The sequence below is a fragment of the Clupea harengus genome, chromosome 25 (assembly GCF_900700415.2).
Source record: "Clupea harengus chromosome 25, Ch_v2.0.2, whole genome shotgun sequence".
In the NCBI taxonomy this organism is placed as follows: domain Eukaryota; kingdom Metazoa; phylum Chordata; class Actinopteri; order Clupeiformes; family Clupeidae; genus Clupea; species Clupea harengus.
Genome location: NC_045176.1, coordinates 4,836,819 through 4,908,552, shown reverse-complemented (window position 1 = coordinate 4,908,552; position 71,734 = coordinate 4,836,819). Strand labels below are relative to the sequence as shown.

The following is a 71,734-nucleotide window of genomic DNA, read 5'->3' as shown; positions in this document are numbered from 1 at the left end:
ATAAAAGCAATATAGTACTCGTGCGAGTGGGGTAGGTAAGGGATATTCCCACGGGTGTTGTTGCCTGCGCCACTCGGCCTCCGGCCTCGTGGCTACGGCCGAACACCACCCGTGGGAATATCCCTTACCTACCCCACTCGCACTCGTACTATATTGCTTAAGTAGCCCATAACGGACCAACCAGAACATTGGCTTGAGATAGGGCTTTTTGCATTGTTATGGCATTTGACGGCCACCGCAGGTAGTCAGCGGTATTCAGCCACCTAACCACTAGATGCCACTAAAAACTACACACTGTACCTTTACTGCAATTTTCTATAATTTTTATTTTTTTACATCTAGTGTGTCTAAAAACACTTGTGCATATAACCCTGGTTGAACTTCTAAATGGGACAAAGTGTTCAAGAAAATGCTTAACTTCACATTTTTGTAGTTAATACAGCTTCCAGTTAATACAGCTTCCGCGTTTTACCGAGATCACTGGTCACGCAGATTACACTTCATAACCTGCTATAGCGCGAACAGCACTCTACTGCTGCTCTACGAGTCACTCAGAACTCGATTTAGAACAAACAGGCCTCCATTTGGAAACCTCTGCCTGTGCCTCATGTTTTGGAAGAGGAGGAGAGGAGGAAGAGGAGAGGAGGAAGAGGAGGAGTGCCGTTACCGAGGATGAGGCCCACCATGGTGCTCAGGTAGCCCGTGCCACTGCCCAGGTTGAGGAAGGACAGTCCCTGCCGGAGCTTCAGCGCCTCCATCACCTCCGAGTAGATGCACGGCGCCGACAGGTGGAGGTTGCCATTTTTCCACGCTAGGTCCTTGTAGGCGTTCTCCCGGTAACTGTCCAGGTAGTAGTCGCCGCGGTCGATGGCCCGGAAGGCCTGCTCCACCCGTTCGGTGCGGATGTACTGGGCCTCCTTCAGGTTGTCAATCAGGTCATCGTTGTCCTCCCCGGCACTCACGGCTCCGCCCATGATGCCAAAAATGCCAAAACAAAATGGACGCAACAGCAGCCTCCTCGCCCAAAAAAAAATCAAACAAACAAAAAGAAATAGACTTTCAGCGGAGGGCCAGGCCTTACATGGAGACACAGGCTGATGAGTCGGGTAGGATCAGCTCCTGCAGGTCGCGTCAGATTGGCATCTCAAACAGGTGGTCCAAGAACAACTAAAATATGACAAAGAGAAAATTTAAGAATTTTAATAATAGTAATTTATTATGATATAATATTTTACACGTTTATATAATATTGCTTGTTTTATCCTGGCCAGTGAAACATTTCTTCTTCAACTGACTTACTGACATAAAATGTTAAATTCTTTGAAATACTGCACATTTCAAGCTAAAAGCATAGACATAAAAACACCTTGCCGGTGGTTAAATGGAGGAATTCTGCCGGTGTGCCAAAATTGTTTGCACAAAAGCCCATACAGAAGTGAAGCCTACAAAGAGGCTTACACTGAAGGAGTGGAGGAAGCAGAGCAGAGAAGGGGGAAGCATTCAGAATTACACTTTGGTCATTTCTCATCACATCTGTGTCCTTTCTTCAAAACAGATGCAGTCTGACCGCAACTGCCACCTGCAATCCAAAGTCTATTATTTGCCTGTCAATACTGTAAAGGAAATAAAGTGTGCTTACTGAAAGATCCTTATTGTCGTTAAGATCGTCTACCTACCCTTAACCATTAAATGTGTCGTGTATCAAATGAACAGTGCGCCGTATATGTGCTGTACCTTATTCTCTGTTGGATTACCCGGGCTCATAACCTCTACCTCGTTAATACCACTGCCAGGGCACTCTTTGTCCTACATTTTTTCTACACCTCTCTAAAATGCTGTCCTTTGAGTTTTCTGCAGTAAAAATAATGCAGGGAAAATTGGGTCAGATCATTTTTCTCCCTTAAGCCAGACAAGCTGACAGTGAATACATACCGCCATCGGCATTAGATAGCTTACCCCACAATGCATGAGAGAGAATATATTGGATCTTACATACAGTACATGTACAAAAAACATAATATTAAAACCTGGGGACGTTAAAATATGCTTGTTTCAAAGACAACTACATATATATTTTTACAGGGGATTATTGTATTGTTTCTGCAGAAAGTAGCGCCATTAGAAGAGCTGTCATTTTTTCTCATTTAAAGTGGAACACAAATTAAAGGAGGGTGAAAGAAGTACATTCATTCAAATGCATGTACACAAACACATTCACATGCATGCACACAAACACAAACACACATTCACATGCATGCACACAAACACACATTCACCTGCACACAAACACACATTCACATGCACACAAACACAAAACACACATTCAAATGCATGCACACAAACACACATTCACCTGCACACAAACACACATTCACATGCATGCACACAAACACACATTCAAATGCACACAAACACACATTCACATGCATGCACACAAACACACATTCACATGCACACAAACACACATTCACATGCACACAAACACAAAACACACATTCAAATGCATGCACACAAACACACATTCACCTGCACACAAACACACATTCACATGCATGCACACAAACACACATTCACATGCATGCACACAAACACACATTCACATGCATGCACACAAACACACATTCACATGCATGCACACAAACACACATTCACATGCATGCACACAAACACACATTCACATGCACACACACAAACACACATTCACATGAACACAAACACACATTCACATTTATGCACACAAACACACATTCACATGCACACAAACACACATTCACATGAACACAAACACACATTCACATGCACACAAACACAAAACACACATTCATATGCATGCACACAAACACACATTCACATGCATGCACACAAACACACATTCACATGAACACAAACACAAAACACACATTCAAATGCATGCACACAAACACACATTCGCATGCATGCACACAAACACACATTCACATGCATGCACACAAACACACATTCACATGCATGCACACAAACACACATTCACATGAACACAAACACACATTCGCATGCACACAAACACACATTCACATGCATGCACACAAATTCACATTTATGCACACAAACACACATTCACATGCACACAAACACACATTCACATGAACACAAACACACATTCACATGCATGCACACAAACACACATTCAAATGCATGCACACAAACACACATTCACCTGCACACAAACACACATTCACATGCACACAAACACACATTCACATGCACATGAACACAAACACACATGCACATGCACACAAACACACATTCGCATGCATGCACACAAACACACATTCACATGCACACAAACACAAAAACACACATTCACATGCATGCACACAAACACACAAGAATGGAAAGCAGAAGCAGGAGATACAGGCTAATAGATGACATGTAATGCCCAGTCAATAATCTGAGCTCCAAGACTAACTGCAATACAATACAATACTAATAGACTAATTACATTTGTTCAAGAAGACAATATTGTGCATACTGTAAGACATATGGAATAGTGTCTCACAAAGGCAATGGTTTAGGAAGTCGTCATGTAAATATGTAGTATTACTTAGAGCCTTCCACAGCCAAGTGGTGACACTGCCTTACCCAGAATGTCTTGAACAACCACTAAAATGTTCACAAGATCAAATGTTATTAATCAATAACACTTTCTGCCTCTATCTACATATAAACAGAAGGCCCTATATACAGTGGCTTGGAAAAGGATTCAAGTCATCACCATTTGCTGGTTTACAAAAGATACTAACACATATTTTCCCAATCAGTATTTTTATTATGAACACATCTGCTGAAGTATATTTCTAATGGCTCAATAAGTTATTTGTCGACTACAATTAAAAATAAATAAATAAAAACTAAAATATTCTGCTTGCATAAGAATTGAAGTCTTTTCAAGTGAGACAGTTCCAGCTTTGCACATTGTTCTGCGCTGACATTTCCCAAATTCGTCTTCGTCTAGAATTTACATAGATAATCTAGGTTGATTGGATGGTGGTCCTGGACTGTAGAGCCACAGATTCCCAGTAGGATTTTGATCAGGGCTTTGACTGAGCCATGCCAGCCATTCTGATATTAATTGTACTGTCTTTGAGACACTACAGTGTTGCTTTAGCCTTGTGCCTTGGGTTACTGTCCTACTGGTAGGTAAACCCTCTCCCAAGACACAGTAGACTGCAACAGGCTTCCTTGTCATATTGTGTAGAATTTATTTCCATTCACTCTCCCTTCAATTCTGAAAAGGTTTCCCAGTTCCTGCAGACATGAAGTATCCTGACAGTATGATGTCACCACTGCCATATTTCACAGCTGGGGTGGTATTTCTTGTAGCATTAGCCGTGTTAGATTTACGCCCCGTGTAGCGCTTTGAGGATGGGCCAAAAGCTCTTTTCTGTTCTCTTAAGAACATTAAAAAACCTTTCCCCATAGCTTAAGCAACCCCCATACTGTATACGCTTTAATGTGGATCTCCTAACACAATTGGTTCTTTCTGCCACCCTCCAACAGAGTCCAGTTTCATGGATAGCTACTAGGTTTGGGGGCTCCTACACCTGCTGCCTAATTACAGCCACTGGACACTGAGCTTTTCTACAAAGCATCTGGGGGGGGGGGGGGGGGGGGGGGTGATGCAACTTCGACTTTCTTCTCACGGATTCAATGGTGCTCAACTGGACATCAAAACACTTATTTAGATATTTTCCTGAGTGGAGTCTATTCCACACTTAAGCACTAGAATCACCTTGTCTCTTTAGTCATCGTTTCTGCTGTTATTTTATAACCTGTCTGATGACCCTTCGACAGATACATTTTCATATTCAGAAGGAGATCTCTACTTTAACCACTCATGCGTAGTACCTAATTAAGATCAGTTATCAGTTAAAAGAAGGAGATCTCTACTTTAACCACTCATGCGTAGTACCTATTAAGATCAGTTATCAGTAACAGAAGAAGATCTTTACGTTAAACCACTCATGGCGTAGTACCAGTAATTAGATCAGTTAATCAGTTAACAGAAGGAGACCTTTACGTTAAACCACTCATGCGTAGTACCTAATTAAGATCAGTTATCAATTAAAAGAAGGAGATCTCTACTTTAACCACTCATGCGTAGTACTTAATTAAGATCTGTTATCAGTTAACAGAAGGAGACCTTTACGTTAACCACTCATGCGTAGTACCTAATTAAGATCAGTTATCAGTTAACAGAAGGAGATCTCTACTTTAACCACTCATGCGTAGTACCTAATTAAGATCAGTTATCAGTTAACAGAAGGAGACCTTTACGTTAACCACTCATGCGTAGTACCTAATTAAGATCAGTTATCAATTAAAAGAAGGAGATCTCTACTTTAACCACTCATGCGTAGTACCTAATTAAGATCAGTTATCAATTAAAAGAAGGAGATCTCTACTTTAACCACTCATGCGTAGTACTTAATTAAGATGAGTTATTTTCAAATGAATGGCACCTCTATATTAATTGTGAATAATTTGTCATCGGTCTTATTCTGGAGCTCAAATACACAGGAGATTGAATACTCATGCAAGTAGTATATTTCAGTTTTAAATGTATTTCATTTTTTATGTTGGCAGAATATTGACTAATGTTGCCTTGGGAAATGTACTACAGCATAAATATTCACAAAAGAAATATTGGGTGAGAAGATATCTTTTAATATCTTTTGTAACAGTTAAAATGGTGATATCTTTCAGGGAGGCTGAATCCTTTTGCAAGCCACTGTACATGGCAATGAGTTGTGCCAGGCTGGAGATAATGTTGAGCATAGGGTCTAATGTTTGCCAGTGTGTCCTTAGATGAACGACCTAGACTAGAGTGTTGCAGGGTTGCACAGGGTTGACGAGGGGACATACCCTGAACAGCAGCCAGAACAGTATCCTGTTCTGTGGATGAGGAAACCCAATGATCTGGCTGGTGGATGATGCAGGTCACAGATTCCAGACTTGCAACACCCCACTGGAATCACACGCACAGTGAAATTAGATACATAAACACATGGGCAGAGGGAGCCAATGCTGTATGGGTTTCTTTGAAGGGAACTGTGTGTGAGTGGAAGACCATGTGTTTGCACAATGCATCAGGATGAATTACACAGTGGCAGGTCAACTATAATAACAATGGTGAACATGTCTTATTTTCAGAATAGGATTGAGTTGAGGACCGACTGCAAATGCACATTGTGGCAAATAGCTACCTTTGCAAAACTCCTAATCCTTTATATGATTTACTGCCAAATACTAAAACACTTCGGATTTCATCTGTATTGAATGAGAAATGTAGCTACACTGTTTGAACAGAGGTGTTCTCTCAAGAAGTATGTATTAAGGTCAGGGATAAAAGAGGGCAAAAGGGTACAGCCTGCCGTGACAAACTCGCAAGGTGTGCTGTATGGCTTCTAGAAAAGTTGATTGAGTTTCTGGAAAATCAATGCGGACTATAATTAATGCCATCCTATTTCCGGTATCAAAATGCAGTTGATTCTCAGCGGAGCAAATGTGCAGCAAACCAGAGTGGCGCGGCGGATGGTGGAATCTATGCTCAAGAGAATGGCATATGCACTGTACTCAACATAACACATTGGGAGACCTCAAGCAAGTCGTGCAATGCCTGCCACATCCGCACTGCGTGTGAGCTCTGCAGAAACAAAGCGGTGTGGCACTCAAAACGGTCTGGTAGCTGAATTTATATGGGCGATGTGATGACACTGTAAAGCCCGTCGTGTCTGGTCCCTCATAAACAAAGACGAGTAGCCTACCTGTGTCAACGAAAAAGAATAATGAATAGCTGTTTTACAGCGCTTAAGCTAACCCTGCTAAGTCCTATTAGCAAGCTAATGCCATGTAGCGTACGCAGAAAGAACTAGCAGGTACTTCGATAAGAACAGCGTACTTAGGGAAGATGACGGTTTTATAACAACGAGTAGGCTAACAGGAGATGCGTAGCCTAGCTTGCAACTTGAGCAGTCGAGATGTTGTTTACTTTAGTATGACTTCGAAAACACATATAGAGGACAGTCCTGCACATTGCGACACCACTTTAATCTGCAGAGATGAGCCTGCTTATTGATTGTTACAAACTCCAAATAATAACGATTATGCGATTACATTCAATTTAACAAGGTGAAATGGAGTCACCAAAAACAGATGTAACTTAAAGGCTTTAACGTTATTTGCGCTAAAAACAGACGTTTAACGACTGATTATTGTCACGATTCGGCTGCTTGGCTAACAACTACAATAAGGTTAGCGAGGCTACTTTATCAGGCGCTCATCTCGCGTCGCTGGTCGAATCCCGTGAAATTTTGTTATTAAGAGGACTTTGTTTGATCTACTGTCGATAAATGTGCAACAGGAGTTAAACCTAAGCCAGTACGCAACACAATGGTAATGTTAGTTCACTTCAGGCCACAACAAAAAGTAGATCTAGCAAGGGTCTTGTCTGCTGTAACAAACAAAATGTCGACATCATAACAATTCAGAAAAAAAAATCCACTAACCTGATTTGCTTGTATCAGCCTCAGTCAGTGGAGTAAATTAAGTGATATGTGTATTTCTAACACGATCTAGGGAGACACTACCGTATGGTGCCACAGCTCACATAAATATAGTTTTTTCGAAGAGGGCCGATTGCCGCTGTCTTTTCTCCAGCTGAGAGGATGTAAACATATGTCACGTGTTTGACCCAGTCCAGACAGACGTGTTTTCGCGGGATGACAAGAATAGAATTCTGCGTGAACCACATACGCACCAACACGACCTGGCCACCAACCCGAGATGCAAGCTATGAAAGCAAGAGTCAGCGATACTGGAGAACATACATACATATGTGAACTCAACATCCAAACAAGTACACCCTTCAAATACACCCCTCAAGTGTTCCTTCAGAACCCCCCAATAGAGTATGCAAGTCGACCGGAAGTTTGTAGTTTTTTAGTTTTAGTGCATTTTAACACTTCCTGGTTCCAAAGAAAAACATCCCAATTGAAAAATGAAAGGGTTTTCGCACATAAAGATGTTGCTACCAATATTTTACAGCAGAAAAGGACGGACTAGTGTGAGACAGAGTGATATCCATGGTTACAGACAACTCTTTACCAAAGTCCTTGCAGCGCCTGTCTTTACTCACACCCAGCGGTTTCTTATGAAACGTACAGGTCCAGTGCCTGTGATTTATTCTATGCAACTGATTGTGGCTATCAAATCATTAGGTAATCAATGTATTTACTTAATGGTACAATGTGAAGGATTTAGGGGATGTATTTAGCAGAAATGGAATATTGTGTTCATAATTATGTTTTTATTAGTGTACAATGGTGTGTAACAATTGCCGTATTCAACTCGTCGCTTTTGTGCTACACGATTTTTATTCAAATGGGGCTACACCGCTTTCAGTACAATACCCAGTGTAGCACTTTCCGCAGGGATACAAACTAGTGTTCAGAGCCCCCCACCAGAAATCCTCTGGTTCAGCAAAGTGCACCACGGTCACGTGATCAATTAAAATGGCCAGCCCAAACAAATATGTCCTAATGTATGTAATGCCCTCTCTCCCTCCTATCCGCTTACACTCTGTAGTCAGTCCATTCTGAATGCTAAGTTTGAGGAGATTTATTTGATTTATTAGCGCGTGGTCACGCTGTTGTGCACCACCAAGGCCTTTCTTAAACTGTGACTATTAGACTGCTTAGGTTGAGTGGAGGATTTATGGTTCACTGCTCAGGTCGGTGTGGCCTAAAGGTGAAGCACTATGTAGGTCCAGTTGAATTGGCCTTATGAATCATTGTGTTTCCGTGAGCTTAGAGTGAGCCCTTCGTATCTACATAGGGAGAAGGTCCTCTTCCACAGAGTCTGCCGTGTTGCGCCAGCGCCACCATGTTTCTTCAGTAGCCCAGAATGGACAAACCAAAACAATGACTCTAGTGAGCGTCTTTTGCATTTTTATGGCATTTGACAGCCACGGTAGGTTCTCGTACATGCTTGGAAAGAGAGTATTCAGATGGTTGCAATTCAGCAACCTCACTACTAGATGCCACTAAATCCTTACAAGTTTACTTGTAACACTTATAATCTCTGATAGGAAAAGATAAATGATTAGCTTCTGCTCAACTTGTGAAATTGGTGATACATTAGCTAAGTGACTTGCTTTATAGTCTGTTATTTGTTGCTGTTAGCAGAGGGATAGCAACAGACATACACTATATGGACAAAATGATATTAATTATTTAATTAGTTAATTATTGAATGTGCAATTATGTGTATCTGTTGCACTCCTACCTCTCACCAACAAGTCAAAGCCAGTCTGAGATTTACTCGTCTGGTCTCTTGCTCAGTCACTCTTTTTCTCTTCCTCACTTCTTCCAACAACGTCTTCTTCGGTCTCTTCACTGCCTCTACAATTATGTCCATACAGAGAATACCGAGCTAGCTGTTTTTGATGGCTAGCTGAAGGGTCTGACCCACAGATGCTGGTGTGTGACATGGTGCCGTAAAGCATTACACAGTTCTCGCAAAAGGTCTCGTGCTCGGTCAACTAAAGTTACATAATGCATTACCAGGTATTATGGGCGCACAGTGGCAATGACACAAACACCATTCACACACACACACACACACACACACACGACACAAACACCATTCTCCCTATTACAAGTCATTGTGCCATCAAAATGAGGAGGTATATCACTTACTCTGAGTTGACTTAAACCATGAACTTGGAATACCCCCAGTGACGTACTCCAAAAAGTGTGCCAACACTCAGCCCCAAGCCAAACGACTGTCTTCAAGTTCAGCTGTTGGTGTTCAGTTTATTATGGGTCAGCGGTGAAGGAAGATCTTACAGCTTGCTTATTCTATCTTGTAAGTTAGAAACATGGGCCTTTGTAGATGTACAATGTTGTTGTTGTTATTATTATTATTATTATTATTATTATTATCATTAGTAGTGGTAGTAGGTAGTAGTATTCCAGATTATTTGGAGGACTGCTTGCAGTGTAGTTTACCCTTACCCTGCACTTTTCAGTACCACTATATTTTGGGGATTTTTTACGGTATTGGAGTTTAATGGCATCCCTCTCATAAGAACCTTAATATTGAATTGTATGTTTCACGTTCATCTTTACTAAGGCCATAGCACTGAGGATTTCTCCACAGGCCTACTTCAGGTTGACCTCAAGGGGCCTGTGCTATTCCTCTCTGTTGAGTGAGGTGAACCAGGAGCTGAGCGTGGTGAGAGCACTCAGCCGTGATGATGTAGCGTAGACAGCAGCTCGTCAGGGGCACAAGGTGTGCACTCATGGTGTCGCGTGTCGTTTATGTCAGGTGTGAGCTTGGCAGTTTTAATGTAGCATGACACATTGGTCATTTGAAGATACTGTAGTATGGTGCTCAGGTAAAGAAGTGGTTTAAAAATAATAAATTCAGCAATTGCACAACAAAACATTTTTCAACTAAAATCGTGTGCAGTTTTTACATCAGAGATACGATACATGATTTGTTTTATGTAAAACAGCATTGCCTATCCATTCACTTGAGGGCTTTGTTACATATATAGTAATGTGGCAAAAAAAACACTCACTAGGAATTACTGATTGACAAAGATAACAAAAGTACATTTATACCAAGCAAACCACAAGCTTAAGATATTCATTTAAATCACTGAATTGAGAGACCAAGTGAGTTGGAAGGTAGCAAGTCTCTTGATGGTAATCAACTAAAACCAAAGAAAACTATTAAGTAAAAAAGACATAGCAGCTCATTGTAATTAGAGTTTTTGATGATATATTGAATAGAAAACTCAATTTCAAAAGTAATTTTCAGTCTGCACAATTATTTCAACAGTCTAAACTAAGGCTTTTCTATGTCAAACAACCCCATCTAGTGGACATTCTCATTATGGCAGGTATGATATTAGTGCATGGGAAAATATACTAAACTGCGGCTGTGGCTCCCTGCTATAGAGCTGACATTACAGTATACATTACATATGCCCTCAGGGCAACTTCACGGTTGCCACAGACTGGTGAATCACTTTCAGTCCAGGAATGTCTCCATGCACTGAGTTACCCCCTACAGGAGGCCTGTATGTTGTGAGTTTGAGTGATATAAGAGGGGAGGGGGGGGGCAAAGACTGCTCAAATTGCAGTCAGGTGAAGGAGGACAGGAGGTTCAATGAGTGCATAGGCCTCAGAATAGGCAAAGGCTCTACTTTGGGCTAGGAAAGAAATTAAATTCCCTTTGAGATGACATACTTTACTGACATGAATGGGATTGTCATAGGTAAAGTCACACGTGTGATCTTGGTGACTGAGTATTTATTTGTTTTTGTGCCAGGAGGCGTCTTAGTGGTAAGTGGTAGGCACTAGGCAAGACAGAGAGCTCAGCTCTAATCTCAAAACATATTCTGTAAATTGAATGGTAATAGGCTGAGGTGATGTCGTAAACAAAGTTAATTTGCGGTATGAAGCTCAAGGTCAGTTTCATGAAAACTCCCCACAGAAAACCAGTTAGGCAATACTGCCAGGCAACAAAATTCACATCCAGAAGACATCCTAAAATAAAGGAATACAAGAAAACGAAAAGAAATGAGCAAGTCTAACTGAACTGAAGAAGGGGTTTGAAGAGTAAGACAGAACATAAAAGGCTTTGTCATCTCAGAGGCCATATCTTTTTAGCCTAAAGCTATCGTAAATTAGGCACCCACTTCAGTCATTCAAGGTGGCTGTGCTGCTACCATGGTGATATTTTTTCCAGCCCCTGTCTCCCATGGCTTCCAGCTCACATAGCTAACCTGGACCAGGTAGCACATGGCCTTCGAGATCACTATGCATCATGAATGATAGATGCAGACCTTAGCCTGACACCAGCTCAACCTGCTCAGGCCCTGGACACCTCAAAAAAGCTCTCAGAAATCTATACAGCCTACCCACTGGAATGCAGTGCCCATTGCTTTATCACAGAGCATGTCTGACTGTACTCCAAACAGATAGGAATGCATTGCCCTGCACCAACACACAGGATGCTAACGCCTACAGACAAGCGGCAGCTGTCGCTGTTTCTTCCAATCTGAAACACAACATTCACTGTTCTGAAAGTTCAAGAATGCACAGGCACAGGCAAAGTCCTAAACTGTTAGGCACACATTTAGATGGTTACGGTGATTAATCTGCCTGTTTGATAGTGATACCGTGCCTGTCATGAATGGTTAGCGTTAGCCATGGCATACCAACTCCCACACACATTTGTACGCCCGTTTCACATCATGCTATGCTGACAACAATTTAGCGCTAGCTTTTGCAGAAGTGGTAGTCCCACCGAGTAACAGTAGCCTATATCACACTGGCACTCTGGTGACGTTGCTGGTCTGGACAGTTACTGTTGATTGCCATTGGATACTTCTTATGCATGATTACAACAACGCTTCAAACTTCTGAATTGTATTCAGTGTGCTTTAGTTGTTAAAGGAGACAACACACTGGAGTCCGTGGAAAGGGGAAAAAAAAACATAATCATAATTAAATCTCAATACTCACAATGCAAGCTAAAAATGGGCCTCATATGGACTTCTCTGGAACAAACAATGATTAGTGTTTTGTAAATAGGACAGTCTGAATGTCCTTGTTGCTTGGGATGACTCTTTATGAGTCTTAGGTGCCTTAATTGCACTTTGTTGCCTTTTCCTTTTAAAGAGGGCCAAAGTATGTTGTTGGTCAAATATTGAGTGCTATTTTCAGTGTTTTCACTTGCAGAGGATTAAATATAGTTATAGTGATGATATAGTTCTAATGACAACTGTTATTTTGTTTTAGTTTTCCCAGTCTTATTTTTGATTTTTGATAAGACTTGATTCATGGCCTCCAATGTATAAAAGCCTCCAAAAATATATAGCATATCTGTAAACATATTTGTGTGTGTGATACACATACATATACATATATTGATTTATTTTGGTACCAAAAACTGTGTAATAACAGATGATAATTTGTATACATTTTTAATCTTTGTCATTGTCTCAAAAGCCTCAGAAGTTCCTCACAAATAAGACTTAAACATTTGCAGTGACTCCAACTGTCCTTACAGTCCACAGAAAACCAGCTGAATGCTTTTCTGTTTTTATGGAGCAACACTCACTTGATTGGTCAGACTTGATTGGCCAGACTTGATTAGTCAGACTTGATTGGTCAGACTGATTCCTTTGGTTCCAGATTGGTTTTCCTGCTATGAACTATTATTGTCATGCACTGCCCTTTATGCTGGTAATATGTCATTGGTCATATGGTATTGTGTTTGTCCTGGAAAGACTTGTGTCTTTGACGACAACAAAAACATACATACTGCACCTTGAAGGAGTGTACCTTTCTCTAGGTAGAGAGAAGCACAGGAGAAGGGTAATGAGAGAAGAGCCGCCGGATCCCTGTTTGAGACTTGTGATCAGTTCATGGAGAATCCTGCTGTGGGATTGAAATGTGTGCCTCTCTGGAAAGGGCTTTATGTGACACCATGTACTTCCAGCCACTTGCAGGTGACAAGGCCAGAGTCACATTCCATGAAACTCGTGCCAGACTTTTCCAGAGGGAGAAAGGCATAAGGTGAGTCAGGCTTCTTTATGAGCAGAGGGTCAATCTCACTCCCATTGCCCTGAAGCTTGAAGAAAAGTATGGAGTTATTACGAGAGGACCCGGAGAGTTGTGGGCGTGGGTGTCTTCTGATTCATCCCACCTTTAGAGCTCATCCTTTGGGTTTAACTGGCCTGCCAGGGAGGTATCAAAGAGATGCAGGTATTTTTGGACTAAAAGATGCAGGTATTTTGGAGAACTGCTGCTGGGAAGGAATATAGGTTGTATTCCTCCCAATCACCAGTAGGTATGGGATTCTTTTTCAGGCCTTAGTTTGTTTTTTACAGAGCCAGATATGCCTGGTGTGCATAACATCATCAGCATCAGGGAAGGGGATGAATGGCAGATGGCTTTGAACAGCCCAGGTGGTCTATATAAATAGCCTCAGAGTTTCTTCCCTGGGAGACTGTGCAGCTAATTCCATAGGGCATCGAGCTGTGAGCTACCTGTATGGGAGGAGTCCAGATGAATGGTTATCTGCATCTATGTACTCATATGATGCTAGAGTAATGGGAAACCTTTGAGGGACAGGTGAAACAGCATATCAAATTGTGGGTGTGCTTGTGAATTTGTGTCTTTTGAGCCAATCGGTCCAACAGACATCAGTGCATATACTAATATTATGTCTATTAATATTAATCTTATACAAATATTTAACCAATGTCAATGACAGTGTGAAAGGAATTAAATATGTCACGTTTAACTGATAAAAGCCCAGCACAGTTCAAACCACCAAAGTGTAATCATTGCGTGGTCTTCACATGTTTAACATATAGGCCTATGGGCCTAATAAACACGCATGAAAGGAAGACATTAGGGAAATGATGTAGGATATAGTGGAAAGGTAAGTCAAGAGGTTTGAAGGGATGGGAAGCCTAATTTCTTTGGAAAAAAAGTTACCGCTTATGCGGTGGAGAAAAGAATGCGCTGTATATGCGCTTATCAATCAATAAGCCAAAAACATCAAGGTTGTCTTCAAAGCATTTTCTTGCGAAATAATGAAATAAACAGTCCCAGCCACACTCCAAGAGAAGAACAGGAGAATAGTATTGATCACACTCCAACAGAAGAACAGGAGAAGAGTATTGATCGCAACAATTCTTTAGACGGAGTGACTCCATAGACATCTCATATCCAGAGCGAAGTGAATAATCCCAAATGGCGAATAAACCAAACAAAGATTAAAATAAAAGGAAACTATCAGATTACGTATTTTGACGTCAAGCTTGATTAATTCCCTTTTTGTGCTTCCAAATTCCACGCAAACGTGCCAGCATGCAGGACGGAGAAGAGGCCTGTGACTGTGAAGAGTGAAAAACTAAATGAATCATCTACCTTGGCTCGTCTCTCTATTGCAAATATGGAATGCATTCTAATTATAATAAAGACTTATGCTGAACATATAGGTTAACAACATAGATTTAATTATGAGATGATTTACAGGAAATGTATACTGAGCATCTGACGAGGCTTTCTATGTTTCTGGCCTTCTACATCATAGGTCTATAGACATTGAATAATGGTTACTATAGGGTGCATGGTGGTGGTGATTCTTGCATGACACTATTACTTTTACGACTCTGGCTGTGTTTGACATAAAAAAAGCTTTAAGCAACACCGTTTATTTTGTTAATTAAATGTCTGCTTAAACAATGATGAATAGCTTACCATTTTCTGTTACTGTTTTAACTATATCTGCTTCATACATGCCTTATACAGAATTGATCAAAATCAGTCTATCTCTGTGGGGATCATTTCCATGTTGTCAGACATGTATAAAAACATTATGAGCCTGTCAGTGGCGAACACAAGCAGCTTACTTTGATGCAGGTGCTTGCCCCATGGGATTGCATTGTATAGGAGTTTTGCAGTAGCCGGGTTATAGCGTTTCTAACCCAGAACTGGACTGATTTTGATCATTAAACCCTCACTTCGGTTTCAAAATATGACCTTAGCCTTCACAACACTGCTATTGCAGTACACCTTAAACAGCCCTTTTTAAAGGCAATTTACCTCCCTTGTTTCTGTCTTGCAATCTCCACCGCAGTACATCTTGAATCCTTCCATCTCTTTTCTCTTCCTGCTGAGCTCGGTGACATAGTAAAAGGGGTCTCCTTGAACTCACACGCAGACTGAGCTCAGTGACATAGTCAATGGGGTCTCCTCTGCTGAGCTTGGTGACATAGTCAAAGGGGTCTCCTTGAACTCACACGCAGTGCCCCATCCAGTCCAGAATCATCAGAATGCTCATGCTCAAAGACAGTGGTGTTATGTGACGATGTTGAGATGGTCAGAATGCTCATGTTCAAAGACAGTGGTGTTATGTGACGATGTTGAGATGGTCAGAATGCTCATGTTCAAAGACAGTGGTGTTATGTGACGATGTTGAGATGGTCAGAATGCTCATGTTCAAAGACAGTGGTGTTATGTGACGATGTTGAGATGGCTCAAATGTCCCTGTGAAACTGTGCGTTTGCAACCCTGATAATCTGGGATTGTCTAAATGACTATACATCATAGTTAACAAGATCGTGAACAGTGATTCATTATATTATTTTAAAAGCTCTAATTTATGTAATATTTCAACACCCACTTGTTGCCTGCCAATGTTGCATGAGCATACTAAATGATATACTAATAAGCCACCTGTAGCTATCTGGATTAACACAGACGATGATTAATCAGATTAATTAGGCGTTTGGAGGTAGGATTGCTAAAGCAACTGACTCATTAAACAGCTGAAAGTGGCGCTCCATGTCTGATAGTCAATAGAGTCAATATCTCTGCCATTGCTTCATTAAAAGAAGGCAAGTAGCCCATGAAACAAAGAAGCAGTGGCACATAGATATTGACTCTATCAGACATGAAACACAGGCAACAATTGGGTATCAAAATGTTGACTAATATTACATAAATTACAGCATTTAAAATAATATAATGAATCACTGTTCACGATATTGTTAACATGCAGTATTTCACCAGTACATAGTCAGATGTAATTTGGTCAAAAGTCTGATATGCATTCTAGTAGCTACTTAGTAGGCTAGCCATTTGCAGGTTCACCCAGGTTAATGATTTCGTCACAAAGGACTCCTGTTCATCCCTTTACACAGTGTTTATGCCTTAAAGGCAGTTCTGAAGGATAGATTTGAAGCTGTGGATTTTAGCACTTATTTTCAATAACTCAACCTGCTTATTATTGCTTGTAATCTAGGCCTCAGACTATTCTATTGTATTAAATTAAATTAAATTAAATTAAATTAAATTAAATTAAATTAAATTCAATTCAATTCAATTCAATTCAATTCAATTCAATTCAATTCAATTCCATTTTTATTTCTATAGCGCCAAAACAATAAAATTGTCTCAAAGCGCTTTACAGACCCCAGTGCCTGAACCCCCCCTTAGAGCAAGCACTATGGTGACAGGGCCAAGAAAGAACCCTTAAGCAGAACCGCGGCACATAAGGGGGGGCCCATCTGCTTGAGGTCGGCCGGGTGGAAGCGGAGAATAGGCCTACTTCTTTTTTTTCATTTTTTTTAATGTTGCTTTGGACATGGGTCTGCCAAATTAATATATGCAAATGTTTATGCAGCAGGCGGTCAGTCAATCTTCCTATACTTGTAAGCTTAGGATACCATGCCCACACATTTCACAACCATTCCTTAAAATCAATGTTCTGTCAGAACAGCTCTGATGCCATTAGTGTCTTTCCATCTGCCATCGGCAGTCCGTAGGGATGGCCTATCCTCATGACTTTCAGTCCGTGGGGATGGCCTATCCTCATTACTTTCAGTCCGTGGGGATGGTCTACCCTCATGACTTTCATCAAGAAGTGGCACAGATAAGAGATTCAGCTCAACTAAAGCTTTCCACTTCCAGGTGTAATACAGCTGTTATTTAACCATCAAAATATATCTGTTCATACTTAACCTTCTTTAAAATCATAATTTAATCAGAGAATGGTGTTTTTTGCCTTCTAGATATTTACTTAAATTGTGAGAGATACATAAAAATAGAAATAGATATTCTGATGCCATGCACTATACCACTTTGTGCTTACTGGTTTGTAGAAGATAAGTGGTTTTTTGATATAATACTTTAATAATTATTAAATAATTAATTACCAGTGTTTGATAATCATACCCTATTTGGGTGAGCTATTCAACAGTGTCAGTGAGTCATACCGAAATGTATTGGAGAGTCTGGGTTCAACATGATGACAGGGGCATCGCCCAGAACTGGTCCAGACTGGGATCAACATGATGACAGGGGCATCGCCCAGAACTGGTCCAGACTGGGATCAACATGATGAGTGGGGCATCGCCCAGAACTGGCCTTACTGGATCATGTTGCAACATGGAGCCCCTAAATCCTCCACGAGACTCCCCCTGAGACTCCCCCCTGAGACTCCCTCTGAGACTACCCCTGAGACTCCCCCCGCTGTTAGGGGGCTGGCCTGACTGAGACTCTCCCTGAGACTCCCCCTAAGACTCCTCTGAGACCCCCTGAGACTCCCCCTGAGACCCCCTGACTCCCCCTGGGACTCTCCCCGCTGTTAGAGGGCTGGCTAGGTAATGGGAGAACTGACGTGCTCAGTGCATTTCACATAAACTTAATGTAGTCTCTTGTACGGAGTTCCACTTTAGGCTTCCTTATAACAAAGGATAACGTCACTTCTCCTGTTGTGTGCCAGGAACGTCAGTGGCTTTTCTTATCAGCTTTGGTTGACAAATTTAACTTGGTTAAAATAATTTATTCATACACAAACAAGCGTCCTGAAGCATTGAACAGAAACATGTTTTAATGATCCTTTATCCTCCTACATTGTGGCTCTGTCTAATGTGATGAGCTATGCCTAAAGTTAATTGAAGTTCATCAGAGCTGACATTGCCATGATGGAGTTATTACACTTTGCCATGCACTTCAAGTGGTATAGCCGCGCTCGGGCGACGGAAGCTGACCTCATTACAATAATGAGATCATTAAGGTAATCACAGCCATAACTCAGTGGCGTTGCAGAAAGCGCTATAGTTCACTGTTTTTTATATCTTCTATTACAAAACCTGAAAACAGTCTGTGTGTATCATCAGCGGTACAGGATGTATTCTGTGCTGCAGGTTGTATTAAATAAATGGAGCAGAAAGCCTACTTTTGAAACACTTAGCATATTGAGGAATTGCAGCTGATTCAGCCATATGAATATTTTATTTCTACCATACACAAACTGTACAACACTGCGCATTATCTTCTTATGAAATAGTAAAAGTTCAAGGAAAGTTCAATATACAAACTACCTCAACTGAAAAAGCATTTTGTTTTAATCAAAAAGAAAAAAATGTACAATACAGTTTCATCATACTAATATCATTACACAAAAAATCCAGTTCACGTTACAAAACATCAAATACAAACAGGGAAAAATAAATATTCTTCACAAAACTTCCTGAGCAAACAATGTGTGGTATATAAATTAAGTGTTAAGAATTATAAATAAGTAAACATAATAATAAATTACAGTCATTAATTTTAACAACAAAAAAAGATTGATTAACTTTGAGAGTCTTAGTAGTCACCATTTGGATAAAGTAGTTTTTGTTTTAGTGAATACCCAATGATTTTTCGGATATTTTCATCTTTGCATTTTCTTTTCTCATTCTTTGCATGACATGTAAAGTGGCAACTTAGATTAACAGAATAGTCCAACAAAATCATAGCGGTCCATGCACCTCTGGAATGAAATCAAAATGGAGTGCCCTCCTTACTTAACACTCGCCATCATCTCCACCACCTTAAAACGCATCGAGGGACAACAGAAAAGTGCAAGTGATTTATATTTCATATTCTAAAAGTTTCAAGATGTTGTTTTTTTTTCTTTTTGTTTTGAGCCATTTAAAGGTACCCATTGCCCAACAAAAACAGTTGCTCAAATAGTTGTTTTATTCTATGAAAAATACATTTACTGAATCAGCTCTGGATATTACCTATTAATCATACTGAGACAATAGTCATTCTATTTACTTTGACTTGCAATTATAAAAAAAAAAAAAAAAAAATCATTAAATCCATTTGTGAAACATAAATCTTATTTTAAGGGAAAAACAAAAACAGAGATTTGTGGTACAATCAAAGTGAACCTAACGGACCTCTCCCCTGACGCATCTTACTCTCACAAACATTGTCTGGGCAGTAGAAGAAGAGCTTTGAAGGAAGCTTTGGGGCCATTAACGTCAATGTGGCTCTTTGGGGCCACAAATGTCAATGTGGCTCCGTCACCTGTGTGCTCTGTGACACTTCTGTCCTTTTCGTCACTCACTCACAACCTTAGTAAGCAAAATGTCACAATTCATGATGATTTAAAGACTTGACCCCCAAATCAGAACAATAGCAGTATATATTCAAAATGGCATATAAACAGTAAATCCAACAGAGTTAGAAGTATTTTTTCTTTGAAAATAGGTATACTGTGTAATAAATTAAACACCATTCACATAATACTGTTCTACCACAAAACAGAGTATATTTCATGTATTCATTTACATTTAGGCACATATATGCACACACACACATGTGTGCACACCAAAGGCAGATATCAATAGAAATGAATGAAAATCAGTGTAATGAAAACAAAGACTTGGAGTTTATGATACTGACAGTCCTCTCTAATAATGACACATTTAAGCGGTCGAGTGACAATTCATTCTACCTATTCTTTGCAGTGAGTGATGCATCATTTATTTGTTATTTCATTTCATGTGATTCTTAATTATTTTTTTTAGGTGATTTTGCACTGTACATTCAATATTGAATTTCATGTAAATTGCCTTCTTCAGCCCTGGAGGAAGAGCAGTTGAATTTGAATCACTCTTGTGTAGGTGCTGCATACGACCTCTAGATGGCAAAAACGAGCAGCATTTGTCTGTCTGGAGTTCACAAGTTGGTCATCCCAACCGAGGAGTGTTTTTATTTTAGTGACAAAACCTTCAAAGAGACGAGTACGGAATGTGCTTGTTTTGTCACTCCCAATGAAGCACTGTCCAGAAGTAGAATAGAACAAAACAAATTAAATGTCCGCTTTCAAACATCTATCTTATTAGATATAAATTATATATATTACTGTGTAATAAATATTTGAACAGAGAGAATAAATAGCAACAGCATAATTATACGCCAAAAATGTTTTACACAGAAATCAATTATGCAAAAAAACAAACAAACAAACAAACAAAAAAAACTAATACCGAGTAAAACCAAGCAAACCATACGAAAAATAAATAAGTGCAAAGGGGTAAAAATCTCAATAAAGTAATATATTGAGCGAACTCAGAAGCTTTTAAAACTTTTACAAATTCTGGCTGGTAGAGTATTTCTTCTTTCAGTGCAATAATGTCAATTGTCAGAGGAATGACAATGCTTTTCCCAAAGCCGTTTCCTTGCACATAGAGGAATGCCAGGCCTCCTCACGAGAGTAAAGCTGTCCAGAAATATTGCCCCATGCAGAAAAGACTCCAGCAGACAGACGGCTCACACGTGGATCCCTTTGATGGCCTGTCTGATGCTATCCAAAAGAGCCTTGCACTCAGGTGAGTAGTCATGCTCAGAGCTGTTATACATGTCCATCAGTGTGTTCACATAGGCTTCGAAATTCTGCTCATTGATTGGACCCTGCGAGGAGACAAGGAGACACCCACGTCAGGACATGAGAAGGTCTTCTGGCTTTACCTTCCTAACCTAACCTCATTGTGAGTCACAAAAGACAAAACTCCCAAGTGATCCAACCTCAAGAATGCACATAGAGTTTTTTAACCCTCACAAATAAATGACTAAAATGTAAATGTAAAATGTACATAAATAACATTGCCCACTGAATGATGATCCAGACTGATAATATCAAGATTTTCTGGTAGTCTCACTGTTAATTCATAACTATAATAAACGATGTAGCTAGTATTAATGTGCACTTATTGCGTGCGCTGGATGTTGTGAACTGGCAGCAGAGTTTTCATTATACAATTATACAAAGGCAACATGTAGCATCCACACATATAAACATACAAAAGCAACTTCCAGTGTCTCTTACCATCTGTGGCAGCTGAATGTCCGTTAGGCTGTTAATGAGTGCTTGGCTTAGACGAGCTAATTCCTTCAATAGGCCATCGTTGTGTTGCTCAATCATCTTGTTCTCCTCTTCAATTGTCTTTAGGTTACATTCCATTGATGATATCTAATATTTGTGAGAAGAGCTTATCAAAAGCATGTAACAGTATTGCTTTTATATATGGATATAGGACAAAGAGTACTTCAATCTATCTTTTAATAAAGAATAACTTTTCACAGGTATACAAAGAAATATTATTCATATAATTATAAACAATAGCTTATGCAATTTCATAATATGCTATTCAAAATCTTTCAGTTACTTTTTTTAATGTTTTTTTCTAATCAATAATATATAAACCTTTACAGCTGAGCTCCTATATTCATTATCCATTTGGTGAGTTCTCTGTATTCTTGAGCTACGTGTGAGAGTGCTTCGTGTGAGAGTGCTCTGTGTGAGAGTGATACTTGTGAGAGTGCTCTGTGTGAGAGTGCTACGTGTGAAAGTGCTACGTGTGAGAGTGCTACGTGTGAGAGTGCTACATGTGAGAGTGCTCTGTATTCTTGAGAGTGCTATGTGTGAGAGTGCTCTGTGTGAGAGTGCTCTGTGTGAGAGTGCTACGTGTGAGAGTGCTACGTGTAAGAGTGCTCTGTGTGAGAGTTATACTTGTAAGAATGCTCTGTGTAAGAGTGCTACGTGTGAGAGTGCTCTGTGTGAGAGTTATACTTGTAAGAGTGCTCTGTGTGAGAGTGCTACGTGTGAGAGTGCTCTGTATTCTTGAGAGTGCTACGTGTGAAAGTGCTACGTGTGAGAGTGCTACGTGTGAGAGTGCTACATGTGAGAGTGCTCTGTATTCTTGTGCTCTGTGTGAGAGTGCTCTGTGTGAGAGTGCTTACTTGAGTCTGCAGCTGCATCATGTCAGATTCTATTTTCAGGTTGGATTCATTCAGTTCCTTAATCTCATTATCCAAGTGCTGCATGTCCTCATTATTTTCAATACCTGTTCGGCGGAGAGCGGGGAGACAAAACAATGCTGTTGAAATAGGGCCGTGGAGTATTGTCACTATGATTTTACACTCGCACAAGGCATCGATGCTTTTCAAATGTATCAGAGATGTCAAGAGAGCATGTTTCTCAAGGTCTGTCATGTGTGAGAGGCTTAGCTACACAGGTAGCAATGTGTGCCTCTCTGTATATTTTGGATCAGAAATCGTGAGAAAACATTAATATTATAAGGACCACTCAACCATGCTGGCTCGATCATTCTCTTTTTTGAGAGTATGCTAAAAACAGGTTTTATGTAATAAGGCACAGTATCTGAACTCATCATAAGAAAATGACTATGTTTTAAAAAATATATTCATCATGGCATTTTTAGGAGTCTAAAAATGGAGCCAAAGTGATATTGTTTTGTGAGGAAAGATGAAGGGACAATTGGAGGACACTCAGTGTTATAGGACATGTTCTTTCATTTGACCTGTCTACTCTTCTAATGAGTTCATAAAGAGAGTTATATACATACTCGGAATACAGAAACTCAGAACGTTATCTCACTTCAGTCCATATTATGTTCTGATACGGCAGAGTTTTTATTACATTTTGGGCATATTTATTTTATTTGTAGGATGATACTTTGATAATAGATTGTGTATTAGAGAAATAAATACAAATACAAATGCCTGAATCACAGATGATTCCATATATCATCACTCCCCCTTGAGTGATATTGCTTGTTTAAGGAAGCTGCAGCAAAAATATATATGTGAACCTAATTTGGTGACTAGCTTGCCATGAAAATGTAGAGTATGGAGGTTGATGAGGAGCTTGAACTTATTTGGCAAAGGGGTTGGCACCTTAAGCCTCTGTGTTAATAGGGTTGGAGGCCTAACAGGAGATTTGGGGGTTCAGTTTTGGTAGGTGTCTGTGCGGGTATCAATGGAAACTGTTCCCAGTGTTTGTTCAGATGTCTGATTGCATGAGATGGTACTCTTGCATTGGCATATTTGATTCGCTTTAAGGGAACCAAATTTAGAGGAAATAGAGATGTTTTACACAATTAGTGTCATTCCTGCACCGCTAATACATTGCGGCATTAATGTAGTGTGTAATACCTGATGCCATTGAAGTGTATTCATGATTCAGAGGTAAATTCGGTATGAGTGTATTTCACCAAACCCAGTTGAACATATACCATCCCCAATGGTGCCTAACACTGCTTGTTCACCAAACCCAGTTGAACATATACCATCCCCAATGGTGCTTACCACTGCTTGCTTTGACTTTAATGGTCATCATCTCATCCCCGGACAGCCTCCTCTTTAAACTCTGTGCATTCAGCGGACAGCCGGACAGGCTAGAGGGAGAACACAAGCAGGACACAATGAGACTGAGCTCTGATACATCTTATTTTTCTCACAACCATGGGCTCATGAGTCATCATTCATCCATTGATCCTCCCATTCGACTGTGCACATATTTTATTGATCAATAAAACTCTTGACGCAGCTATCAATCCAATACAAGCAAACAGTCAATGAATCAGCCACACATTCATCAATCTCTCAGTCAATCATTCAATCAATCAATCAATCAATCCTTTCCTCATAGTTCTACAGCAATCAGAGCAGGTGTAGGTGACGTTGGCCTACCTTCTGTGGGTGATGAACACGTTGTTGGCGTGACCCAGGCCGTTGCAGCCTGGCAGCGGGCAGTGTGGCAGCTCCTGCTTGGACACCTTCCAGGAGAAGGGCGAGCCGTTCACGGAGCCCTCCTTCTGTCTCTTGGCAGCGAGGGGGCAGCTTCCTGCGCTCCGGTGGGATGTGTACTTCCCCGACACATGGCCCTGGCCATCACACCCTGTCACGGGGCATCTGAACAACACAGCCATGCAGGGTCAATACCTAGTGTTGTACTGTTCAGGTTTGCACACACACACACACACAAACACATGTGCATACACACACACACACACACACACACACACACACACACACACACACACACACACACACACACACACACACACACACACACACACACATGCGCATACACACACTCACACTTACACAGAAACATGCATTTACACAACAGTATCATATGTATGGGAATATCAGAACATCAGACAAAATAACTCGAGAAAATCAAAGCCAGTATTTGCACATTCCTTCTGGCAAAGCTCTTGCAAACACAAGCCATTTCATTTTAACTGGCACAATGACATCATTATTGTACGTTTATATGAGATTATGTCCTAGAATGGTTTTATTATGATAAAACAATTTTTTTTGAATATTTATTTGTAAACTAAGAGCTTTTGGAAATGTGTATTGGCCTGAGGCCACTGAATGATTAATAAATACAAATGCCTCTTATCATAGTGCAAGACTTAGTGATATATGTGCTTTAACTGCTGATCGTAGGGCGGGGTTAAATCATTTGGTAACTTGTCATTTAAAATCATTTTTAGCTTTTGGATATATTATGAATTTGTAATCGTTTTTTTTTTTTTTCTACTCTTTACCCTTAAATACTTAGACACAATGTACTCAGTCTAAAAAGCTTGTCTTTGTTCAAACCAAAATATATGCATATATAATTTCAATAAGTCATGCACATGTTCACAACCATCCCTGCACTTATTCCACCAGAAGATTTTTCATAGCCATTAACTTGATTAATCCAGTCAAATGCTGATTAAAATGTGTTTAAGCAACAACATAAAAGCAATGTTAAAATAATTGTATCTTTGAACTCACATACACAAATGGCATACCTAGTAAAAGCTTAATGATAACAATGAGTCTGGTTTAGACACAGCTGCAGTGCTGCAAACCCACACCGACACAAGTCACCGTGTGGCTGAAACACTGGCAAGAGTTGGGTAATTTATTTTGCTATTTTACAGGTCAGTAATGGGATGACATAAATTGCACATAATTGTCATATGTGTCCGATACAAAAAAAAAGGAATGAAAAAAAAGAGAAAAAGGCAACGTGTGTTTTTGAGGTCATCAACCTTTTCCTGAATAGCCCCTCTTTGGAAAGTGTGAAAGGTTGCCAGAGTTGTTACAAATAGCGCAGCCGATGGGGTTTGGGGGTGGGGGTGGGTGGTGTATTTTAGCACTTTTGCGCTTAATAGAGCAGCATCAACAAGAGAACAAAACAAGCCCCCATCTGTGTAACACAGGTAGCTGTGCATCGCAGAGACAGTGGACACATGCCATATGGCCACCAATTTACAGTAATCTAGCAATGTTACAGATGCACTGGAGAGGGTTGTCTGTCTCCCTCGTCTCCTTTAATGTGGATGAGACCTGCACTAGTGTAATTCCTAAGCTCTTGATATTGCATTAGTAATTAAAAAGGAAAAAAAAACAGAGATAATTCTACCCCAGATGCAAAAGTGAAAGGATATTTGCATGGCTGACTTTGGATTTAAGCTGCAATCAATTATATTAATGTTTGTTTATTTATTTTATGCAGTTTCAGGAATACAGGTTCCTGAGAGGCATTAAATGATACTTTACAATCTTTTCTTTAATGAAAGTCAAAGGGTTGTGCCACTGGCTTAAAAGGCATAGACATTGTTTCAAATCAGGCAGAGTGTCCATGTGAAACCACGCATTCACCTGAAATGTTTTGAACCAACTGTAGTTACTGTGTACCATTCTTTCCTTAGATTAGAGAAGAAAAATGACTACACGCACTCTACTAATAATGATAATAATAAATGTCATACTTCATTTCTTGCTCATCCTTTTCATCCTTGTTTGGTGTTAGCTTCAAGCTTCCTTTTCTTGCTCGAGGGCATCCTGACAGGCTGAAAGCAATAATAATGCAAAACTATAAGTGTTTAACCTCCTTATCAATCATGAGACACCATAAAAGAAAGGCAGCACTGCATCTGTGCGACGATTGTTCTATCCGCTCAGGAAACGGTTCACCTCAGCAGTGCCAGCTGAGTAAGTGTGTTTGGTCTAGCGTGCTACGAGGCTGTGCTCACCTGAGTAAGTGTGTTTGGTTTAGCGTGCTACGAGGCTGTGCTCACCTGACGTAAGTGTGTTTGGTCTAGCGTGCTACTGTGCTCACCTGACGTAGGTGTGTTTGGTCTAGCGTGCTACGAGGCTGTGCTCACCTGCGGTGGGAGGCGTAGTTCCCCGTCACGTGGCCAGATCCGTCACACCCCGGCGTTGGACACCTGTGAGGATGACAATAGATATATCTTCACACTGACAAAACGCCATGTAACATGTCAGACTTCTACTGAAACCTTTAGTCAAGCCTATGCAGATGCCGTATGAGGCGAACATTTAGATATCAACACAAAGCTCTCTGGCCCATGTCTTGAACGTGCCGGGCTTTGACCGCCTCTAATGCATGGGGTGATTACTTACTTCAGTTCCTGAGCGTTGGCAGCCATCAGTGACTTCAGGGTCTTGTCTGCCAGTGGACACCCAGACACACTGTAGAAAACAGCATCGAGTTTACACAAGTTTAAACTTTCTGATCGCAGGAAAACTAGCAAAAAGCCCACAAACAATGAATGACATTAGATCCCTCCATCCCTCATCTAGTCTACTAGAACTACTATATATAGCATCTCAAAGCAGGGATCATATCTTCAGCCTGTAATTCAAAAACTGTAGGTTATCATTATTAAGTCTCAATTGGGTATTATATGTGGGCTACCATAACAAGGGCAATGAGGAATAACCTCCACAGAGTAAGGAAGCAGCCAGTGAAGAGACAGTAGATGTCTACCACACTGCACTGCCCATGGAGATGAGTAGAGACAGTAGATGTCTACCACACTGCACTGCACTGCCCATGTAGATGAGTAGAGACAGTAGATGTCTACCACACTGCACTGCCCATGTAGATGAGTAGAGACAGTAGATGTCTACCACACTGCACTGCACTGCCCATGTAGATGAGGAGAGACAGTAGATGTCTACCACACTGCACTGCCCATGGAGATGAGTAGAGACAGTAGATGTCTACCACACCACACTGCACTGCCCATGGAGATGAGTAGAGACAGTAGATGTCTACCACACTGCACTGCACTGCCCATGGAGATGAGTAGTTAATGACTAATAAGCAACCGCTGTTTCCAGAACGTTACCAAATAGTCCTTCACGACACAAGGCTTCTGTGTTAGAATTTCAGTGAGGCATTTGCAATTGTTTTGGAATTCAAACTTCTGAAACCCAGCTATAATTCCTATATGACGCTCATAAAACTGATGACAAACAGATCAGAAGATGTTGTGGTTACCTTCGATGTGAAGCATAATTTCCTGTCACATGACCACTGCCATCACAGCCAGGTGTTGGACAACTGCAAAGCAGCATTTTGTATAAATGACATTATGTTGCAAACAATATTACATCTTGAGATGAACATCACATCATTCAGATTCCCCAGTATTTGGGAATTATCCATTGTATCTCCTGTCATGGTGATGGTAACACCAATGAAGAAGCATGTAATAAAGTGTAAAACAGTAAATGTAATGTATTGTTTTAATTTAATATTTATTCATACAGTAGATCAAGGTCATTACATGAAGACAAACAACATAAACAATGAACTGTAATAATTATGAAGCAGTTCAGACTAACTTCAGGCGTCTCTCATGCAGTGAATTTTCATAAACTTCCATGAAAAGTGCAACTAAATACCTCATCAGTTCTTTCTTTGCTTCTCTTGAAAGCATCTTTGACTTCGGACTCATCAACAAAGGGTCCCCTCCGTATACGTTTTCATCTACTGAAGCCATGTCATGTTGATCCTGTTTTTTTTTTTTTTAAAAAGGAACACAAAATAAACGTCCTGCAGTGGACAGAGCAACAGCAATACTGTCAAACACATGCCATAGTCTGAACAGCAGGCCAAGGCTAGACTGTTGTGATTAGGTACAAAAAAAACCACATATCCGTTTAAAGAGCACTTTAATCCCTGAAAGTATTTATGATGGACAACAACGGTGTTTGGATTTACTTTTTGTTCCCTCTAAGAAAAGGATCTGTTAGCACCAGATGTACCAAGTAGACAAACGTCTGATTTTCTAGACAATAGTATGAGAAGATTTGATTTGACACAGAAAAGCTGTGACATCTGTGACTGCAGACCACTCCAAACAACCTTATCTCACAGATGAAAGAGACCCTATCACATAAACACAGGCACAGAGTTTCTCTTGCTTTTTTTTTTTTGCTCCATATTTGACACACTCTTCATGTTTCAGCCTAACATCTTGTATTGACCATGAAGTGAATACGTCCTTTGCCAAAATGCATCCTTAAAAAAAAAAAAAAAAAAAAAACATTTCACGGGGGACTAAAGAATTCCGCCTTGTGTCTCCACAAGCACTAGATAACAGACCAAGAACTGTCCACTCGTTATCAGGACAACAGGCCCGTTAATGGCACTGTTTATAGCACAGCGGCAGGAGAGCCACTTGAGGCTGGCGGCCCCTATAGCCTCCTGCTCTCCTCACGCTCGCATGTCCTCACCTCCCTCTCCAGCGACATGTGGGGCTTGCTGAAGTTCAGCGGCGCGTCCCAGCATTCCTGCTCGCACAGGGCCTGGTAGAACGCGCTGGGGATGTGGTGGGCGCTGGCTTTGGACATGGAGGTGACTGGCGTCGGCATGCCCTCGCCCAGAGACATGGGGGGTGGCGGGGGTGGTGGTGGTGGCGGAAGAGGAGGCGGGAGCGACAGCGACAGCTGGTCCTTCATCTTCTCCCTCTTGGTCTTCATGCTCAGGTCCAGAGTGCCGTTTTCGTCCACCTCTATGAGCATATCCTGCACCAGAGACAAGAGCGGCAGGGGATCAGAAGCTTTCAGTGAATGAGAAAACACACCTCAACGGTGTCTGGTGCATATTGACACTGATTGCTTGGTTGTATTTGCAGTGCATAAGAACCAAACATGGCTGTCCATGTGTGTGTGTGTGGAAATGAGGTCAATGCAGAACAATACTTATAATGCCTTTTGTCTAAAACTCTGGCTCCGACAGACAGCATACAACAGTGCCAGATCAATTAGTCATTTCTGAATTAAGTTCAAGTATTAATATTTCCCAACTTTAAACCAATGGATTCTAAACAAAATGTTACATCAAAATCAACACTAACAATCAAAGAAAATGTTTTAATTAGAAAAGTGATTTTCTGAATTTTAACAAAATTCTCCATCTATACATCCAGTTATTTTACACTAAGCTATATTAGTTGTGCTCGAAGTCATGGGCTATAGGATTACAAACCGCAGCAAATCAAATCACTTCCTGGTTCATATGTGGAGCGCTTTAAACCCATCAGATGAGTGCTGATTATGTGCTAGGAGAGAGACAATGCAAAGTGTCCTCCTAGGGCCTAATTCTCCCAGACAGATCACTGGCGTATAGTTTTTTTTTTTTTACGGTGACAGCTGTGTCATCTGTTTTCTAGGACACACAAGCAAGATGGCAGCTGGGGGTGATGGTTTTAGGTCATCACCATTAAAACAAAAATTAAAAAGCTTAATGTGGCTACATGGCTTAATGCAGCAAGTTTTCCCCCTCAGTGACAGATGTGTCACTCATTTGGAATGGTGGCGGTAAGTGTGGCCGCGGCTTATGGCACCCACTAAAACTTTTACCTCATTAACCATCTCGGAGTAACACCAATTATTTGGCACATATGCAAGCATTTTTTTTTTTTTCCATTATTAGAATCACAAAAGGGTGGCTTTCAGATTAATTAATCTGTGCGGGGGCCAAAAAATCTCGGAATATGCCTTTATTTATTTTCAGTCTGTGAGAAACTGTATGCCAACATGTTTGACTAATCTCAAAAACAGTTCACATGAAAAAAAAATACAAAAATACTCACAGCTCTCAAAATGAAATACAATGCATTCTGGTTGAGATTCCCTAGTAGAAAACGTGCTTTTTTAAGTCTCATCTTTAAAGAAAAATTTGCTTACAGTTGCTCTGGCTGGCACGAAACACGGCACACCAACACTTCATATTCAAAAAGACGCTTAACGCAGGCCAGGCACCAGATGACAAATCTACTAACACTGTTTTATTCATGCTGACAGTTTGTACGCTACCTGGTCCCAGCCCCCGCGCTCAGCCCCAGCGCTGGCATTCAAGCCCAGTCTCTGAGCGCGCGAGCGAGCGCGTGGGAGCACGTCAAATCTCTTCATACTTACTTAACTTGGGACATTTACTGACTGACTTCTGGCTCCCTCCAGATGTCCATTATACAGTAAGCCCATGTCTGTTTTTTAAAGAGCCTCTCTGTACTTTAAAAGATAACCACAGTTTCACTCTGGGAGCGGTGCTGCTGCTGCTGTGCTTAGGTTTAAGTGCTTTGAGAGAGAGCTGTACTTAAAATGGGGAAATCCCTTTAAAGTGAAACTTTCAGAGGGCGCCGTGTAAAGAGGCCAGGCCTTCAGTGAGTCAACTCACTTTACAAACGGGGTGCGCGGCCAAGTTAAGAACTCTCCTGCCAACTACAGTAAACTAACTGGGGGGAGATTGCCATATTTCATGTGAAATAAAGATTTCAGCTAATGAAGCCTTCTGGTGATTGGTTTAATCCACCCGAATGACCCTCATGGCCCTTATGATAGAGCGGATCTGACTGAGCTTATCCTGGATAATATTCAACCAAGCAAAACATTTTCTGCCGTCTGCAACGAACGAGACAGACACATCCCTTGTAGATGAAAAAAAAAAACATCAGTTTGTTTTGCATGCTTCTCCGTGTCTCCATAGAAAAGTCCAAATCAGATGCATGGCCGCATGTTTTACAAAAAGGCATCTAACTGTAATTGAGAAAAGGGGGACAAGGCTGATTGTATTTCTCTCACTGGCTTTTGATGTGATTACACAAATTTTTCCTTTGTGTACATTAAAGGTTTACTGGAGGTGGTGATGGCGGGGGTGGTGGCGGGGGGGACCACACAGTTCTCAGTGCCAAAAAGTGTCTTTTGATGTCCCCCCCCACCTCCAGCCCCCAAACCCTCCTGCTTTTTCATACACAAATCAGAGTTGCTTCAGTATTGACCACATTAAATAGCGTTTCCAAGTGGCCTAATTTGATTACCTTTGTGGCTGGTGCCAGCGGCTGGCCGGAGAGCACCTCCATCTTGTCGCGGTAGCGGGTGCTGAGGTTGAGGATGGCGGCGGTGGCGGCGGCCGTGGCGGCGGCGGTGGCGGTGGTGGTGGCGCTGTTGGCCTGGAGGCCGTCGCTCTCCGTTTTGGAGTGGACGGGACTCTGCCCTCCGCCGGGGATCACCAGATGACCTCCCATGCCCAGGAAAAGCGGGTACTGGGACGCTGCTGGGAAACAAAATAGGCACACATCCATCAGGCCTGATGTCACAATAGGCACACATCCATCACGCCTGATGTCACAATAGGCACACATCCATCACGCCTGATGTCAGCCAAAAACCTGGCCAAAGCTCATTAAGACTAAATGCATTTAGGACAGTTTCTTGGTGACATGAATCGATGAACGGTCAAAGACGTTAATAACAAAAAGTTCAGTGAAGCCTTAAAACGAATCAAATTCTGGTGTGGTATTCAATAACTTGATGCATCAGTACTGGGACATTAAAGTACTAATGACGTACGCCACAGCATATGGTATGATATACACTGACACCAGTACATGTGCTCTCTAATGAATTCTAGGAACAAATACCTCTGCGTTGCCACAACAGAGGCTCTGTCACAGTGATTGCATAACACCGTCATGGTGAAAAAGAGCCGATAATTTATGATGATGAGGCGATCAGGCGAAATTACCGTGTTGTAACACGTTTAATATTCAATCGGAATTGGTAATGGCGCATATGGTGACAGTCATTGTGTCATTATCTCACAATGACATCATCTCAGAGGTAAAGTGACAAGTCTCATTCAGCGCCCCCCCTGTTTAATGCATTCAGTCTACTGACGCTAGTCAAACACTGACACGATGACATGCACTTCAAATAGCATCTTTGACGGAAGCGTTTATCTACAGGTTGAGCCGCTGCTGTTCTGATTGGGCGACAGATTTGATCTGCCTGAGCCCATACGTGGTGTGTACGTCGTTGTGAAAAAGGTGTGAAGCTCACAGTCAGAGAAGTGGGAGATGTCTTGATCGTGGTTGGGTGCCATCTGAGGTTGCTTGCCGAAGACCTGTGCGTCAAAGCTGGCGTAGTCGAAGCGGATCTTGCTGTACTTGTCCATGTCCTTGGAGATGTTGGCTTGCAAGGCCTCCACGGGATGAGACAGCCTGTAGCTGCTGAACTGGCTGAAGTCAAATTTTTTCATCAGGCCTAGAGGTCTGGAGAGAGAAGAAACACACAAACACATAAACACGAACACCAGTATGAACACAGCTCTCATAAAAGAAATCCAGAGACAACATTTCCACAGGGTTCATACACTGTAAGTTCTTAACTTTAACTTCTAAATCACCATTTTCGCCAATTGTAGCTTTGCAAACTGCATCAGTGTAGCCATGGAAACCTATGTCTATTAATATTGCTATTAAATGGCTGTGACTGTTGCAACAGTACAACTATTATTGTCCACTCAGGTCCACTCAGGCAGAGGCTTAAGGGAACATCACAGAGGTCAGAGGTCAGAGGTCGCTGCGTTACCTGGACAAGCGATCGGAGGGCTGCCGAGACTTGTTCACATCTTCTTGGGGTTTGCAGATCTTCCCTGCAGCGGCTATGGGGCACCCTGAGAGACTGGGACCAGACACAAGATGGAGTCTTTTTCAGCCACACACTTTACCAAAGACACAGCCCAGTGATCTTCTGTAGGGACTTGGGAAAAACTTGAACAACCCATCAGACATGTATGTAACAGATGCAACACTTATCCAGATGAGACTGATTAACTGTTTATAAATATTAATACACTAGACTTTAGATGATATATTTAAAGAGTGAATGATATATTCAGCTTCGAAACTTTCTTCATCATCACTGTGACAAAGATAAGCTGCAGGTAAATTGAAAGTAATGGATATAGATTCAGTTATAGGGATCACAGTGTAGAAAGTCTAAGAGCCTTATTCATCTCACAGTGCATCTTACTGTCAGTACTTTGCACAAGTTTTAAAGTAAGACTTATTAAACATATACTAGAAAAAATGCCATTCGTATGAAAATACATTCATACTATCATTGCAGCTTGGTAATGGTTTTTAAAAAGGTGTAAAATGATGACACAGTAGCTCTGCAATGTGTTTTCCTGATGTCAAAACCTGTCTAAAGTGAATCTTCCTTGAGGGGGACGATAACGGATGAAGTAACAAGCATGCTGCTTTGTTTCAAATGCCGGGGCATACAGATGGAAGGCCTCTCCACCGCCAAAATAATGACGTAAATCACAGATACTCAAAAACACTCATGCTCACACAGTGACTGCTAATTAGTGACTACACACCTGCAGCATTATTATACCCATGAAGGCACCCTATGATACCCTTTTAATGTTGGTAGTGTTGCTTTCTTTTCAGCTTTACAACGGGCTCAGTTGCCTGGGGAAAGACCCACCTCCGGTGTGTACTGCGGTTGCTGTTGACGTGACCTCTTCCCGTGCAGCCTGGGGTCGGACACTTGAGGACGTTTTCATGCATGGCCAGGACTGCAGACAAGAGAGTCATCATCATCATCAGTACAAGCCATCAGATGAGTCAGGCTACCCCAGATTAACTGTACACAGTGTCTGACATTGTACCGCTCCAGGCGTATAGTATGCGTATGTGTGAAACAAACATGACGTGCATGATGCCATGGTGCCTTGAACATCGTGTAAGATACTAAGCTACTCACACAAGTAGTAGCTTAGTATATTACACTTTTAACACACACAAAATAGAGGTTCTCCGATACCAACAAGAAACATTATTATTTAAATATCAACAATGACTAGAAAAGTGTGTTTTATCACAAAATGCAAAAGGAACACATGAAACACATCTCAGACATCTGGCCTGTAGGCAAGAAGGAGAACACACACTCGTGTCAAGCCCCCTATGGATAGGCTACTGTGATTGATTGATTCTGTAGAGATCACATTGAGGTGCCACTGTAACTAAACTGACAGAAAATGTAACTGTCCTGGCCCTATCACAGAAAATGTTGGTGAGGAACATATAAGAAATAGATAAGTGTGATTGAAGGGGTTACATGTTGCTAATGCTATATTGTTGTGTTGTTTAGGTCGGTCCCTCTTTCAGAGAGAAAACTTCTGCTCATGAAGACAGCATTTATCAGCATTCTAGCATTTATGTCAACTTTCTGTCAGTGTCTTGAATACAACTCTCCCCTTTTGTATTTAGTTAAAGTGTGGGTGATGATTGATAATTTCGTTTCAGTGTTAAGCTGTTTAATGTCGATATTAGTCAGTTATGTTAACTTAACGTTATCCATCCGTCCGTTAATGTGTCCGTCCGTGTGAATGGTTAACTGTTGCGCTATTGATGTATGTGTAATTCCTGTAGTAGGCTATGCGTGTCACAATAAAAGGCTTCTGGCCAAATCGAAAGCAACATTGCAGGCTCGTCTCCTCTAGAAGAACCCAAAGACGCTACAATATGGTTGAAGTTCAGTTTAGTGTTTTGTAAGTATCGAGTAACTTTTCATTCCGTACACAATTTTTCAATTAGCTTGTCTGACATGTCCAGCTATTTATTCTCACATGCTGGCATCTGCCAAGTCTTTGATTACTAAATACAGCCTCTGGTCTGAGAGTACACGCTTTCATATTGAGAAAAGTTAATTACAATTTTGTGTTCCTTTTGTTGCTTTTCTGTTAAATGGTGAATGTTTGTTATGCTGCTTTCAAATGGCGGAAAAAAATAGCCAACAACTCTTCTTTGTGCCAGATAGTTCTGCTTGGCAGTGTGATGACTCAAAGTTCATAAAACAAATTTCCATTTCACTCACAGCTGACTGTCACTTCTCTAGGCAGGGAAGTTTTCACAGCTAATGTGTCTTAAGCACCAAATAATAGTGCTGCTGCAGATTAGGTAAAAGCAGACATTTAGAGCACCAAGCTTGCGCATAATTACTTACTTATTTTACCTAATTACAAATATAAGTTGGCATCCATTTATATAAATCTTATACTGAGAACACAAATCACACACAATTTTACCATGAATTGTGCCTTCATTTATCATGCATGCATTTTTTAACGCTTTCAAAAACAGCAGACAGGTAACACTAAATAATGTACATATAAAATAAGCACATGTTTCAACCCTGCCTTCCAACAGTCGGTAACACATTCTGTGAACTTAGTATCCAGAAAACACATTCATAAAGGGTTATAATAATGCCTCGGTATGATTGTCATAAGTCTGTATAACTACTATTTTTTATTCACCAAATTCTCTTTATGGATCCATATGTTGCTCCAAACATGCTTTCATAATAATATATGTTAATCTAATCTATTATTAATAGATGTTAATACTTATAATACTTGTTTATGAACATTTCTTACAGCATTGCACAAGATACTCACTTTCTGGGGGGACTCGGACTTTGTGGGGACACCCTGACAAGCTCCTGTGATGGGGGTACAGTCCAGTGACGTGACCGGTGCCATCACAGCCTGGAGTGGGGCACTTTATATCCTTTTTATCCGTGCGGAGGGAGTCTGCATCAAGACCAGAACACGTTGGAAGAGCCACATTAGTACATATTTCATCATATAATTGTATACATGTGCAGAGATCTCAGTATACTACAAATTGGGGTAAATGCTAGTCAATTAATGTGCTTTTTGTAGAATGTAAGATTTCATAGAAAGCTATTGTTTAATGATATTGCAAAATCAAATAGAACAATGTAGCTATTGATTGGCTGAGCAACAAGAGCCTACATTTTGCCATGAGAATAGCACCACATGTCGACTCTGACAATGGCCATTTGTTCCTCGAAAATCCCAGTTTAATAAAATAAACTGATAATTTAGAGCATACAGTTTCAATAGATTGAGATAGAAATACATTATCCCCAGCCACACTTATATATCTCTCTCTGTCTCTCTCTCTCTATCTATCTATCTCTCACTCAAAATGCTTATAGTAATCTCTTACATTAGTTAAGGCTACAGTTTCACTGAGGGCATGCATTTCTTAATGCTCGGTCACAGAAAGATTACACTAGGGATTACACATTTAACAGCAGTCATTTGAAGAATCACTGGGAAACATGTGAGGTACTTTAGGGGGATTTAAGACTTATGGTCATGGTTAAATATCTACATGATTCCTATCAAAATCCAATATGGCAAGCCCGGACATTTCCATCAGAAGATATTTTTTTTCTTCATTTTTCAGAGCAGTTATGTATTACTCCACTTGTTGCCAAATGTTTTAGTATTTAAGAGGATTTGGCCCATCTAGCTTCATGTAAAGGAACACTTCCCTGCAGAGTATAGCCCCTAGAACAATCTCTACTTCCCTGTACAATATTGGTGATCATAATAGATTGAGGGTCAAGTATGAATGTTCTAGTAAAGAGATGAAACAGCTTCTCAAATGAGCTCTGAAATACAGCAGTGCGTGATAGAGAGAAAGAGAGAGAGGGAGAGAGACAGAGAGAGAGAGAGAGAGAGAGAGGGGGGGGGGCAGGATATTGTCAGATGGCAGTTAGTGTGCTTCCTCATGGCCTGACTATTAAAACAGTCGAACGTATTCCCGCCGCCGACTATACCCGCAGCTCGAGGGTGGATACAGTGGGAGATTTCATGGCACAGTAATCACAGGCTAATTTGTGCGTGGTGCTGATTGGGTTCATGCATGCACGGTTTGCCTTGATGGCCAAAATAAATCAATATCAATTCCGAATTAAATGTTATGGTAACGAGCGGAATTCTGTGAGGTAACAGTAGGGGGAGGGGGTACAATAATCACAATCCTCTAAAGTGGAACCAATGGGGACACTTCACTCGAGGCTGCACGGCTTGGGCTTACAGTAGGGGCAGGGACAGCACCTTTGCATCCGTGGAAGGCAGCGCGGGCGGCGTTCATCTCCATCATCCTCTGGTGCCGGCGCTCGCCGCTCATCTGCTCCAGCAGGAAGCGGTCCATGTCCTTGTAGGCGTAGTGCAGCGCCTGACGCTGCTCCGACTGCAGCAGCATGGCCTGCTCCAGGAGGCTCAGGTTGAGCCGGGCGCGCTCCATGCCCAGGGGCCGCACCGGCACCCCCGGCACCCAGCTGGGCTCCAGACGGGCCTGTTGCTGCTGCTGCTGATGCTGCGGATGCTGATGTTGCGGATGCTGCTGCTGCTGCTGATGCTGATGCTGCTGCTGGTGGTGGTGGTGCTGCAGTTCCTCCTCGCTGTCCTCGCTGGGCTCCCTGGTGAGGCTCACGTCATCCGCTGCCAAGAGGCCGCCGGGCCGACCCGAGTAGCCCAGGAAGGCATCCTCCGGGTGGAGCTCGGGGCCCAGGCGCGTCCACCTGGCCGAGGGGTCGTCGGTGGATTTGGTGGGGCTGAGGTGGAGGTGAATGCCGTTGACCTTGCCGGCGGTGGGCGAGGGACCCCGGAGCCACTCGCTGTTCTCCCGCTCCCGCTCCAGGCTCCGGTGCTGCGCCAGGCAGTAGGCCATGTCCATCTCGCGCAGGCTCTCCTCCATGTGGTTCACCTCGCGCAGGCCCTCCTCCTCCTCCTCCTCCTCGTCCTCGTCCTCATCCTCGTCCTCCTCGTCTATCTTCTCCGAGGTCAGGCCCTGCAGCCGAGGCGACCCCTCGCTCAGGTGGTCAGACCAGTGCGGGGCGTCGTCCTGCGAGTGTGCGTCTCGGTCGCAGTACACAGCAGCGTCAAGCGCTCCATTCGTCTCTGGAAGAAGGAGATCTCGTTTTACAAATAAACAACAACAACAAATAAAAAGAGTTTGTACATAGCAAACATCATAATGCCGTTCCCTATAAATAAAGACAAACCCGTTTAAACATCAGGAATGTAGATGACAGGAATGTAAATCCAAGTCATAAACTATACATTTCTCCATTGCATTTCTCCATTCTCCATTGCCATTGCAGCCATCACTCATAATCTTTAGATGAAAGAGGACTAGAATATGCTGTAGCAACATAACTACCGCACAGATTCCTCAACAAACATTTTCTTCAAATTGCATTCCAAGTATGCAGAGCTTATGAGATGTGTGTGTGTGTGTGTGTGTGGGGGGGGGGGGGGGGTTGATGTGAGAGAGCTACACGGAAGCCAGAGATGAACACTGTTGTTTTTCTTCCTCATAGAATTTGCAAATCCAAACCTACAACTTAACACAGATTTTAAATCGGCGGATTATAACAGGAGAAACAACAGTCGTGGCGTTTGGACATGAGTGTCCTAATGGGAAAGAAGTGTTACGACGAGATGAAAAGACTCAACCAGACTTAAAGGCGCTGTAATTTCAACTTCACATCCTAGAAAACTCATTTGTGTGGACATTATTTTTCATGTAGAGACATAGAAACAAACAAAGAGGAGAGAACCTTAGAAAAAGGCGGAAATGTTACAAGAAAGCACCGCGCTTTCTAATCTGCCCTCGTGATTGTGTACATGAAAAGAAGCATTGGATTATGGGGCCTTTTATGATGTGGACTGATAGGATGACAAACACGAAGGTTGAGTGCTGGACTTAAAGACGGAACAAAGAGAGATTGAAAACTGTTCTGGGGCCACACAAATATGTTTGGTGATGTAAATAGTGGTTCACGGAGTGGAATATCTCGGAGAGGCCCTGACCTAAGACGCCCTTTGATGTTTTCCTCTGTATAGACAAACATCACACAAAATTAACAAAAAACACTCATCCAATTTCAGAAAAATAAATGGGTTAATTAAAAGGATATGAGTAGAAGCCATTTTTTCAATTTATACAAATATTGTGTCCTAACAGGATTATTAGTTTTTTTTATAGCTTATCATTAATTGATCATGAATAAATCATACAAATTTGAACTTGCCCGGAAAACAGCTTGGTAGAAAAATGGGAGCACTTTAAAAGAAGAGGTATGCTGGCTACAGTACCCAGAATTCTGTAAGAATAAGTCATTATTACTGGGTCAGACAGCTAGGACCTCTTAAGCACCAAATCCCCTTTAAATGATACTTTAGAGAATGAAACATGCCTGATTATATTAAGTCACAGTCAATGATTAACAAAGGAAGCTATCATCTGGATTGATTCAAAATCTCTTTTGATCTGCAAAACCACTGAAACTTACTTGTGTGTAAGGCTCTTAGGCCCTAAGGGGGTTTTAGTCCAACTAAATCATAAGTAGGCGATGGATCTATCCTCTTAGATGACTTGACGTCATGGACCACATTAAAAATAGGCCCATGCAGAACTGGGCGGTGTGTGATAGGTTGATTAGATATTTTGGGAATCATTGGGGATCAAAATTTGTGTGTTGTGTGTTAAAGTGCTCTTAAGAAGAAAACAGGCATTAACAAATAGGCACTAGTCTGCCGAATGCGTGGAACCACGCTTAATCCCCCCAAAAGCAACATAAATGCTCAATGGATCACCCTGTCTGCCATAATTCTGCCAAAAAAAAAGATATCAGGATTTACAAATATAGGATGGGACAGTGCTTTGTGCTATACAAAGTCAAAGTGGCTTTTTGCAAGAAAACCAAAACAGACTGTCGGTTGGAGAATGACAAATTCCTCAAGATGTTTTCTCCCAAATGTGCGCTCAGCTGTGGGATGAGCCAGGCACTCCTGCGTGTTCTGTGGGAGTCGCCTAGTCACTGCCCCAGCCCCCCCCCCCCCCCCCCCCCACGTTCTCCCACATCCCAAGTGTGGAACCGGCTGCTCGCTGCCTCCACCCACCATATCATGCTGCAAGTTTCCCCCAGAGAGAGCAACAACGCCCAGGGGAGACGGAGAAGGTGTTGCCCCTGATGGTGCCCACAGCATCACACTGACACTAGGGGCCATGGCAAACGGAGGACAGGCTGAGAGAATCTAATCTACCCTTGTGGACGTAGTTCATTTCATTTTTCAAATGGTGAAAATGTCATGACTGAAAGTGATTATTAGAGCTGAATCACTTCACTGCCGTGGCTGAGGCCCTATCAGATCTTCATGTACTGTACATGTGTGTGTTATTTAAGGGGATAGAACAGCAAATTAATTTTTTTCATGGCTCAGTGGAACACAATCATTTTCCAAGCAGATGCATACACGCACCAGACATAACATACACTTTCACTTTGACACAAAGAGCGGCATCCTCTGATTTTCCATCAAAGAGAAAAGCGTCAGATTTGCCCAAGCAACATAAAAAAAATGAACACACATCAAGTAGAAATCTCCCATGCAGCCCTCGCAGATTGTGTTGTCGTGTGGTGAGATACGGCCGCTCCTCCCTGATGCTCTGCGTGTCACTAGAACATTTGAATCTTAACAGAGGCGTCAAAATGCAAGGCTGTCCAACACCGAGATGAAAAGTTCGCCAGTTATGCTTAGTTACAATTAACAGAGGACTTCACTGCCATCCAGATGGATGCACAGCCCTGACCAAAAGAGGGGGGTGGGAGAGACACGGAGAGACAGACAGACACAGAGAGAGGGAGAAAGAGAGAGAGAGGGAGAGAAAGAGAGAGAGAGAGAGAGAGAGAGAGAGAGAAACACTTGGATCCCGCCTGTGATTTGCGTGTTGGAACAGGTGAACAGTTTGTACTCCAGAATAGCCATTACCGGAGCGAGGCTGCAGACCAGAAGCTTGGCTGTGGTCGCCTGCTGTACGGTGCCACCAAATGGAAGGCTTTCCCCCAGCTCCAACCCCCCCATCCCCACCGCCACCACCACCCCCACCACCAAACCCCTCTCCCTTTTGCTGTGAAATGCAGTTATTCACCGCAGCCCCCAGACTCATCCTTATTCTTCCATCCTTCACTGCTGTCATATACTACATCAGCTCAAGATTCACCAAACCTTTGTCGCCTAACGACTGGTCAGGCGCCAGTCTTCCCCAAAAGAATCAACAAATAGTTCTTGTGTAGACATTCTCTGAGATGAGAGAGAAAGCCTCTTCCACGATGAAAGTTTGTGGGAATAATACTTAGTGTTTCGATTTTTAGTGAAAAGATTGCAGAGGGTTAAGATAATTGTCATGTAATACGAACCCTGGAAACAAATAAATTCCATTTCCAGTAAATCTGCTTGATTCATTGAGCTATTCTGTTGGTCCATTTAACTACCCACATGTGTCCAATAATGGGCAGTAGACATTATGCCTAATTATGTATATTTGGACTGTGTTAGATGGCCTAACAAAAGCTTTCGAAGGGGACAATTACGTTTGTTGCTTAGTTACATCGTTAAAAATACACCAAATAAGTACCGATTCTAGAGGGCCGGGAAATGCAGACATAAACCATGGGCATTGTTGCCAAAATGTTCATAATTGATTCATTAGAAAAAAACGCAATGTTTTGTTTCCCTAAAGGTCCACTGCTTTAAAATAAAACAGCAACTTTGATTATTTTTGTGCGATTGTTGTCAAAAAATATGTTTTGGTAGGGTTGAGTACGCAGTCTCCTTTGTCAAAGCAAGCTTACAATCACTGTGTTACCCTCTGTTCTATTAGGGACATTATGCAAGCAATTATGCGAGCTCCGAAAAAGACCCCGCGAGCTCTGAGCCGCGAGCTGGGCGCTGCGTACTCAACAGGAGTGAGAAGCATGACAATACAGTTTGGTGACTTGATCCACGCTTTGGCTGAATACTAGATTTCCTTTTGCTCTGAGCTAGCTACAGAGAATCTACATCACATGATCACAGAAGAAAAAAAAGAACAAAAAAAAGAATCAAAGACGAATCTGAATACACACACATTAGGCTCAATGCAACACACACACACACACACACACACACATGCATACATACATACATACAGGCGCACAGACAAGAGAGAGGTTTAGTGTGCCAGAAATATCATGGCAGATCAGCTGTCAGAAACTTTGGTCTGTAGATGTGACAGACTACTCATGTGGACCCAGCAGTGGAGTCTTTCACTCCCCAGCCACAATCACAGAGGAAATTAATGACAGAGGGGGGGGGGGGGGGGGGGGCAGAGAGAGAGGCTGGGAGGCATGGATGGAGCGAGGGAGGGAAAAAGGGAGGTGGAGGGGGTTGGGCGGCAGAGGAAATATGAATGCAACAGATGGCAGTTTAAAATTCAGCGTCAATTGTTCATCAAAACAGACAAAACAACAGGACATCTGTCTACCTGCTGGAGTGTCAATGTTCCTGGGCTCGTCTTTGTCCCGCGCGGCTGCCAGCTCCTCGCTGTCCTCGTCCTCGTCCTCGTCCCGTCCCCGTCTCCGTCGCTGGCTTGGCTGGGTTCGGGGCCCGGGCTGTAGTGACGTGGCCTCATCAGCAGCGACTTCCGCTTGTTGACGGGGGCCCCCTGGCCCCCCTCGAGTGCACTCCTCTTCCTGGCAGCCAGCAGGCCAGCACTGGAGGGCCACGGGAAGGGAGATGCTCATGAGTTCATTACGGTCAATTCAAGGTTCATACCAGGAGGGCCAAGGACCCCCTCTACACATAAAAATCCAGACAGACTGGACACTGTTCCAAACTCCATCCCTATGTAACCACCCAGGGTATGGTCACAGCCTTGTCTTAACAGCTACCGCACAGCCCGGACCACTTCTCTTTAGACCCTTAGTGGTTCTTTCCACACAAAAAAACCCCCCTGAAAAACACCCAGGGGGTACTAATTCACCATAAAGGGATGTGTAAAAACACGAATGATTAACAATACAATATATGATCATGGTAATTACACTGTAATTAGCATGCCTTACATGCTCCAAATTAAAATAAGACCGTTTGATACTCATTCAAGGACATGCAGAAGCTGTGCTGAATAGGACCCGAGGGCACAAGCACTGTTGTGTGACACAGGCTGAACCATGCATGTATGTTTAACTGTCCAACAGCAATCTATTCAAAGCAAAGAGGGGGACCTTCGCTACTCCATTGCAGCAGCTTGTATGTTCAACTGTCCAACAGCAATCCATTCATGCATTTGATGAAAGAAAAAGAAGAAAAAAACAAGCAAAAAGAAAATGGGGACTGGTGAAAGAAAGTCAGCGTGGCACCACCAATGCCAACGCTGGCCTGATAAGGATGTGAACTCCGGCTTACCTGGGCGCCTCAGCAACGCAGTCAGTCAGAACTGCAAACAGAAGGGAAAGGAGAGAGGGGTAAACGTGGGTGTTTACATTTCCACTGGGCTGGGCCCGCAGACACAGCTGCCCACCCACTATCAGCCGCACTGCTGCGTCTGGAGTGAAAACACCAGCTTATTGACCCTGACACACAACTGTGCAGGCAACACAGGAGGAAACTGATGAAAACACACACACACACACACACACACACACACACACACACACACACACACACACACACACACACACACACATACACAAGCACACAATGACGATGCAAGATCATGAGATCATGTGGCTGAAGATTAGCTTTTGATAGTTGAAAATTAGTTTGTGATAGCTGATGAGATAACTGCCTTGGGGCACAAAAGAATAGATCTTGAGTGTTTACTCAGGAAGTCCCCGGAAGAACAGAGACACAGAGAGAGAGGGAGAGAGAGAGAGAGAGAGAGAGAGAGAGAGAGAGAGAGAGAGAGAGAGAGAGAGAGAGAGAGAGAGAGAGAGAGAGAGCAAGACCATTGCCAACAATTCAGCATTTTCAACAATTCGATACGAAGCTGCAATAGGAAGCGTTTCAAATAAGCACTCCCAGGGATGCAGGCCAGGGAGAGAGAGATACAGACACCACACACTGATGGGGGAGAGAGAGATACAGACACCACACACTGATGGGGGAGAGAGAGATACAGACACCACACACTGATGGGGGAGAGAGAGATACAGACACCACACACTGATGGGGGAGAGAGAGATACAGACACCACACACTGATGGGGGAGAGAGAGATACAGACACCACACACTGATGGGGGTGAGCCGAATGAACACACACTGTTTATACAATACTATGTATTCACCATTTATAAGCAGACAAAGTTTCAGCACTGCCATTCCGCCCCCCATTTCACTGGCATATGTGTGGTCTCAAGTTTTGTGTTTGAATGACAAGAGAAGATAAACTGCATTTATGTTCAGTCTAATGCAGCCCTCCCCCCTCCCCCCCTCCCAGTGCTGAACCAGAATCAAACGCAGTCAAACACTTTCCCAACCAGCCCTGAGAGGACTATCTGAAGAGAACTCCAGAGAGACTCGCTGAGACTTGCCTTCCCAGACTCCAACCCGTCCCCTGCGTGCCAACAGCGTGCCAAGGCATTGTTTGAATGGCCCGTCTATGTGAACCACCAATCCCTACAAGACTCTGAGCACTTAAATAATGATATGCCACCTCAGATGGAGCAAGCGCCCGGGTTCAGACGCACTCCTTAACTCATTTGAGCCAATATTGCAATTTAATGAAGTGATTCCCCTTTGAATAATGCATTGGCTTTGCGGGCAAGCCCGCTCTTCACGTTGAAAAGATGAAATATTAAAGCAGACAGTTCTGATGTGAAACTGTTGAACTGCTACTTCAGCCGAATTGAGCTGAGTGGCGTAGATGAGCTTGAATGGGACGTGGAGTAGGAGGTAGGTACGTGTTGGTGTGGGTACCGAGAGCGGCGGGCACCAAACGCTACTTACCCCCGCTGCCATTGCACACTTGGGTTTGGGTCTCCTCGCCTTCGGAGTCCATCTGTGAAAAAAAGGCAGAGTTGAGCTGTGAGCAAGACTGACTGAACAGGGTTGGACTGTGACTCCATGCAAACGCTGATCGATCACATGACTCAAATTAGCGAAGGACTGTGACTCCATGCAAACGCTGATCGATTACATGACTCAAATTAGGGAAGGACTGTCCGTCTGCCTCATAAATACTGCATCGATCCAGAAGTTTTTGAAGTGTAAGTCGTCCAGCTTATTGAATGGTTCACACAAGTCCACTCTGTTCGATTTGGATGATGGACGAATATCGTGGCGTTTCACAGGGTGAGTTAATTAATGTTTGTCCTTCCAACTCAAGGTACATAATTACATCTAAAGGATGCAGCTGAATGGAGTACTAATAGATTGGTTCCCTGGATATAGCATCCTAAGGACTAGCTGTGGATTAGGATTGGGGAACGCAGCATATCTCCGAGACTTCTGCATAATAGGTGGTTTGACAAACCGTCATTTCCAAGACAGGTATCTATCAAGTAAGTATGCTAACAACAGTCCTCCATTTTCAAACATCTCTGGATAGTTTCACAAATTCACAGATATGAATAATTTTTGAAAGAGAACTCATTTTATTAAAAAAAATGTTCAGCTATTATCAGAGACATGCTTGTAATTGGAACATAATGGTTGGGAATTCACTGGAGAACTCTGTGTTGTGGCTGACTGTTTTGTTATGAGCAAATATGTTAGCAACAGGCAGAACCAGAGAGTGAACAAAAGTACCGTTCAAAAGCAAACAACAGCCACATTAATGTAATGTCACCATCCCCCCCAGACTCATTTAAATACCGAAAATAAATACATTCCTCTGAGGTGCCAAAAAATATAATAACACGCTGGAAAAACACCGCCAAAAGGTGTGGAAAGAGACAGCCGCCACACTGCGCATGTTTAGACAAAAAGAGTTGTTAATGCCCGGCCACTCTCCACTCAGCTAGTGGCGGCGTCGCCTTGCCGATCCCAAATAAAACCTATTAAATGTAATTATTCCGGGATGATGGCTGTGTATAGTGGTCACCGGGGCGGCAGAGAGCACTGAGTCACTGGCGGCGGCGTTCCTTCCCCCCCCACAGTAATGGGAAACCTGACTTCTCTCTCTGGCGCGCTGTTGTGATTGAAGCTACTGACCTGTCATACATTTATAATGGGGGGAGCAGGTGTGGTAGTGATGGACCTTAATTTCCTTTAATAAACCTTTTTATGTGGCCCACTCCTAATGCCACAGCAGTCTCTCTGAGGTCCCGCGCGTAATAGGTTCATTACTTTTGATTACCGGGGCCCTATTGAGACAAACAACTCGCCACCACTATAGATTACATTCTGTAAAAACTAATGTACCTGATTAGTTCATTACACTCCTCTATTTTCACTTGCTGTGCAGTGCTCAGGCCATACGCTGATGTGTGCGCAGATGCGCAGACACATACACACAAATACAGAGGCACACACTTGCAGGCAGACGCACAAACACACGCACACACACACACACACACACACACACACACACACACACACACACTCACTCACATTTGCACATTGATTAACACCTCTTGAAAGACCCAATATACAAGTGCTGGAAAAAGTGCTTTGTTGTGTTATGATCACATTGTTTAGCTTTATTTTACTATCCTCATGAATACACCTGCTGTAATATCTATTTTAAAAAGCAAAACAATACTAATATTGTTACCGCATGTATTAGCTGTGGTTAAATGACACAAAGGGTCTGAATAGTCCATTCACAGATCCATTCATAGAAGAGCAGAAATGTGAAAAATGTGTGACATGTTACATGAACAACACCATACGATAACTGTGATCCCTGACTGTCGTGTGGGCCTTCAAGCTTCAGCTATACCAGGAGAGAAAGTCTCTGAAAGGGAAGGAGTAACTTTTGAAATTGAATCCTTCTGAACACTGTACCCTACCCACTAGCTCTTGATTCCCCTGTTTCCCTGTGTTGTCAAGAATATTCACCATTTGCAGTCAAACAATCGGTAATGGCGACCTGAGTACAGCACACTGTGTGAATAAAGGCCTCTCAGATCACTCTGCTTCTTAAAGGTACAGTCCGTGATTCTAATCCACTTTCTAATCCACTTTCTAATCCAATCCACTCTTTGTCAAATTCAGCCGATTGGTCCTCGCAGTCCTCCAGCTGTCTGTTCAGTTTTTCACGCTCAGAAAAACCCAAAGTTGTGTTTGGACACAGTCACAGCTTTGTCAATGGGAAACAATCATGGTGGCTCGGACCGACCCAAAAACAGAAACATTTCCAGCCAATCAACACTTTGCCTCAGGGACACAGAAAGGAGGGGTGTAATTTGACAACATCCTTTTGCCAGAATTACAGACTGCATCTTTAATATGGTACCAACATCAGCTTAGTCAAAACACTGCACTATCACAAGCTATTACAAGCCACTGGCTCACTGATTAGAGGCCCCATCTCCCAGTCTAAAGATAAAAACACAACTGGTGACAGTCCTGTATGTCCTGATGTACCGTTTAAAAACACAACTGGTGACAGTCCTGTATGTCCTGATGTACTGTTTAAAAACACAACTGGTGACAGTCCTGTATGTCCTGATGTACTGTTTAAAAACACAACTGGTGACAGTCCTGTATGTCCTGATGTACTGTTTAAAAACACAACTGGTGACAGTCCTGTATGTCCTGATGCACCGTTTAAAAACACAACTGGTGACAGTCCTGTATGTCCTGATGTACTGTTTAAAAACACAACTGGTGACAGTCCTGTATGTCCTGATGTACTGTTTAAAAACACAACTGGTGACAGTCCTGTATGTCCTGATGCACCGTTTAAAAACACAACTGGTGACTGTCCTGTATGTCCTGATGTACCGTTTAAAAACACAACTGGTGACAGTCCTGTATGTCCTGATGTACCGTTTAAAAACACAACTGGTGACAGTCCTGTATGTCCTGATGCACCGTTTAAAAACACAACTGGTGACAGTCCTGTATGTCCTGATGTACCATGTGGCCTTTTAGTGCTCCTGATCTTGAAGTCTTTCCAGTTAGAAACTACCAGACCTTTTTAGAACATGAATACTACCCATTACTGTTTCTAGGTACAAACTAAACTGGCAAAGAATTCTTTCCATTTTCTTTTCCTCCGCAGAGACTTGCTCCTCGCCAGCCAGCGCAGAGTCCCTAGGCCCGGCTTCAGGATCATCCAGCTCAGCAGCCTTATCAGGCGGCTGGACACAATCTACCCAGAAGACAGACCACCAGCAGTGCTGGCCGACCAGCAGTCAGACATACCTGTGCCTCGACCCAACAGCCAGTAGCAAAGGGTCCAGTCTGCCTCAGCCAAATGGACTGACTATTTCCCACCCTAGTTCAACCTGCTCCTGCCTCTTAATCATGATCACTGTCTAAACAATTGTACATTATCCAAGTCTAACTGTGTACTACTGTGATCAATTACGAGAAAGTTTAGTGTAACATTTTAAGATGTTAAGTGTTTTGCCAAAAAATGTAATCTTCCACATTGTACATTTCCTGATATGGAAGTGACCATTTATAAAAAAAAATATATCTATGGTAAGGAAGGGGGGGGGGGATTACCTTTCTTTGTATTGTGCAAGACGATGTACAGGATGTGTTGCAAGGTACACCCGATCCACCCCGGTCAGCGTGCCCACAAGACTCAGTCTGCCTCAGGACGAGAGTGTGCAAGTCATCCTCTGAGGAAAAAAAAAGAGGATCAGAGATCTCAGTCATTTCAGCCCATCTTCTCCAAATGACATACATTCAACTGATTTGAACGTCTCAAAGGCCATGGAATAACAACACCTTTAATGAACCCACAGTCCCCACCGGTCTGTTTTTCGTGCATTCGTTTACGACCCCAGCAATTGGGCCAGCGCCCTCCTCAGAGTCTCTGTGTTAAGACGCAGGGATTGAGAGGGAGACGGGAAAACCATCCTCTGACCCCACGAGGCTTATGGAACAAGATGTAAATTGATTGCTCAACAGAAATCAAATAACTTGTGTCTAATTAATACAAACTAGCCATAATGAGCAGGGGAGAGAGGGGGCATTGGAGCACGGAGCCTCCGACACTTCAGAGCTCTTAGCTCAGAATTATTTATTTCTGTTTGCTTTGAAAAAACAAACTCCCCCCCTCCTCTCTCTCAAACACACACACACACACACACACACACACACACACACACACACACACACACACACACACACACACACACACACACACACAAACAAACACACACACACACACACACACACACACACACACAAACAAACACACACAGACACACAAATACACGCCCTGATACAACATTCTCTTAATTATAGCCAGTGTGCAAAGCAACCCGTTCCTACACACACACACACACACACACACACACACACACACACACACACACACACGGATCTAGAGCTAAAATCACAGGAAGGGGTAAGAAAAGGAGGAGGAGAGGGAGGAGGGGGGATCTCATTAGCATAAGAAAAAAGACGAAAGACAATTTGAACCCTGGATTGTCATCTGCTGAATCATAATTTGATCTCTCTCTCTCTCTCTTTCTCTCTCTCTTTCTCTCTCTCTCTCTCTCTCTCTCTGTACTCCTCCGTTCTCCAAAGAGTGCTTTGCTAATGTGCTAGTCCCCCAGGCTCCTCAGGGGAAAAGCAGGGGTCCCCCTGATGCTGCTAGTTTGGATGTAATCAGGTTGCTAGCTGTCTGCGGCGGTCGCTCCCTGGCCTGGCCCCATCTGCTGTCTCCCTCATCACGGGGCCGAGACAGGGGCAGAGACAGGCCAACTCCCACGGCTATAGACACCCACCAGGCTCCACCACCACACCGGTGGCCATTCTTCCTCAGCACTCTCAGGCAAAATGCAAATAGCCGCTTAGGGCATTCAAATCGTACACTGATATTTAAAATGTTACAGGACAATTTGAAGAAAGACGTTTTTTTGGATTGTGACTTTGCATCTGTGAGCTGTCTTGGCTGTGGAGTGTAACCATGGTCCTCATTCTTGTGACATAATTTGAAAGAAGCTATATAAATCACGTGTTTTTCAAATCATGTATATTTCAAATCACTGACAATATATACAAATATTTCCTTCATCACTTTCAGTTTTTAAATTTAGATTTCACAAGGACACAGACATCAGACACTGTTGATGTCTGATATTTCTGCTTGAATTTGAGATCCATGAAATTAATTCGATTGTTTACATGGTCCTCAAGAAGGTGCTTGGCCAAAACAAAAATGAAATTACATTAAATTAGTTTTTAAAATGCCCACTTGGCGTACTAGTGAATGACTGTTATGATTAGATTACATACCCAGTGTAATTACAGAATAAACCTGTGTGTTTGTGTTTTCATGTAGGCGTGTGTGTGCGTGTGTGTGGGTGTGTGTGTGTGTGTCGCTATGTATTTGTGTAATAAAAGACAATAAATATATAAAGACCTTGAGCCCCTATCACCACTGATATGCATCCCCTTCCTCAATAGCGCCTTCCCTTTTTTTTTAACCTTTCTTTGGCTGTATCAGTGTGAGTTATGGCTCTGTGCATGGGGGGCTCAATACAAGGTCACTCCCAGCATCTCCCTGCTTGTTGTTTTGTCTCCGTCCTCCCCTCCCCTTCCCAGAAAGGGTTAAAACGGGAATGGATTTAATTATGGAATGAATGGAATCATAATGCGCCGGCAGCAAGTTTGCCTCCTTATTTATTAAAGCAGCTGATGGCCCAGGTTTGATGAGGCACTTCTGGCATAATTGAGTCATCACACAAAGAGGGTTCCTCGCATTCAGAGTGGTTTTATCAGCAGCAAACAGACCTGATTACTGGCAATTACACTCTGATCTAGAGGAAGGAGGGGAGAAAGAGAGAGAGGGAGAAAGAGAGAGAGAGAGAGAGGAGTGGGGGGGGGCGGGGGGCGGGGCGGGAGGGATTGAGGCAGAACGCGCAGGGGTAACTTCTGTGTTTATAGTTTACCTCGGGAATAATTTCCGCATTAATTTTACATGCTAAGTGTTTCCTAGTTCTGCATAATAAAGTGGAAAACGGTAAGAGATAGCAGCGTTTACTTTCATATCTCCCCTGTAATGAATGTCCAAATGTATGGCAGAAAAAAAAGGTTGTAATTGTACATGAAACACAGGAAAAGGGCTTTTTTTGTCTTCATAGCCTTTGGATCAAAACACAAGTGTGTGAAGCAAACAAACAAACAAAACCAAAGTCTCCCACTAGCACACTCCGAAACGGTGCTTTGATACGAAGCATGTGAATAGTGCCAAATTGAATATGCCACAGTATGTAATGTTAAAGAATACGCAAGTGCTTTCAGCACCTTTCATTGACATGCAAATGAATTCATGACAAGAACAACCACCACCACCACCACCACCCCAGCCCCAGATCAGACTAGTTTAATAAACACATTTTTTCCTGAAAGGATTTTCTATTCTCAGGGCAGTCAGGCGGTGTAGTGCCTTATCAGATATCCCCTGCCTAAAGAGAAGGCAGCTGGACGCCAGACTTCCAGCTCAAAGACAGTGTACATGCGGAGAGGGCGGAGGGCAGGGTGACCTCATGGGTCCACAGTTTTGTTGTACACTTTACTGAGGGACGTTTGTCAGAGAGACAAACCTGATGATGTATGTTTTATAAGGACGTCAACACCAGCCATATTTCACAGCTTTCTATTTGCCGTAAGATACATGCATTTATGTGGACTCTCTGTACATACATCTGAGGTCTGTGCATGATGTGTAACCTCCTGAGAACCCCTTTCTGTAGGACACATTTATTTTCCATGCATACCCTCCTACTCTTTTGAGCTATTCTGTTAATTTGTCTTGGTTCCCAGGAGGATATAATAAGTAACAAGCAGTTTATTTTTCTGACAAAAAAAGACAATTACCAGCAAAACAGTAATCAAAACGGATTTTATCCAAAACAGATGTGCCCTAACAAAAAAAAAAAGCACTTGTATGGAGGGCTCTCCAAGTTTCCATATCACACTATTTAACATGCTCACCAGACATATCAGTAAAACTATATTACAGCAGATGTCATGGCTGAGTCCATGCATGGACGCTAATAAATCAATGTGTGCCCATTCACTTTCAGTTTCCAGAAGGAGAAAAAAAAAAAAAAAGCTCAAATCTTGCCTCTCTATGGGGTGCTGGGATCAGAGAGATATGGGGAAGAACCCTTGAAGACAACTGTGATTTCTAGTACAGAAGTCAGCTGCGACTGTGGACGCCAAGCAAAGTGTTTGCATGCCCAGCCAAATTGGTCATTTTACAAGGGGGCCTGTCTTTTTATCGCTTTTCCCAAGACATAGACACTTCAATAAAGGGAAAAATTGCGCCCAGAATTCTTAATACACAATTATAAGCTCGCCTGGCAACCGTCGGCCCAATAATCTGTGATGATGGCACCACTACAGGGGAAACTTGTCATTGGCCGCGGTAACTGGGGACGACATGAAACAAACCGTCGCTGACACCTTTCGACGAGGTGATTTTAGGCGGATTTCTGTCGCGTTTCCAAAAGTCACTCCCGAGTTTCTTCCTTAAAAATGAAGATCTCCTGCCACGCGGGCCCTCTACTGCAACAGACCTCGGAAAAGTCTGGAGTGTCCTATTTGCCATCGGAGGTACGATCCGCCTCGCCTCACTGATGTGAGTCCAGTGTCAGCATCCCTTCGCTTTTGAAGACGTCCTTAAAGCAGCATGTCACTTTTTGATGATCAATTTCCGTCCAAAGCTCCAATTTATTGTTGGTGGACCAAATGTGTTTTAGATAAAAATCTACTGGAATTCCAACTAGTGCATAAAGAATTTACATGGAGAGGAATATAAATTCAAAGATAATGAAAAATGTATGTGTACTATTCAATAAATAATAATACTGAATGCTATACTGTTCAGTAAATTAGTAAACAGCCCCTACTTAGAAAAACAACAAAAAAATCTGTTCACCACAGGTGGTGAAAACAACATATAAAAAAAAACTGCTGAAATGTTGTGATGACCAACAACTGTATCTTCTTTCGCGATGTTCAATGTGACCTGGAATTTAATACAAGGATTCGGTGACCAACACCGATAAACAGCAATGTGAGCATTAGACACAAGGTAAATACAAAAGCCTAAAATGCGGTCTCGGCCCCCACAAAGGGCTGTTGAGCTGCATGGCGTTGAAACGAGACACACACTGAGGGCCAGGTGCTAGCGGGGAGGGGGAAGTTGTACGGCTGTTTTCTGCGATCACCACAGCCTGATCCCGGCCATTGTCTCTGCCGGGGGAAGGCTTTTCAACAGAGAGGGTGCATGAATGCGACCAGGTGGTTGGCAATTTTAGAGAAACGTGGTTACCGCTTGAGCTAAATCCCCCCAACACAAAAGGCAGGTCTCCTGTCCTTTAAGGCCTCTGGGTAAAAAGGAGGGGGGGGGGGGGGGAGGCACATACAAAAAGGGAAAAGTTTATCATGGATGGGATTTGAAAAAGGGACGCACGCTCTAAACACAAATTCCTAATCAGATTGCACTGAAATGAACAGCTCGCATGGCAGCTGTACTTTTCCCAGGGTTAATTACCTTTCACTGCTCCCCCCTAATGAGTCAGCTGTTCATGTCATTAAACAAGTCCACTTCATCCTGGCTTCTCCAGCTTCCACACACACTCGGCCCTCCACTGCTCTGCTCTGCTCTGTGTGCCCAGCCTCTCCATACAGGAGAAAGAAATGCTTTTAGGATCACACTGACCAGTGTCCTTACTAAATCTAGGCTGCAAAATCGAGATGAAATAGCTGTCTTAGCCCGGACCGAAATGACCCTTAGGCGGGCATATGCTGAGGACTGACTGGTTCACATATTGGGGAGTAAAATTTGTCAAAAAAAAAAAAAAACAACCCCAAACCGTTTCCAAATGAGGATGGCTTTGTTAAGAAGCAATACTAATACTAATCTGTTGTGATCCTGAGAAGCATGGGATCTGAAAAGTCAGGCTCGCTAATACTGATACTGTACAAAGGGGGTGGCTGACAGACACACACACACACACACACACACACACACACACACACACACACACACACACACACACACACACACACACACACACACACACACACACACACACACACACACACACACACACACACAGACAAATGTAAGTGCACATTCTCAAAATTCAGAGAACACAAAAAAAAAGCAGGCAAGCTACTTAGTGCGAACACAAACACATGTGTGCACAGTTCAGCATATTTATCTTTGGTAGTCCTCAACTCAGGAAGATTCAGAAGCTCACTGGATACTCTGGCTTAGAACGTTCAGGGAGTTTTAAGTGATTTTTGCCAGTGTGTGGCAAAATCCCCTGGCTACCTGGATTACCAACTCTAGTCCTTTAACTCATGCCAGTATAAATCCGTGTTAACTCGGATTTACCTCTGGCATATGAATTCCCTGTCCGAATAAGCTTTGTTTGGAATGAGTTGTGCATAAATATTTTATGCATTAAAGACGAAACTAATGGCAAATTCTGATTTCTGTGAACCGCTAAAATGTGTGTGTGTGTGTGTTTTTCTCAAGGGGGTGTAACAGATTTTGAACCTTTATACAGTAATCATTATTCCAAAAAAAAAGAAGTGATATGTGAAAACTCAAATTCTTGTATGCACGTTTCATTGAACTCTCCAAATGGCTAATGTCAGAAAACCAAGCTGATTTGCATGGTGAAAATCTGTGGGCAATGGTAGGCAGATAACCATAGTGATACATGCATGTTTTTGTCAACAGACCACTTTGGAACGAGTAAACACATTATATCTTTTAGTATCATGTTGTCAGTGAAATAAACACTTTGTATATCCACATCTTTATAGTACAGAGTCACTCAATACTGAAGATGATTGCCTGATTTGCTGCTATCAGAATAATAATGAAAGATGGATCTACTAGCACTCCATTTTTCAATGTCCACACACACACACACACACAAACACACACACACACACACACACACACACACACACACACACACACACACACACACACACACACACACACACAGACTTCTGGGATGACATGGTTAAGCCCCACTATTTTGTACTTAAAAGGTTAGCAGGGCTGTATGATGAGTTTGAACCAAGCTTGCCAGCTCAGCAGATGGTGGATGATTATGATTATGTGCATCAATAAAATGAATAATCTTTAACAAAACGTAAAGTTGACTCAACTCCAGCGTTTAATAAAAAAGATGGACTTCCGCAAACATTCCATCCATTTTTTTTGCTACGTATGATGTATTTTTAAACAAGTACGTTCACAATTATTTTTTTTGCAGTTTGCCACATTTAACAGATGCAGAATAAAATGCATCGTTTATGATGACAACCTCATATTTCATTTTATTTTTCACTTCATGCAAACCGTCATGCAAACTTTCAAATGAAGGGGAAAAATACATTTTATAATCAATTAGCAATTCTGGCATGCTTGTTAAAATTAATTTTCAATTCCATTTACTTTAATCACAGATTAGCCAGACGAGTTTGTGGATTAAATATACATTCACACACCAAACTGATATGGAACCACCACAACCATCATCTTAATTATTTCAGAAATAATAAGGTCATTTTTAAACAATCAACATCCCAAAACATAATCCCTAAACCATCGAGAGACTTTCTCTGAAGAGCAGCTGTGAGCCAGTGTTTTGACATACATGACTAGGACCCGAACGAAAAGAGTTGTGTGTAGACCTATCCTTCAGACCATTTAAACAACAACAACAACAACAAAAACTCCCCCCAAAAAAACATGTATGTTTGTATGTCTTCAAACAAAATTCCACGTCAAGAAAAAGACAAAAAAAAAAAGACATGTTGAAGCACAAGATTACAGCAGCATATTAAACCCTGTTAAAATAATCTAAAGGAGCCAACAAGAGAGCTGAAGGGTAGCAGACACACACAGAATAAGTGAAGTGAAGCAGACAGGAGCTCAGGCAAACCCTAATGTACCATAGGGCACTCGGAGTCCTACTTTCAGAACCCACTGCACTCTTAAAGCAGCTCAGCTCAGCGCAGCGCAGAGTAAGAGCTTCCAGACGGCTGCGCGCTAACCTGTCCTGAATCTGTGTGTCTGTTAGATCACAACTCTATTAGCCCCGGCGAAGCCTGCCTCTCTCTCTCTCTCTCTCTCGCTCTCTCGCTCCGCACTCTCTACATCTCACCCACTCTCCTCTCTCTCTGCGCTGCCAAAAAGCCCAGAAAGAAGAAGAAGCGCATGGACACCATTTGTGTCTCCGTACAGGGCAGGGTTGGTGGTGCGAGCCTGACTTACCATGTCCCTCTCAGCCTTTGTTTTCCCTTTCATAGTGACATGGAGGAGGTGCGGAACAGAGATGGGATAGGTTAGTCCAGCGTGTGGCTGTCGTACAGCGAGTGGTGTGCGGGGGGGGGGGACACTCTGATGCTCCGCCGAGCGGCGCTTTGGCTCTCTCTCTTTTTTTTCTTCTCTCCCTTCCTCTCTCTAGCCTTTGTGTCATTCGCTTAACGACCAATCTCATTAGCAGCCGAGGCACAATGGGCAGATTTATTTCTTCGGTGTAAATATATATACCACTAGGTGACCCCGAAGGTAAGACCTCCGGAGGTCTTTTTTTTTCTTTTTTTTTTATCAAATAAAAGATGTATACAAATACCTGGGGGGAAGAAATCAATAGCTAAGCCCCAACAGACTCACACATGCAAGGACTTCTGTGGAATACAGTTGGACATTTTAAAAAGCTAGGTTGTGTGTGTGTGTGTTGTCAGGCAAGTGGGGGAAATGGTGAATATAGTTGACATGTGATGAGCCAAAGGTAGAAATCCACATTTATGTGGTATGGTGTACGGTGGCCCCACGGTGACCCAACCCAGAGGAGTGTAGACAGCAGAGGTAGATAGCAGAGGAGAGGAGAGGAGAGGTACCTGTGTGAAGGACTGATGGATCAGAGCAAACGGATGGACTGATGACACTAAATGGACTTATGCTGGTGGGATGGATGGATTAATGGATGATAGGTGGGTGAATGGATGAGTGCAAAGAGGGACTGGTCAATGGATGGATGTATAGATGGATGTGTGAATTGGGGATCATATGGACTGACTAAAGGGTGAATGGATGTATAGATGGATAAAAGGGTGCATATCTGATGAATCAAAGTATGGGACAAACCTATAGATAAAGATAGGTGTCTTGTCTTGTTTATGAAGGACCTTGTGTTGTTTATGAAGGACCTCTATTTGAATAAACGAATGACTTTTCATGGCTAGCGTAGTCTTCCTTAAAGTTTTTAAGAGTAACGTCTCCAAATGAGTATTGCTAAAAAAAAAAAAAAAAGAAATCATTTAAAAATTAATTAAATAAATTGAGAGAAAAGAATGAGATCTCAGTATGGTCTTGGGACAACACAAGCTACTGAGCACAAAAGCTGAAGATTTTAAGAGAAAAGAATGATTTCTCAGTATAGTCTTGGGACAACACAAGCTACTGAGCACAAAAGCTGAACATTTTAAGATAATGCTGAACACAGTTGTGTTTCTTGTCCCTGGTCCCTCATGTTGGATTTGTGGTAAGAGTCCTGTAATTCCATGAAAAATGAATTATTGTAAGCACTTGCAGCAGTGACAGCTGTCCATATGCATCAGGGACATGTCTACTGGCCAACTTGACCCTTGTTAGAAAACAAAACAACACACACACACACACACACACACACACACACACACACATACACACACACACACACACACACACACACACACACAGACACACACACACACACACACACACAAAGAATCCCACAGCCTGGGACTTGCCGAGCGAGGTCACTGGAGATTTTCCAGACAAACGCAATCCGTGTGTGTGTGTGTGTGTGTGTGTGTGGAGGGGTGGGGGGTGGTTGGTGTGGGGTGGTGTGTGTGTGTGTGTGTGGTGGGGGGGTGGGGGTGGGAAGAAGAAGAATAAAAAGGACAGGCACAGAATCTCATTTTAGCAGACCGCACACAATCTGGGCTCCCACAGAACTATCTCTGCCTGACCGCTCTCTATTTATCCCTTATCAGTGTTTACCAACCGCTACTTTTCTTTCATTCACACTGGGAGGCAGTTCTCTTACTATCAGTCAACAGCTGACACCGTGGAACAGCCTCAAAGGCAAGAGGAAGGGATCAAAACTAAACCAAAGCTGTTTAAACAATACAACAGAGGAAATAAATTCATAAATCCTAATTCTTCCCAGCCCACAAGGGTACAGGCAGATCCTTTATAGTTAGGCCAACAAACAAAACCGCAGCCAATGAGGTAACATTACAATCAAGGTAAATGCTGAAATATATTCAGGGGGAAAATAGTGTGGACAAAGCCCATGTAATTTTAATTAGAAACATGGCTGCTTGCCTCTTGATCTCGGGCAAATAAAACTTATATCGGGTAACTTCTTTTTATTTTTATTTCTATTTTGGTTTTACTGATCTCTTATTTGTGGTAGGTGTGGTCTGTTTGAGTCTGATGTGATGGCCACCGTGTTTGGATGTTACACATTTTTTTTTGATTTTCTGATGCTATCGAGATGCCACCTTTCTTCCTCTGAACCATTTAATGGTGTGGTGAGGTCTGTGTCAAATTAAACGTGAAAAAGGGATCAGTTATCCTGCCGGCTATGCTTATTTCAGTGGCAAGGACAAGGCATGAAAATATTGCTTTTTGTCAAGATCAAATATCTACTGAAGATCATCTGATCATACTCATTCCAAGATAGGACAGGTGGTCTACATGGAAACTGGCCATCTACATTTACATTTACATTTAGTCATTTAGCAGACGCTTTTATCCAAAGCGACTTACATATGTGCGACTTACAATGTATACACATTTTACATTTACACTGATGGCACACTGCACATCAGGAGCAATTAGGGGTTCAGTGTCTTGCTCAAGGACGCTTCAACAGGGAATCGAACTAGCAACCTTCTGATTACTAAACGACTTCTCTACCACTGTACCACTGTCGCCCCATCTCACCCTTCAACTCAGAGATAATGCACAAAGTTCACCTTCTCCAAATTGATGGCGACATTTAGAAGGGTGTATCTGGAAATGATCATTATATATGTTAGAAATGATGACCAGCACAATACATCTCAATTTGTGAAACAGAGTTTTACACCACAAAAGTGAACAGAAAAAAAAAAAAAAACAGAAGTCACCTCAAGCTAAAGTAATGGGCAGTAGTCTGTTGTCTGGACGTGGAAATGTGGACTAGCTACGCGGTTGAATCATAATTTCAAATCCATTTCCCAATCACACTCTATCAACAGTGTTGTTCTGGACTACTGTTCAAAAGTTAAGTAATTAATTGCATTTATCCCTTCACCAGCTGCTCGGCAGCAGATGGAACATTTCTGAAACCTTGTTGAATTAAATCCACATAATTCATTTTCCTGGATTAACTGGGGTGAAGTTTGCATGAAAAAGAAGTGTAAGCGCTACATACACTACACGCACTGGCAAATCAACACACATAGACATATCACTGGACATATTTCCTTTTTTTCCCCCTTACCCCTGTGATTCCCTAAAGCTCATCTTCTACATGTTTAAACATATTTAAACCCAGAATGTTGAGCGCAGGATGCCAGCCGCTGCCTGTTCTCTCTGAGTTGTTCTCCGAACTCTTTATCCTTAGCAAACACCCAAAGGGCAAAGGGCACCGGCAACCTGAGGCGCAAAATGACTGACACTGTTTAAACAAAGTGTCTTCGCTTTCGCATTTAAACCAGCAAACCCTCCAGGTAAAAAAAATAAAGCCCTATCTGACTTTGGATTGCACCAGGCCTGCTATGCAACAGTACCATGGACAGTTCCTGGGCCTAGCACGCACATGGAGGGAGAAGGCAACCCCACAGTCAGCTGTGCTGTATATCACTACTGAGCGAAACATCTTAACACGGTTACAAAAACTAGCGAGTGGGAGTGTGGTGGGGGGGGACAGCTGGAAAAAGGGAGGAAGAGATGCCTGTTTGCTCATTAGCACAATGCAGTAGTATTCTGTCATCTCCCTGTTGCTTGTGTGGAATTACGAGAGCATCAAAAGAATGCCTAATGCCCCAGCGTCCCTGCGCCCTCTTTCAAAGCCATTAAACGTCTGCTTATATCTCACAGGGCTTTATAGTTCACTGTTTGAATGTATATGCCCGAGAGACTGCCTTTTCCTCCTATTGGCAATTATGGCTATTTGCACTGGGCTATTTCCATGTGTATTATGCTCTTTTACTCCCCTAGTACTGCTTACCCCCCCTCCCCAAGAGCCATGGCTTTCAGGGTGGCAATCCACGTCCACCTGTCTACGTCTCTTGTCTCCCCCGCTAGACTGAAGGAGGACTAGGCCAGCAGATCCACTAATTCACTCAAATAGAATTTGCTTGCTTATTCAAATACCTAAAAACAAGAATTTTTTTTGTCAGACACCTCTGTGCCTTCTCTGTCATTTCCCTTCATAAAAAAAAGGAAACCCATTTGGTTTTAGACACTTTTGGTTTTAGAGTTGTTCTTTTTTCTTTCAAGCTGTTTTTTTTAAAGTAAAATTGATTACTGGTAATTTATTTCTTTTTGCCTAAATTGTTCGAACTAAAATTTCAGGAATAACATGTTGTGATTGTTGTCAATTGTTGTCAACAACACATTTTCAGGGATTTCAGAGAAGTTTTGGAATGATCATTTTGTGAAATCGTTCAAACTGTAAGTTGCCTTATGGTGATATTGACTTGAGCCCATCCTAAAGTTAAGTGCAGATTATTAGATGTATAAAGTCAGCGATTATTAAGCCTGAACTTTTAAACTTTCATTTTTAAACGAGCCCCAATCCTTAATTTAAATGTTTGAAAGTTTATCTATGAATACAGAAACAAATCACAGTCAAGTTTAAATCACGGTATTCATTTGACTAAACACCCATTCTAAAAGTCAACACGCCACAGACAGCCAGGATCCAGACAACACATTCAATTATAATGAAATAACCCGAAACGAGCGACACAAAAATAAACAGATTTAAACAGACCTTCTCTCTGAAATTGAATCAAAGTTTGAATGAATACAGGCTCGATAGTTCCATGTGTACAGCTGTCGCCGCCGTCCAAGCCTGGCACAACCTGTCTATGCTTTGTGCACACACACAATGCTAACATGTGTTCCTCTAAGACAAGCTTATACCCTCCATAAACGCCAGTGGGTTTAATTTAGGTAGACGGCATCTAATGTTATCTGGATGATCAAAAATAGGTCATGCTTCTTAAAAAAACAGTTTGAGCCATTTAATCTCCTCTTTTACCGTCTAAAACCTGGAGAGAAGCTGAACTCTTTTTACGAAACAGCGTCTGTGACGAGAGCAGCAGAGTATTCAAGCAAGCAGCCCACCGGCCAAACAACAACAAAACAAATATATTTCAAGCCTACGTAGCCCTGCACTTTGTGTCCATTTAGTTGAAGGAAAATAGAGTTAAATTAGAGCATTAGGTCAAGCGTATTCACATTGTGCGAACATAAAAGCAAGAAGGTCAAAGAAATCTAGATGCTGCTTTGCGCAACTTTGAATATGCACAACTCTTAAAATACACTCTTTAAAAAAAGCTTTATTGTTCAGAAGGAAAAAACCCTCCCGAACCAGAGGTCTCTCCCTGAACATTCACTTTGCTATGATAACAGTGTCAAAGAAATGATCACAAATGACACAACGACTGTAACAAAAAAAAAAAGAAAAAGGGGAAGAAAAAAAAATCACAGACCTACTTCAATGATCCTGAAAGTTTTGATTTAGATTTTCCTGTGCTCTCCGTCTCTTGAAGCCTTCAGCTGGAGCTGTGTGTGTTTTTGAAAGGTAGTCCCCAGGAATATGACACACTGTGCCTTTGACAGCCCAGAGATAAGCACCTGCGTTCTTGGCCCTTTTTACGTCACACCTCCCTATTCAGGGCGCTTCAATATGATGCACATTTGCACATCAACAGCACCCCCCCCCATCACCACCACTACACACACACACACACACACACACACACATGCGCACGCACAAACACACACACGCGCACACAAACGCGCACACACACACACACACACACACACGCTCGGTCTTTCCTCCACTCCACTCCACATCCGCAAAACATACAAATAGAGAGGACACAGAGGTTGTGAATGAACGTAACCAAACACACACACACACACACACACACACACACAGATAGAGAGAGGCAGAGAGAGACACACACACACAGGTTTCTCTGTCCCTCCACCCACATGTTACTATGATTTATCTTCTTTTTTTTTTTTTTCTCCAAGCCTCTGAAACTTTCACTACCATTGTTGTCATGGGTGCAGGGCATATGCCCTTCCAAGCTACACCCCCCCTCGACTCAACATACACGCACACACACACACACACACACACACACACACACACACACACACACACACACACACACACACACACACACACACACACACACACACACACACACACACACACACACACACACACACACAAGCCCTCCACCCCCACCCAAACCCATATCAGTCCTCATGCAAATGAGAGGGAATGTCAGTCCTCAGCAGCAGATGGCCAGGGACGATAACAATGGCTCAACAGACCAGTTTCAATGTCTCTGACTTTATTGCTACGGAAACAACCCTCCCTACAAAAAAAAAAAAAAGCACACACCTAAATGAAAGGCCCTACTGATAACATAATTTTTCCTGCTAACTAATCTATTTATTTCTCTCCCCTCGTCTTATCGTCTGTGGCGATCGCTTGAGATGTGTACTGAAGGGAAATGATTTGTCTCGATGGCTGACGGAGGGAGGGGACGGTGATGTATCTCTGAAACCCGGAGACCTGGAAGTGATTTTTTTTCTCTTTTTGCAGTGACTAAAGGGGGGACGCAGCAGCCCAGGCAATTATTTGATTAATTAGGTGTAATTCCTCCCAGCAGGCCACTGCAGCCCTCCCGAGCTGCCACATTAGACAGGCCTCAAATAAATGTGTCTATGTCAACCGCGTATGCGTGTATATGTGTGACACGAGTGTATACACACATATATGTGTGTGTGTGTGTGTGTTATGGGGGAGAGAGAGAGTGTGTGCGACTTGAAGGGCACGACTGCCGTGGCTTATGACAAAAGCCCCATGTCGTTGCCGTGACGTCAGGCGGCCTCCCTCCCGCTGACTCTGGGAGGGCGCGCCTGTGGCAGGAGGGCAAACAGAGCTGAGGCGCTGAGCAAACACAGGCCCCATTACAATGACAAAGGCCTGCCACACTTCTGGGTGGAGCTTTAGAAAGGGATGGAGGGGGGTGTTAGTGTGTGTGTGTGTGTGTGTGTGTGTTTGTGTGTGTGTGTGTGTGTGTGTGTGTGACCAAATCCTCAGTTTTGGAGGGGAGGGGTGTGTGTGTGTGTGTGTGGGGGGGGTGACACATACATGAGGGGCCCACTCAGTCTTGCTCTCAGGGAGAGGAGGGGTTAACACCCCCTACACACACGCGCACACACACACACACACACACACACACACACACACACACCATGCTGACACACACTGCCCACTCCTGAAAACCCAAACAAGCTCTCTTGTCCCTGAGTTTGGTGTGGGTCTCAGGGGAGAGAGGTGGAAGCCCCATATGCACGGTCAGGGTGAGTTTTTCACCAGACACTTTGGGCTCCTCCAAACACACACACACACACACAGAGAGAGAGAGCAGAGGGTGCTGTGTGTGTCGTTGCCCAAGGTTTTGACGGTTGATCATTACCATGTTACCATGCTTCATTTGAAAGTATAATTTTTTTGTTTATGTGTGGTTGTGCTTGTGCCAGTTTTTTTCTCGAGCGTTTAGATCTGTCAAAAAAGGACAGGACCTATATGGCAAGTCTGTTCCATTTCAGAAGTAATCAGAAGCTGTGTGCCTTTCTCTTAAGCATCTTACAAAAAAACATGTCTCTCGGTTGTACACAATCACAATGCAATATAACATGACAAGCATCTGTCAGAGACACTGTTGATAACTTCATGTAATCAACTATTGTGAAGAGGCAGAGAGGTCAGAACAACATAAAATAAATCAACCGTAAAAAGGATGAAGTTTTCAACAACATTCTTGATAAAAAATGAAATGACACACTCTCACAAACACACACACACACACACACACACACCCGCGCGCGCACGACACACACTCTCACACAGTGAGAGGTTTATTTTATTTTGTAATTGCACTGCCATAATGGGAGCATTCAATGGGCTCAATCAAAATATATTCTTCCAAACAAGATGAATTTTCCATTATTATAGAAGTACATCAAAGTGTTGATATTTAATCTGGGGTATAAAAAAAACATTTTGTAAAGAACAAAGCTGATAACAGTTGTGGATTAGTACAAATATGAGAGCAAAGTGGGCGAGCTGAAATTACATGTCAAAAAAGGGCTCCCATTTTTATTTAAAGTACACTGTGTGTTTTCAGAAAATGTTCGATCGCATTTATTAAAGTATCACAATGGGTCACACCTGTTTAATGTCTAAAAGCTTTTTTTTTTTTTTACTTTATACTGACAATTATGCAAGCAAAGTTAAATGTCAACGCACCCTATTGTGTGGCCCTTCACATAAGGCAATGGGAAACCTATACACACGGCTAATGTATCCAGCCTCGCATTAAATAGCAACTTTAAGTGCTGAAAACTTGCATGTTTTTCTGTCAGGTAAGCACAAAATTTCCATCTGTCTTTTGGGTACATGACATCTGATACTCTAATCTAGCGTGCCATCACTCACTTTATATCTCTTTTTTTTAAGCCACGCTCTGGTGGGATAAAGTACAAACTAACAGTTATGTATGTCGGCTTCAGCATTTTTCCTAGACAGCAGAACTGGAAATGGGGATTTGCAGTGCAGGAGAGGAGCGTGTAAATCAGCTGTGGATGCTTAAAAGCATTCTTACATGTCAAACATCAAAACGCGTCGCGGTATAGGAAACACGCCCTGCAGCTTGTCAGACAGCGATCTGAACGCGACTGTTACTTCAGAATCTCTACCAGCGCTGTGCTGTGTTGTTTTCTCATTCATCTGCACATGCAGAGCACCGCGCCTGAACACTTGTGTGGAACTCACAACTGTGATTTGGGTACCGTCCATCTATCCATCCATCCATCCTTCCATCCATCCATCCATCCATCCATCCATCCACCCATCCATCCATCCATCCACCCATCCACCCATCCATCCATCCATCCATCCATCCATCCATCCACCCACCCACCCATCCATCCATCCATCCATCCATCCATCCATCCATCCATCCATCCACCCACCCACCCATCCATCCATCCATCCATCCATCCACCCACCCATCCATCCCAGCTGACCATGCCCACCCATCCATCCCAGCTGACCATGCCCACCCCACCCCACCCTGCCCAGCCCCGTCTCCCTCAGTGGTGGCCCCGGTGGCAGAGGGGCAGAGGGGCAGAGGGGCAGAGGGGCAGAGGGGCAGAGGGGCAGAGAGGCAGAGGGGCAGAGGGGCAGGTGTTAGCTACACACTGTGGCCATAGTGGGGCACTGCAAAGGGCACATGACCCTGCCATGCAATCCCAATGACTGCCAACAGCTGAAGGACAATAATAAGAAATGTCAATCTCTTCTCTTCACACGCGGTTCCCCTCTTTCTCTCTCCTGTGAGTGACACCACCGATGGATGTCTCGGAGGTGAGTTTGTTTTATTTATTACCAGTCTATAATTTTGTTTGCAAGAATATATCAGTACTCTTAATAGCATCAACTGATTAACTGAGTCAGTGTTAAATCTTGAAAATCACATGTAAAAATGTAGAAATCATATGTATCATGTGGACATACAGTATGTTAAATATGTTATGGGTCCACTGAATGGGTTGATGTGTCAGTCTGGCAGAGGATTATACATTAGTTTCAGTATCTGTGTACCAGGCCTATATTTAGTTTTAGTCCCATGCAGAAGAAAGTGAAATAACCTCTCTCTATTGGCCTCTCTACTGGCCATGCGATTGTTAATTAAATAGATTCTGGATATATTCCTTTAGGGCATGTAGCTACAAAACACCATGACAACAACCAACCTGCTAAGATTTGGACTGAGTTTTACCAATAAGGGAAATAAAGTGAACTGTGCACTGTATTGAATGAGCGTAATAATAATAATAATAATAATAATAATAAAACATGTGACTGCTCATCTTCCCAAACTGTTAGTACAGCTGAATAGCCTTGAACCTGTTACACAAGAAAAAAAGATATACTTTTTTTTTTTAGGTAATTACTTTTTTTTTTTTTTAAGTAATTTTAAGATTTTTAAGTAGTTTTCCTGTCCAAAGAGTCACAGTATTATCCAATAATGCCTATCAGCATGTTCACTTCTATGCTCTACCCAAATCCATATCATATTACCCACCCACATTATTTAACACTTCAAATGCTCTCCTTATGTTAGTTTAGGCCCCTGTGGCCCTGTGGCTCTGTATGCGTAAGTGCTTTGCAACTTGTGGGCTTTAGAATGTTTAGTGTATCAGAGTATCAGAGTATCATTCCATTGTGGAACCCAGCTGGTGGTGATGATACAGTCATTTACTAAAGCAGTGCATCGCTGCAGCGCAAGCACCTTAAGAGACATGAGCTGGGGTATTATAGGGTATGTGCTGTTAGTAGTGTACGCTTTGCCATAAAGTCATGTCATTGATACATTTGAAATACTTGATACTGGTTGTCTGATAACTGATAACTGATTGTCTCACAACGGCTACTGCATGTGCATCAATCAATCAGGGAAGCTCAAAAGAGGGCATACTGCACAGCATCACAGCATGTGGAAGACAGGGGGTGGACTACTATGGCGGCCAAGTCTGGCAGAAGTCCGCAAGAGCTGATCACATTGTTCTCGGCACCTTTAAAGAACATTAAACATTAAACATTAAGCTATGTTTGTGGCTAGAAAACATATATGCAGACAATGTATGCAATTGAACAATAATAAATAAATGAACAATAAACCTTCTACACACACACACACACACACACACACACACACACACACACACACACACACACACACACACACACACACACACACACACACACACACACACACACACACACACACACACACACACACACACACGCCCCTTTTACGTCATAAAGTCCTTCAGTGTTTTCATTTGAACAGGTTTGCAGGCAACACTCCTTCTTGATAACCCAAGTAGAAGACTTGAATCTGCCCTTAATTATTAAAATGCATATTTCATGTTCAATCTGGCCTTTTAAACTAGTTTGAATGAGTGTTTTAGTTTGTCTCCGGGGCCCCGGGCCCACTCAAAGGAACAAATAAGCCCACTTATTAACATGGATGACAATGTTTTGATTGCATCCAATGTGCGGGCGCAGAATCAGCATGCAAATGTCCTTTGAGCAAAACAAAGACATTGATTATGAGGTAAGTTTTCCCCCTGCATAAGGAGCTCGCTCCGAGTGATTAGTGGGCACGGCCACTGATTTTCTTTTGTTTAGATCTTTGCCAACTTTTACCGGATACAATTATAATTTGTCCCCCAACAATAAATCCAATCTATCTAGCGCCAGTCCAAAGAGACCCCCCCCCCCCCCCCCCCCCCCCCCCCCCCAAAAAAAATAAGTCTTGTGTGTTATTAATCACTGTACTGTATTTATTCCTTTTAAAATGGAAAACAAATGACTGACTGGTGAGTGTGTGTGTGTGTGTGTGTGTGTGTGTGTGTGTGTGTGTGTGTGTGTGTGTGTGTGTGTGTGTGTGTGCGCATGTGTGTGTGGGGTGTGTGTGTGTGTATGGGGTGTGTGGAAATTATTTGATCACATGAATTTCCTGTCTCAACACAGCCTGACAAAGAGTGTGAAAGGGCACACCTTTATCCCCCAAAGTAAGACGAGAAGTGACACTGTTGACTTTGATGTGGAGGGAGTGTGTGTGTGTGTGTGTGTGGGGGTGTGTGGGGGGGGGTGTGTGTGTGTATGTGTGTGTGTGTGTGTTCTGGGGGGGATTGTTGTAGATGTTTGGTATTATAGGAACATCTTCAGCCTCAGCACCCTCGACACACTGAGCTGACACATATCCGCCAAACGTACAGCACACCAGCATCCCGCATGAAGGTGCTGGAGCTGAGACGATCCCATGCATCTGGCTGGGGCTCCCCTATTGTCCTCGCTCTGAAATAACATCACAAAAGGCATCTGATACAGCGGAGTTTTAGCCGTACAATTTCACCATTAGCATCTGCAAGTCAAATGCATGTCGCGCTCGCTCAGAGTAGTCGATCAAAAGGCATTTGCGACATTCTTCAGATTTAGCACTTTGAAAAACTTCCCACAGATCCAGACACTCTGTGCCTTCTCGCCTCATCACTCTAAGATAGTGATAATACGATTTCAGTGTTTTCCCCTTCTTCTTCTTTTTTTTCTTCTTTTTTTTTTTTTTTGCTGTTGAGAAACAAACTGGATTATGAACAGATCACTACATAAACAGCTTTCTAAAAGGAGGCAGCTATTTTAAAAGAGGCTGAAGAAATGCAAAGAAGGATTTAAATTTTAATTTGAATTTATTCCAGCAAGTGAAAGGTTCTTTTGAGAGGGGATTTCGGCAAAGATGATGGTATTTAAAAGTGATAAACAAGCATCTAAACCTCCAGTAAATGCAGTGATTTTTGCTTCTTTCTAGTATAGCAGAGGAATAGAACCTGGCATGGTCATGTCCAAAATGAAAGGGACAGGCTGTAAAATAATGTACATTTATCAAATACGGACACTGTGGCAAATGCCGATTCCTCAACCATCCGAGGTGCCAGTCGGATAATGAATTGCACTCAAAATAAGGACTATACAATTGGGTTAGGCTGCTGAATTGATCAGGAACACCAGATGACAATTTCGATAGACAAGCAACGACAGCACCAAATCCCAAATGATCAAAAAAAGGTGCTGTCACCATAAAATGCTCGATCTACAAATAGAATAATAATAAATCAGGCAAGTGACCAGTTGTGGTAAATTAAATTTGTCTACATTTTGTTCACAATGAATCTGCCTGTGACAACATCTTCATTGATATAAGTGGAAGTCAGACTTATGGAAATGCCCTAAACTGCAGAGCATTTGTCTGACTTTTATAGTATATCTGCAGTAATCCATTCGTTACGCAAACGGGTCCTCTGTGTGTAGGAGAGAGCTGAAGATAATTTTTGAAAATGGCTACAAATCTGAAATGATATCTTTGTTTACAGCTAAAGTTTTTTACACCCTAATATTATCACAACTAGCCGGGTCACACTACTTATAACCTTTTGATCACCCTACCCTTACCGTGTTAGCTTGTGGCCTACATTTAGGAGTTGACCAGTGCTCTGTTTGCCATAGAAAACATGTCACACAAGCAAAGACAAAAGAGTTACATCATTCCACAGCGCAGTTAATCCGATCATGGGCAGTCTTTGTGTCTTTGCTATCTTCAGCAAATGCCCCGCAAAAGTGCCAAGTAAACCATTTAACAAGACTCCCTCGGAACGATTACAGAACGAGTACCGGGATACAATTTCACACTCCAGGATCGCTCAATGGCATAACCTAAGCAGGCTTACCAAGAGCAAACACTCCAGAGCACAGAACTGCACTTCCTCCAAACATCTCATACAGTTCAGTCGAGAGGAAGTTAGGTAACTTCACTCTAATTACCACAGAGCTGTAACACACACACCTCCATGTGTATATATATATATATATATATATATATCATACTGCACTGACAGATCATAAGCAGTTATAGTAGCAAACCTCAGAGTAAGTTAATTATGTGTTTTTAAGTGTTAAAAAAATAATCTAAAATTACACTTCCCCTATCATAATTAGTAAAAGGATTAGAGTTTACATAAAAGAAAGTAAATACAAAGCTATTAAAATGATCTGATAAAAAAAAAAAGAAAAAAAAAGAAGATGCATCAATTAGTTTAAGCATTTGATTCAAGCATTTGATTATTTCCGGCATTTGCATTTTTCCAGCAGTTTTCACTCCATTACTAACACTTAAACGTTGCAGAACAGGCAGCCAGAGACATCTCCCCATCACGAGCTGCTATCTCTGCAGAACTGCATTACTGGCTGGCAGCTGTCCTGGCCCATAATTACAGCACACATTCAGCACTACAGGGTGATGGTAGGGATGGGAGCACTGTCCACCGGGACCGCCCCGCTTAAATGAGTCTGCAGAGCAGAGCAGAGCAGAGCAGAGCCAAAAGGTGCAGATGACAACGCCTTTGATGCTATTTATAAAAGACCATATAGAGCAAGCATGGAAATGTGCTTAGCCTGCTCCGCACTGGAGCCGGAGAGGGAGAGCAGGTGAAGAGGACGCTGAAAGGGACGAGCAGAGCACGGCATCTCTCTCTCTCTCTCTCTCTCTCTCTCTCTCCCTCTCTCTCTATCTCTCTCTCTCTCTCTCGGAGCATAGAGAGACAGAGCACAGAAAGCAGTCCGTATATTGAAAGTAGACGTTGGCAGATACGTTTTTTTTTTTACTTTCACCAGGCAGGTGGAGTATGAAATGAATCTGTGTATGCATTATGCATTTGTGCCCGTTGGGATAGTCGTGACCCTGAGTGGTCATGTTTTCACCGGTGTATCACTTCTAAAAAACCAGGGGAATATTTAGACCTCTACTGGGGTTATTGTTTCTGATAATATACTATGATTTCCCACTGTAGAGCTGAGCATAACAATGCAAATAACATAACCCATTATCCTGTAATTAAAGCACACGCAGAAGGTTGAGATGAATGAGGATTAAGTGCATTCTGAAAGAGCCCAAGGGAAGGTATTTCAATTGATAAGAGAGGGTGGAGACAAATACATCTGGATCCCGAGCATCATCATCATCTGGATGAAAAATACAATGTCTAAAACAACCATTAAGCAACGTGCAAAGTTCAAGTGGAGTCAAACAGCTGCAAGTCTGCTCAGGTGCCATGTGGCCTTTGCCCTGGAACCGCGATGATGGCACGAGCATCTG

At 42.4% G+C, this 71,734-nt stretch overlaps 2 protein-coding genes across 2 annotated transcripts in view; both read right to left on the bottom strand.

The window, feature by feature from the left end:
- The window catches only part of pcmtd1 (protein-L-isoaspartate (D-aspartate) O-methyltransferase domain containing 1), a 12,583-nt gene extending 4,640 nt beyond the window's left edge, over positions 1 to 7,943 (bottom strand). The window contains exons 1-3 of the mRNA XM_012817552.3: positions 7,548 to 7,943; positions 5,905 to 6,007; positions 668 to 1,167 (exon numbers count right to left, since the gene is read on the bottom strand). Coding sequence (XP_012673006.1) covers positions 668 to 974 — 307 coding nt within the window. The 5' untranslated portion in view covers positions 975 to 1,167; positions 5,905 to 6,007; positions 7,548 to 7,943. The remainder of the gene's footprint in view (positions 1 to 667; positions 1,168 to 5,904; positions 6,008 to 7,547) is intronic.
- A 10,889-nt stretch (positions 7,944 to 18,832) lies between these two features.
- On the bottom strand, positions 18,833 to 62,682 carry st18 (ST18 C2H2C-type zinc finger transcription factor). The gene is made up of 23 exons (XM_042703694.1): positions 61,696 to 62,682; positions 49,169 to 49,287; positions 45,497 to 45,548; positions 43,954 to 43,984; positions 43,031 to 43,259; positions 38,153 to 38,452; positions 37,774 to 38,071; positions 36,298 to 36,432; positions 34,320 to 34,410; positions 33,414 to 33,506; positions 32,883 to 33,094; positions 31,862 to 32,097; positions 29,277 to 29,567; positions 28,443 to 28,552; positions 28,036 to 28,098; positions 27,153 to 27,221; positions 26,894 to 26,956; positions 26,498 to 26,578; positions 24,408 to 24,629; positions 24,024 to 24,112; positions 22,656 to 22,759; positions 21,742 to 21,885; positions 18,833 to 21,326 (listed from the first exon to the last, which is right to left on the bottom strand). The coding sequence occupies exons 1-23, from the start codon at positions 61,820 to 61,822 to the stop codon at positions 21,186 to 21,188; spliced, it is 3,300 nt and encodes a 1,099-aa protein (XP_042559628.1). The 5' UTR covers positions 61,823 to 62,682; the 3' UTR covers positions 18,833 to 21,185.
- Between the last annotated feature and the right edge of the window lie 9,052 nt (positions 62,683 to 71,734).

Excerpts from the sequence above, each read along its gene's own strand:
- st18 (XM_042703694.1), bottom strand. The coding sequence starts at position 61,822 with ATGTTAGCATTGTGTGTGTGCACAAAGCATAGACAGGTTGTGCCAGGC. Across the intron at positions 43,985-45,496 it reads AGTGTGCAATGGCAGCGGGG|TTCTGACTGACTGCGTTGCT; the intron begins GTAAGTAGCGTT and ends TTCTGTTTGCAG. Across the intron at positions 24,113-24,407 it reads GTGTTCATCACCCACAGAAG|CCTGTCCGGCTGTCCGCTGA; the intron begins GTAGGCCAACGT and ends TTCTCCCTCTAG.